The sequence below is a fragment of the Xenia sp. Carnegie-2017 genome, unplaced genomic scaffold (genome assembly GCF_021976095.1).
Source record: "Xenia sp. Carnegie-2017 unplaced genomic scaffold, XeniaSp_v1 HiC_scaffold_6, whole genome shotgun sequence".
NCBI classification, from domain to species: Eukaryota; Metazoa; Cnidaria; class Anthozoa; order Malacalcyonacea; family Xeniidae; genus Xenia; species Xenia sp. Carnegie-2017.
This window is the reverse complement of record NW_025813526.1, coordinates 20572426-20644514: the sequence shown is the minus strand read 5'-3', so window position 1 is coordinate 20644514 and position 72089 is coordinate 20572426. Positions and strand designations below refer to the sequence as shown.

The 72089-nt window shown below is 34.4% G+C and overlaps 5 protein-coding genes and 3 long non-coding RNA genes across 11 annotated transcripts in view; 6 read left to right on the top strand and 2 right to left on the bottom strand.

Annotated features, from left to right (window-relative positions):
* The window catches only part of LOC124458447, a 2381-nt gene extending 1097 nt beyond the window's left edge, over positions 1–1284 (bottom strand). The window contains exons 1-3 of one of the 2 annotated variants that reach the window (XR_006953188.1): positions 860–1284; positions 619–749; positions 1–62 (exon numbers count right to left, since the gene is read on the bottom strand). The exon at positions 1–62 is cut by the window's left edge and continues 198 nt beyond it. This is a non-coding gene — a long non-coding RNA (uncharacterized LOC124458447). Of the gene's footprint in view, positions 63–618; positions 827–859 lie in introns of those variants that run through there. The other variant, XR_006953187.1, reaches the window with a different exon arrangement.
* A 1685-nt stretch (positions 1285–2969) lies between these two features.
* LOC124457299 lies at positions 2970–5579 on the top strand. Its single transcript, XM_047007575.1, has 10 exons — positions 2970–3013; positions 3126–3201; positions 3417–3476; positions 3554–3619; positions 3802–3879; positions 4105–4227; positions 4340–4481; positions 4550–4651; positions 5033–5097; positions 5523–5579. Exons 1-10 carry the CDS (start codon positions 2970–2972, stop codon positions 5577–5579), a joined length of 813 nt encoding a protein of 270 aa, XP_046863531.1.
* A 49-nt stretch (positions 5580–5628) lies between these two features.
* LOC124458431 lies at positions 5629–7555 on the top strand. The gene is made up of 7 exons (XM_047008443.1): positions 5629–5824; positions 5945–6130; positions 6197–6332; positions 6441–6560; positions 6656–6808; positions 6987–7095; positions 7183–7555. Exons 1-7 carry the CDS (start codon positions 5689–5691, stop codon positions 7402–7404), a joined length of 1062 nt encoding a protein of 353 aa, XP_046864399.1. The 5' UTR covers positions 5629–5688; the 3' UTR covers positions 7405–7555.
* A 26450-nt stretch (positions 7556–34005) lies between these two features.
* On the bottom strand, positions 34006–35137 carry LOC124458443 (protein ALP1-like). Its single transcript, XM_047008471.1, has 4 exons — positions 35091–35137; positions 34775–35016; positions 34511–34708; positions 34006–34427 (listed from the first exon to the last, which is right to left on the bottom strand). Exons 1-4 carry the CDS (start codon positions 35135–35137, stop codon positions 34321–34323), a joined length of 594 nt encoding a protein of 197 aa, XP_046864427.1. The 3' UTR covers positions 34006–34320.
* Positions 35138–40280: 5143 nt separating this feature from the next.
* LOC124457298 lies at positions 40281–41269 on the top strand. The gene is made up of 3 exons (XM_047007572.1): positions 40281–40763; positions 40951–41053; positions 41145–41269. The coding sequence occupies exons 1-3, from the start codon at positions 40323–40325 to the stop codon at positions 41267–41269; spliced, it is 669 nt and encodes a 222-aa protein (XP_046863528.1). The 5' UTR covers positions 40281–40322.
* Positions 41270–41374: 105 nt separating this feature from the next.
* On the top strand, positions 41375–43257 carry LOC124458448. 2 transcript variants are annotated; one of them, XR_006953190.1, is made up of 3 exons: positions 41375–41414; positions 41663–41744; positions 42636–43257. It is a non-coding gene; the product is annotated as an uncharacterized LOC124458448 (long non-coding RNA). The 2 variants fall into 2 exon arrangements; XR_006953189.1 differs by having other exon boundaries at positions 41893–43257.
* A 625-nt stretch (positions 43258–43882) lies between these two features.
* LOC124457297 (DNA polymerase zeta catalytic subunit-like) lies at positions 43883–51210 on the top strand. The gene is given in 15 exon segments (XM_047007571.1): positions 43883–44080; positions 44173–44259; positions 45260–45346; positions 45436–45532; positions 45598–45685; positions 45687–45716; positions 46560–46650; positions 46805–46884; positions 47080–47149; positions 47316–47423; positions 50356–50410; positions 50413–50574; positions 50577–50757; positions 50838–50945; positions 51083–51210. Coding segments are annotated over 15 exon segments (1548 nt in total). The 3' UTR covers positions 51189–51210.
* Positions 51211–51448: 238 nt separating this feature from the next.
* On the top strand, positions 51449–54681 carry LOC124458444. Of its 2 annotated transcripts, XR_006953185.1 has the most exons (4): positions 51449–51485; positions 51558–51719; positions 52149–52243; positions 54399–54681. It is a non-coding gene; the product is annotated as an uncharacterized LOC124458444 (long non-coding RNA). The 2 variants fall into 2 exon arrangements; XR_006953184.1 differs by lacking the exon at positions 54399–54681 and having other exon boundaries at positions 52149–52777.
* The last annotated feature ends 17408 nt before the right edge of the window (positions 54682–72089 follow it).

Sequence of the window (72089 nt, the reverse complement as noted above, 5' to 3'; positions counted from 1 at the left end):
GTGACATCCACGAGGGACACAGTGATGTATTCCCAAAATGTGAACATGATATGTTAGAGAGCCTAGAATGTGGATAAAAAAAGGTATTGTAAGCGAATAAATTTCAAAGTAACATCAACATTTTTGTATTTTTTTTTTGTTAACTAACTTCTGATCTTAGGTTCAAAAGCTTATGTTGAGCTGTCTTTGATTGTTGAGTCCAAGTATCTCATGAGAGATATTGGAAAACTCAGTTATCAGAAGCAGACTTCATTCATCGAAGGTTTCCACCGAGTGGTGATTCTTTTTGCACCAAAACATACTCATTTTTTCTACAGATCAATGGAAGCAAGGTAATATAATTATGACTTGTGTATGATTACTTAAAAAAGTCATCCTTGCAAAAGCAATAAGTTGCAATAGTTGTAAACATAAACTTGACATTCATTTGTTGATTGTTTATTGCCGTTCTTCATTTCAATGAGAATGGAAATAAAGCTCAGAAAACGAAAAATGGTGGGGAAACAGAAGAGGCATTGATTTGGTGAGTGGCTTACTCAATGTCAAAGGAAGGACAAGGGGTCATCAAACCAGTGAAAGTTTACAGCACTTATGGTTAGCACAGAAAAATAAAATTACCTTTTCTCAAAGTGAAATGCAAAGCCAACATAAATAAATGATTTGCTTTTCAGGATATGTTAAGGACTTGATGAAAGAAGTTTTGTACTGCAGACGAATTAATCCAACACTGTCCAAAACTCTTGATGTCGCTGGAGTGAAAGAAATACCTGTCCCATTGACTCGCCACAAATCAAAAATCAGCAAAGCTGAAGCCATTAAGCAACATAAATCTCGTTTTGATAAATAAAATGCAACTAACCATTTAACATTTCCATTTCCATAACCATTTAGTGCGGAATTATTTACACTAAAGCAATATTTCCGCACTAAACTTGGATGATGTACGACTCAGTTGTGACAATTCGTTAAAATAACAATACACATAACAATAAAGCAAAAGAAGTTAGTGAAGTCAAAATTACGAATGTGCTGAAGTTGCTGTTATCAAACGAAATATATCAAATCAAAAAAGACAAAAATATGTACCGAGGAATTGAAATGTCATGAATTGAAATGATGTTGAAAAGTCATGGTGAAAATATACCTGAGTTTCAGAATGCACATCCTGTATCTTATCATTAAAATTCACTAAGAATTCAGTAAAATTCAGCCCAAACTGCCAAGAGATCATTATCTGAATATGAAGAAGTCCTCCAGAATTTACTTAAATTAAGCTATAGATAGCTGAATTTTAGTGAATTCTGGAGGACTTCTTTCATCACTTGCATATCTTAAAACGATTAGTGAATGCACATAACATTAAAAATAATGACAATAATGTCTGAAGGTGAAAAATCTCTTGCGTAAAATTACTTGTTTGGTATTTGATCAGGTGCCTTTACACCATCTAGAACCTCGTTGATTTTCGTTAATAACTCATAACGCCTCTGACCATGTACCTTTTTATAAAAAAGTAAAATACCTTCGTGGTGATAATCATTTCACATAATCTCCAATTGTTCTCACCTTCAGATAAAACGTCTCATCGGAACTTGAAGATGAATCAGGCGCACATTCTTGGCTCAACTTCCCTCTCTTCACAACAAATCCATCGCTCACATAAGGATTTACTGGAAAATAATGTCGATTAAAAATCACGTGCTTATTCATGAATACAAAATTTTCAAAAAAATACATATCTCATATCATAGCACATAGGAAGAAACTTTCTATGAATTCTTTAATACGTAAAACTTACGTCGTTTACGAGGTTGTTGTCCTTGCGTGATAGAGAACTGGAAAGGTTTGGGTGAGCTGGAGTCTTTAACAGTTGACATGAGTACACTCTGTCGAAGGGGGTATAATGTTGTTGTGGATGATGTCACGTCTGTCGTTGAACTGGGTTCGTTGTCCTGGTGTTTGTTTAGCTTTGAATTAGATCCCAGTCCTTTTCAATGCTATCCCTTCCAGGTGAAGCACATATACGTAGCTCAACCACAGCTATACCTTCAACCCTAGAACTGACAGAGAAGAAAGTATGAGCCTTTGACACACATTTATATCACATACAATACATGTATGTACCATCTCATTCTTTATAATCCCTCAAATGCATACTATAAAATAAAAGTAATTAAATAACGTACCCACATTCCAGTCGAAAGGATAAATGTGTTGGTCGTCTGTTCATTCCTCCAATGCAAGAGTTAAAGCATGTAAATCCAAACAATTCCTTGCGATATCCGCTATCTGCAAAATAATTTACAGCAAAATTACTAAATACCTGTGTATGTAAAGAAATTAAAGTGCTAAAATAAAATACAAGAGCAGTACATATACCATCTGGTTTCACAGCATTCAGCGGTATGAACATAGACAAACGTTTTGTCTTTGGGCAACTTTCGTATCTTGTTTGTGGATTATCACATCTCCTTACATGCTCAGGATACTCTTTAAAACTCATATAAAAAGTCGTATTAAAAGTCGTTAAAAGTCATAATAAAAGTCGTTTCATTCTCAAGTTTATTGATTAGAAGGCTTTCATGAATGGAGAGTTCATATGTATCGTTGGAAGAGGAGATTATTTTAAAGTCGTCTAAGTTGGGGGTGTGTCCAGTTGCGTTAATGTGAGCAAGAATGCTTGATGATGAAGGGTGGGAAACTTGGTTGCCTGTAAGGGGGTATATTCCCAAGTGCTCCGAAAATCTGGTGTGTAGATGACGTGTGGTTTGACCCACATACGACGCGTTGCAGCTTCGACACTTGAATAAATAGACTACACCAGATCTCAGGGGTTTGGGAATTTTGTCCTTAAAGGGGAAGAAAGAAGAGATACGTTGAGAAGGGCGGAAAACAAATTTAATGGATATATGTGGGAAGGCTGCAGCACAAAGGCTATTGCTTTGTGTCGGAGAAGTCTGGCTGGGAGAATGGTACTTAGAATATCTATCGGAGAAGTCTGGCTGGGAGAATGGTACTTAGAATAATTCTAGGCTAACTTTGTCAATCCAAGAACACGTGCAGTACTGGGTTTTATAAATCGGGGTATTATTTTTTGGGTACACTTGCAAAATGTATCAATTCAGGAAGAAATTCAGACGCTCAAATGACTTTATTTACAATAACGTGGAGAGGAAAGGAAACACACAAAAAGATGATGCGGTAAGAATTTTTAAAGTGTTCTTTTTATTGTTTCTGGTTGCACAATTTCATATTAATTTATATTTATTACTACAGTTATATTAACAAAAGTATGTGTACAAATTTATTTATGCCCACAATGTTGTGTAAGGAAAAACGATTATTCTGAGCACATTTTTCAATTTCAAGTCTGGATTCTCTACATCCTTTAATCACAATGTCATATATGTTAATAGAATAGCAGTGTGTCATATGAATCTCAATTTTTTGAACAAGAAATTGAATTTGGGGATTTAGTAAGTTTACATATATTGTAAAACTATGTAGATATAAAAATACTCTATGTTTATGGGGTTTTTTCATTTATATGTAGAATGAACAAAGTGAAGATATTGCTGAAAATTATGACAAGCACCAAGAGTTAACCACCAAAACACAGGTTTGTAATGTACATATTGATATTGTTTCTCATGAGAAGTCATTGGAAATGGTTACATGTAGGACTGCTTTCACTAGAAAAAACTAAAAAATTTTGAAGTAATTTAAAGAAGGCATGCATTATTTCAACACTTATTAAAAGTCTGTACACATTTTAAATTAAATAATGGTCTTTATTTGTAGGATTCTGAAGATATTTTTACCAAGCAATCTATCTCTATTATTACAGAGGAATCTAAACAACCATGTCAACATAGTCAAGTAGTTCTCACTTATACAGTTATGCTTTATACTGTTTACCACCAGTCATGTTTTTAATGTGTTATAAATTGACAATATGCTTGTTGATTGCTTATGCATGAGACACTGTGTAGCAAAACTTTATTAACATCTCGTAGAAATGTGCTCAACAAACATAAAAATATATTACAATAGATATTTTTGAAACAGTGAACATTAATAATTACTGTATACTTGCTCTTTCAGAGTCATTTGTCACCCACTGGCCACTATACTGGGCTATTGTTACAGTTTGACTTTGCATCAAATGTATCACGTCAGCAATCCTTTGTTGTTCATGATTATAATGCAAACAAAAGAACAATTATGGTGATGTCAAATTTTATTTCCATAATTTCAATGTTGGGTATACACCCAACTAAATGATATTACTCAATACACTTTTTTTGGTGCTATAATCTGCATGTATTTTTTTCTTCAGCATAATTCATTTGTATTTGTACATCGATATCCCCACCTATTGCTTGATGGCTACGGTTGGATATTGTGCTGCTCATGTGATGCAAATAGAAAGCAATTTGTTGAAGCCCTACCTAATAATATACAATTAGATCCTCAAAAAGGTATGTAAAATAGATGTTACTGAAATGAAATTATTAAAACAGGCCAAACAACATTTTGTACTTGTCAGATATACCATATCCCAGTTGCATACACATATTAGCAATGGAAAAATATCTGGTTGTGTATGATAGAAAGTTTGGTATTGAAGCCAAAGATTTTATTGAAAAAAGTAAGTGTTGTGTGTTACTCTTTCAGGATATAAGGTGTCTGAACAGCTTCACCAAATTTTGACTTACACTTACATACTATTTGTATTAATCTGACATTGCATGAAGTGAATGTCTCAAATTCGTATTTGGCTTATTTTTTCAATGTAAAGTTCTTCATGTTGTATGGGAGGAAATGTCTTCATCCTTAAATATCAGTTTATTGTACATTTCAAACCCTTGTGAAGTCATCCTTCTGTGTTTTTACAAGACCCTTGTTTGACATTGTTCTTATTACATGTGGACGTTAACTAGCATAGCTTACAAGCAAAAATATTGTTAAAACTTGTGAATGATTATTTACACAACATATTTATCTCATCCAATTTCTTTTATGAATGCAGAATCCACATCCATGATGCAGTCTGTTTTCAGTGATCATTCCTACCATGAGATGCGACCTGAAGAAGTATATTTTTTTATGTGAAAATAACTTTTTTGTACAAATACACGTATATTTTCTCAACCTTCTAATACCCCACAATTTGTTACCATACATCCTGTGCCTAAGTTCAGGAGCTTCTATAAAGGTATTAGGGTGATAGCCAACAGGGCAAATTGAATTTATTTATGACTATTGAGGTATACACATCATACTCAAATACATACATAGCCACATACCTACAGTACATACATTAAGTAGTATAAACTAAATGTATGATAAAAATAGTAAAGTCATATTCACCATTTGCTTTACGTGCCTGATATATATATTAAGCACTTTCTAAGGATTTTGTGAAGTCATAATCATAATTATTAATCTGCATACACATACACACACATACATACACACACATAATACAACCTTAAGATAAATGATTTTACATATTTTAGGACTTGTTTAGTGCAGTGTGCAGAGGTTCAGTGGATTGCTGTAAAACCAGTGAATAGTCCATGGGGGTTTGTACTTTTGTGTATTCAAAGTAACGCCGCCCCCGAGTTAAAATGTTGCAGCTGTTCGTCATATCATTGCATTCATGTGACAACCCTTGCAAAAGCCATGCAAATCGTTGAAGAGGATGAAATGGATTCTCCATTGGCACTTTTTAAGTGTTCCTTTGGAATTACACCAGAGATGCGAGACTATTTTGAATTGGCTACACTTAGCAAAGAAAAGGTTTCTTTATTTGAAACAGGTATGCAAGATAATCTGCAATGGTGAACATCCTTTTAGCTTTACATATACTATTTCCTTTATCGGTATGGTATTTAGCACTTTCTAGCATTTTGTAAATATTACAATTTAATTATTTTAGGCAATGAGAATGATGCAAGCGATTTTACTGATCTTCCTGAAAAAAATGGTCATAAAATTTTGGCGCCATCTGAAAGTGGTATTTGTTCTTGTGGTGCAGAGTGGGATAAACGTTCTATTCAAGATGAATGGTTGTACGTAGACGTGTGTTCAGTTGCGTACTTTTATTCAATCCATGATGTGAAGGGTAAGTTCTGATTTGTTATAGGTTACGCTTTGCTTCATAATTATTTGACTTAAATAAATTATTTAGTGTATTGTAGACCTTGCTCCTCTTGTGCTACGAAAAAGCATTATGATGGCATTGAAAACAGGATTGTATGGTTTGGATCATATGCAATATCTCATGCCGTTCTAAAAGATTACATTCGGCTTTTCATAACGTCGAGGTAATTTTTAATGAAAATTTGCCGAAGCATTAGTAGCTACGTTTGTCCATTATTTAATTTTCTCGCCCTATCTCTTTTGAATGTTTTTTCTTTTTCATTCTTGTTCAGTTTACCTATGTACAAATATTATGTTGCGTATGTACAAAGGCAAGTGTCTTCGGGTAATTTTAATTTCCCAAAGGAAATAACTTACGCCAAGTTTCGTCTCGCTATCATTGCCATGATACGGTAAGCATCATTTCATTTTCAGCTGCAAAATATGAATATTCCATTGAGATAGTGATCGCTTGTTTTATTAAGTTATTGAATTTTCTCTTATTAAGGTTGCTTGATATTGATTTTGACAATGGGTTTTTTTGTGAATTATGTGGAAGAATTCCCCAAAAGGTGGTGATGGATGGAACAACTCTTGGAATACAGAAAACTTTCTTACCAAATAATTTAAGAGAGTCTGATACTGGATTGCTAGATGGAAGATAAGTATTTTGAAGTTTATCTGTAATATATAGTATATACAGGTCTGCTAATTAGTAGATACGAGTGTTCATCTACGTATCAGAAAGCATTTCATGCATGATGGTGACTTCTCTCACTTTGTTTTTGTACACAGCTTATAGTTATAAAAATAACAACCTGTTTTCTTTTGTCCAATACTAGGTATGAAATGCGCAATTTCATCAACAGGAGAAATGTGCGAGCTTTATTGAAGAAGTACAGTGATTCAAAGCTAAGTTGGGACGAATTTCAAAAATTAAAATTTGAAGTAAGAAGAATTTATTACCCCACGAGTACAAAATTTTGTATGACCACTCCAGAGCTGATTTTATACTACAATTTCTCGTATTTATAGATATCTCCGAAGGGGCTTAGGACTCTACTTGAATGGTTAGAGAAACAAGGATTTATCACTAGTTATCCAAACTCGTGCAGAAGGTTATTGGCAGCATTGGCTTCTGACAAACCAGTATGCGCAATTGTGCCCCCCAAAGAAGAAGTTTTGGACCTCTTGATTATTATGTCTGATGAAGCCAATCCAAAAGACAGTCCTTCGACTTCGTGTGATAAAAATTAATGCCCAACATAAAGTTCTGATTAGAGCCATAGAAATAGATTAGAGGCCAGTGAAAGTAGGTTTGCGGTAGACGGAAGTCACCAACTTCTTCACCAACTTCCACAGCTTCATCCCACTTACTTACAAACTTTCACTAGTCTCCTGCTTACTTCACCGCATCTTCAATCTTTGTTCTACTTACGAAAATTTTCATACACAACTCGAATTTACCAGAAAGTCACTCACCAAAAACGGTTTTCCTTCACGTATAATTTACCAAATCACAGGTCGCTTCCTTAACAACACCTTTGCCCCTAAACCACCTGTCTCGACTGCTCACAAAATGCCCATCTATTTCTGTCTTCCTTTCACCGGAATACACTCCCTTCAAATTCGCACTCCAGTTGTAAATGTTGCATTTCTGCTTCTAGCTGTTGATTTTCAATCAGAGAGAATCCTTTTCTATAATGCTCCAAGGATTTTTCATAATTTTCAAGTAATTTATTCAATCCTCCCAATGCAACATGACAAAGACAGACCATTTCTTCTTTCTTTATACCGTCCTCCAATCTTTTAGTGGTAGAATGGATACTCCCCAACCCGAGGTATATTTGATGTTGAAAATATTTAATTTCCAGTTGAGAAGAAAGATTTAAGCAATCATTAAAGCAGTTTATTGCTTCCTTCCCTTCATCAGAGAGCGTGTAAGCATTACCAAGGCCAAAATATGTAATCGTTTTCAAGCTATTTTCGTCGGTAGAATTCAAACATTTTTTGTAATGTTCAATAGCCGTTTCATAATCGCGACTATCCATGCTAACATTCCCTTCTCCCAAGAGCCGCACAGCTGCTGGTTGTGTGCTGTATGAACTTGATTTCTTTTCGTAAACACACAAGATTTGTCGTCGTTTACATTTTGTGTTTATGATGGTTTAGCCAGTAAAGCGGGGTTTGATATAACGGGCGATGATCGGGACGTGCCTATTAACTTCCTGGTCAGCGGCAAAAGCCTTGACATAATAATCGCTATAAGTACAATATGTTTCTTGTATAAAATTTCATAACACAAATCAACACAAAGTATATAGCACAGCGCCCACATTGTATTATATGTTCATTTGGCTTTTACAAAATATGAGGTTCATTGTCGACAATATGTTTACAAGGTTAAATAGTTGGAATGTTATTAAACAAAAAGAATGATAGCACAACGCTATAACCAACAACTACAAACAATAACGACCTTATCTAACAACATTTGAGAAATTAACCTTCCACTCCTCTTCCTTGTAAACCAGACAAGTAGTTGTTGGTTATAGCGTTGTGCTATCATTCTTTTTGTACAATATGTTTCCAGTGGCGTAGCTAGGGGTCCCGCTACTCCCGCCCGGCGGGAGTAGAAATTTCCCGAAAAAATTTATTTGGTAATGCTATATAGCTTAGTTTTTGCTAAATGTAAACAAATATTGCTACCTATAACTATAATAATCACCTCTTGCCTTCGTCTCTTTTCAAATGCAGTTCTAACATTTGTTGGCTGCTTCCTTTTACATGCTACACTTGTGGGTTCCACAGAGTATTAAAAAATCGTGGGTACAGCATCCTTCTTAAGGCGAAGCCGTCCTGCTGTCCATCCTACTGATTGCATCGCTTCAAAATTTTGCACGAAGCACGAACTCTCGAAATGTTGCGAGCACAATTTTGAGCTCTTTGTTGGCTTCAAATTTTTGCGTCGGATTTTTTCAATCCAAATATCTCACATGCGCTTGTTTTCGGGAAACGAAAAAAGAAACCTTTTGCTGCGTTTGATGGTTCTTAGAAGAACCGTTTTTATAATTAAATGCGGCACAATAAACCATATTTTCAGTGCTAAATTGTCGTGTTGTTAATGCAGGCAAAGAAGTTACCAATATATTTTGAACGAAGCGCGCAATTGACCGCGTTTAGCTAATGTCAACTATTAAGTCACAAAGACATCGGTAGCTGTCGCTAGCTCGTCGGGCATTTTCAACACGTTATCAGTAAAGCATCAACTTTAAACCTCCATATCTTCAAAAATAATTATCCTTTGAGTCTCAAACTTTGGTGAACTATTAGTTGGAGCTATACCTTTATGTAAAGTACAAAAATAACAATCCAAATTTTATGTCGCATGTGTCCTTTAATGTTCAAGTTTTTAAATTCAATACAATATTTAGTTTATAATACGCTCGGACGCTCCCCCATTAATTTACCTTATTTCCTTTTATTGTTGTAATTTATGTATCATATTACTTTTATATAAACCGTGTATCACTTATTATTTCACTCATGCTGAAGATGGAATCATGAGATGTCGAAACATGTCTATTTTAAAAAAACCTTGTCGTGTATATTAAATGCGCTTTAGCAATAGTGCTTTTACGAAATTATCCATGAATATCTTATTTCCTCTACTACCTCGTGACCATGCACATGATGTGTATCGATGTAGAACATTACTATTATATAGTAGAAATTTATTTCTTTTTATTATTATATAAAGATATATGAAAGTTAACAAGTTAATTTTCCAATCTTGATTCGAGCTAGTTCCAAATCTCACCAAAATCAACAAACTTATATTTATAAAACATATACATACGTACATAACGCGAAAGTAGAATATTTCATAGAAAAACAAAATAATCGATAAATGGAAATGAAGCATTAAATCACAAAATCAAAATACAATATAACAACGACAGGCAAAGTTTAAAATCAACATACCTTCACAAATTCAGAAAGATTACAAGACACAACCAACTACATGATATCTCAAGTGCGGCGTGCTAGTCGATTCGGTGGAATAATTTAAATGTTTACGTCTCCGGTCACGTGAGATATGTAACCTTACCCCTAGGAAAAAGGCTCCTACAATATACCGGAAGAAAAACCCCTTTCGTTTTACCAACAAGCAAATCACTCTGAAGATGACTACCGCTAAGGTTGTGGAAACGTCAGTCAACAACAACAAAAACAGTCCTTCTCAGGACTATACCAACCTGGACGATCTACATTTACAAACATGTTACAAACATCAAACAAATCGTCCATTCGTCTTATGAGACGTGGCTAAAAGCCGGTAAAGTACGGGTACAAAACGTCGGCTGGTAGTTGTGGGAGATACATACGTTGTACTTTGGTCGTTTAACTTATGTTATTGTGTCATTGGTAATATCGATAATATTTTCTGATTTGTGATTTTCTTGCTGGTAATTTTAAAAGATGCCAAGGTACACCAAATAACGGCCTTATAGCTGTTAGACTTTTCAACATTTATCATCATTTTATAGATTTTTATGATAATTTTATATCATGAGGATGGCCATGTTGAGAGAGAGGAGGTGGATTTGTCAGAATTGGTTCCTGAGGATCATAGAGGAAGCTGTTCTAATAACAGTCCTGATAATTGTGGTGCATTGGAAGGCCATGAACTGGAAATGGAACAAGATAACAGTGATCTTAAAAGTGATGTTCACCATGATTGTGAAGAATCATCTTCTTATTACCAGAAAGTTTAAAGAAAACAAAAAGTATGGGAAAATTTGCGACATTCAATTACAAAGAATACATTTCAGTTTGCTGGCAAAAATTGGAGCAATCTGAAGTGTATTCATTGTGATAATGAAGCAAAGTTTAGGTGCAGCGATTGTGGTCCAATGGCAAAGTATTGTGAGAACTGTATGTTAAAGATGAACAACCGTAAATATTTGTCATCATGTTGAAATATTTAATGGTAACCTTTATGAGCTAGATATTATAAAAGTGTTTACAGTCAACTCTCTCAACACTTGTAACAAAAAATGCAAAAATAAAATAAGAGTTTACATTTTGAAACATGCTATGAAGCACTAATCTAATATTTTTTATGAATGCAAGAAAGGGGATTGATTACAACAAATTTCTACGAAGTTATTCATTGCTTTGTAGGATGGCATGTTTCGGCCATATAAACTCATGAACATGCTAATGTATGATTGTTCATGCCAAAAAGCTCGTCACAAAAGAAGTGTTTCTGTTGTTGATGTTAAAGGTATATTATATGTAAAATGTGCTGCAAAAGTTTTTTCATTTTAGCTGGGATGGTTCAACACAATTATAATTTTGGATCTTTTCAATTTTTAGGCACATTTTGTTTTGTTGAGGTACAGTTTTGCTCATGCTCTCCAAAGTTTCTTCAACTTCTGCAATTTGACCTTTGGGGTGGAACACCTACAAACCAAGAATTGCATTTACAATTGAATTTTTTGAATTGATTCATTCTGTGATGATGGAATGCCAGGCATCAATAAAAAGCATTTGTCAGTCATTTGAAGAGTTTAATCATAACCACATATTCTCTTCTTATGCAACATCAAAAATGTATGCTGTCATTATAGATGCTTTTGAAGAATATAGGTAACTGCATGTAGGTCACTGATTTATTGCACTGCTGTACTATGTATGAATTGCTGGGAAAGTTGCAGTCAATTTTATAGCCTAAGAATCTCATCTTAAGAGATGCATTGAATTTGGAGGAAATCAAAATGCTAAAGTTTATGATGGGAAAGGATTTTTCCTCAAGTATTACTGTCTTGCACTGTATTTTGTTTATGCCATTTGTTTAAGAGTGCATAATTGCTTTCTTTGTGTCATTGTTTTTTTTCAGAATTTACAGACATAAACTAAACATGTTGAGCTGTGTTATTCCTGAGCTTGATGAAGGAAATATCTGTCCTACTTGTCCAATAGTGAGTATATTCGTATTACTTGTTTAACAATGACAATTTAGTAAAAAGAACATTAGCAATGCTATCTCAAACACCTTTTTGACTGCATCATTTGCATCATTAAACTCAAATACATTGTATGATTTTATCCTTCATCTTTTTTATTAAAGACTGATGGTGTGATCTTTGTGTCTCTTGATGCTCTATTTATTGGACGAAGGAAAAAGCTGGGCAGAGTCATGGAAACCTCTATTTGGACAGCTGATGTTCTATGATCAGACACATGTTGATCAATTTGTTGCTAATTATACCACACCTACATCAAACAAGGTCAATGTACCTTCAATATACTTCGTTATTCTAATGAAAATTCAGGCATGGAAGTTACAGTGCTTTGAATATATTTCATTTTTTTACATTCTCTACCACATAAATTTTATTTTCAATAAATTTGTGCCATGGGCTTTAGGAAATAAAGCTCTTGTATACTTTTTTGTTTGTTACATATTGATACTTATAGGAGTGTCATGGTTTTCTTGCTGGGAATTCTGTTTGATCAATCAATCGCTTCAGAGCTCTTGATGAGACAGCAATCTTTGGGCGAGGCTGTTGACATGAGTTTCCTAAAAAAATCTTAAATTTGAAACATGGAGAGAGGTCTGTTACACACATTTTTCTCTATTTTTACCTAAATGTTCTTGGTTTGAAAGAGGTGTTTGGATGCATGCATTTGTTGGTGTAAATTTATTTTTTTCAGTTGGTTTGCTACTTTCAATGCTTTGTGCAAATGCTGAAGCTTTTTGCATACATGTGGTTGCATTATTTAAAAAAATATTTTACATATTTTATAGATTGATCTATGCAGTTTATGTTCTCCAAGAATTAGAGAAAGATAATGTTGATAATCCTGCACTCAAAATAAACATATTGTATGCTGTTGCATGCATGTTGGTGAAACACTTACAGGTAATATTCAATTAAAAAAATTTGGAGGATCCGATTGTTGACATTTTTCAATTTTCAATTCCAATTTTTCACTGCTATGGGCATGTTGGACGAGGCAAAGTTAGTTGTTATTGTTTTTATTTTTCATACGTATTAACAGATAGTGTTACTATGTTATCATAACTAATGGTATTGCAGATGATAAAATGATAAAAATTCAATAATTGTTTACTAAATCTTTCTTGTAAAAGGTTAAATTTAGTCCCCGTCGTAAAGAAGGACTTAGCAGAATGACTAAAGAAATGCGTCCAAGTCACAGATTTGATGTACTCAGTGATGCTCTTTTACATTATGGAAAGAAAACGAAGATTAATTTAGGTATAGCTAGTTTTTCTTTCTTTGTTTGAACATATACAGTACCGACCTCGAGTAACATGACTTGACTCGCGAGTATCGAATGGCGAGTAGGCGAGTGATTTTTGATGCAGTCACTCTCAGGGGCCGCGGAAGTATATCAAAAGTGGGGGGGCACTGACCGAAAAGGGCATGTGAGTTTGCAGCTTACTGTTTTAGTATATTACAGATATGCATTGTTTTATGAATCATGATTAAGTTTCAAAGTCTGCAAAATATTGGTAGACATTCTTAGAATGCTATGCGTATTCTCTACTGCCCGGCATGCGTGCTAACAAATTGAACTAAGATGACTACATGAACAATTTTTTAAGTAATGCGATCTCATTAAAATTTCCCAAAAAATCTAACCCTACGTTCGTTTTTCAGAACAAGGTCCTTAGCTATTAAACGTAAGTCCAGTTCGTCAGTTCTGGCCTTGTTTACATGCATAACAATAACGTTATTGTAGCGTGCTGCCGTCATTGTGCTCCTGAGATGTGTCTTGACAAGCCGCTGGCATGAAAAAGATTGTTCTCCAGAGGCTGCGCTCATTGGAGCAACAAGGTAAATCAAGGTAAGACGTGTGCTTTATTTCTTCTAGTGTAGGATGGTAAGGCTGTCGGCCAGTACAACACTAATGCTTACAATCTAGTCCTAGCAAACATTCCGTTGACTCAATTTGCATAGGTCCTACCAATAGGGCGGTAGTCGTGGAACTTGGCAAAGACGTATACGTTAAGTTTTGAGCAGGTGTGTGAACTGGCTCGGTCGGCGGCGCAACTAGTATCTCTAAAGACGATGTAAAGTCAGAATCGCCGAATTTTGGTTTGGAATGAGAATGAGGAGATAAACACGTTGATAAAGTTTCTGTAGCTGACGGCAGTGTCAAACTAGACCTAGAGTCGATGTTTTGGTCAACAACGTTCTCTGCTGGAGCACTACTAAAAAACTCGTCAGTTTTCGTATCCTTTTAGCTGTTTCTACAAGCTCTTTTTCCTTTTCTCGTTTTCACCTAGCAGCTCTAAGCCTGATGATTTTGATTAGAAGTGATTTAAACCGCAAAATTTTCAATTATTATGATTATGAATTGTCAACAGTTTTGTAGGACCAATGGCTTGAAAGACAATACGACGTGAGCAATGCGTTGTCGTAGAATTTATAGTCTCATGTGGATCATAAATTGCGACTTCTCATTGGTTGATTAAGTTACTGGGCGGACGTCTGCAAGGACAGCCCCAATCGAATAACGCGATTTTTGATCCATCTGGGTAATCAAGATCAAAAACTAAGCTATAGCTAATTTCGCATGATGCCGACAGACTTTGTTCTACTCTCGGGGCTACTTGTATCTAAGAAAAACTTCTTCAGTCCAATTTTGCCTAAAACAAGGGCATTTCTACACCATGAAAAAGGGCACTTTCATTCCAGAAAAAGGGCAAATTTTTCCCTGTTGTAAAAAGTGGGAGGGGGGACTTGCCCCCAATGCCCCCCCCCCCCGGTTCTGCGGCCTCTGACAAAAAGTAATGAGATGCAATTAACAAGTCATTTTTACTTGTATACCATGTACAATTAAGTACACGCCTAAGAACTGACCAATCAGAAAACACGCTTTCCGCAAAGTGGGGCATATTTTAAGATCAACTCAAACTGTCAATGCGTTATTTAAATCTCTACCTTCCTACATACACGAAGAATATTTTACGAAAGCGAAATATATTTTTGACTTTTTCGATAACATGTTCAGGTAAATGTGATTTTTGATATTTGTGTTAGGAGAGAACTATCTCTTTGATTGAAGTGTGAAATGTAAACGACATTAATATCTCTATGCAAAATGTGTGACCTAAATATACGTCTTCTTATAAAGTTTTCTTTCTTGTTAATGTTAATTCTTTGCTTTATTTTAGTCGTGAACATTTTTCTGTTAAAGCGATCGAGAAACATAAGGCAAATGTTTGTGGTTTTAATTCACCATGATGGAGGACTTATATAAATAAAGAAATTGATTATTGACCACGATGAAAACGTATTTGGCTTTTGTTCACCATTCCCTTGAGGCTGAGCTATTTACGAATTGATAATCTACTTTGTCTGAACTGCTTCATAACTGAGGAAATGTTAAGAAGGTAAGTATCTTTTTCCTCCTTCATCGTTTTTGAAAGTAATTTTACAAGACATATATATATTGTGAGTCCACCAGGCCGTTTACATGGCAAGCTATAAATGGGAAATCAAAAGATTTTGTTCTTTACCTTGGCACAGAAGTAGACAGTCTGCATCTGAATCCCATTTTAATAATGCTGCGTCGTTTATGTTCAAAACAGTGCGCGAAAATGATAAAAAATGAATGAATCAAAATACCATACATACTTAAAAAGTGGCATCAAATTCCTTTGACACAAAAGTTATACTTTTTGTAACTTCAACTTGTTTTTATGTCAAAGGTAATAATCGAAGCCATTCATAAAATTAATGCATGTACGGAATTCTTTTAATATTTAATAAACCTAGAGGTAAGAGTTTAACCTTTTCCTATGCCAAGAAATGAATTCAATTATGTCTTCATTGCGATAATGTTATCTTTACAATAGTTCAGAAATATTTTATGATTAGGATAGAGATGACACAAAAAAACCCCAATAATATCACACTTCAAGTCAACTATTGTTTTGATCGACAAAAATAGAAGTCAGCGACAAAAGATAAAATAAATCAATGTTTAAAATAATTATTAAAGGTTATTATATTTGAGATATAGAAACAAATTTAATGCTAATTAAGGGTTTCAAAATCTAGTACAACTTGCTAACAGCGGGTAAAACAGTGCTCTATACTTTTATTTCTTCCAAATGCTTCACAGTGTAGTTAACCTCGATCGATTTCAGCGTAGTGAGCGTACACTTGATGATCTTTGCAAATTTTTTTGTAATCAAAATATCTTACAATATGTCTCAAAAGAACTGGTCATTTTTGAAATCAGCTGATAGTTTGAAATTTGCATGATTCAGCGACAATGATTGATCTCCACGCTAGGAGGTATAAATGTAATTAAAATAAGTTTCTTGACTGGAATTTTTAATGCACTGTAGCTTCTATATTATACGTATGTAGTTATTAATTTATTATGTATTTAACTACGTTTAATTAAGGCTCCTTGCGGATCAATTTTTGCTGAATCCTGGAAATTGTAAATGTCAGATAATTTCAAATATTGTCAAGGTTGAAAAATGAGACATCACCATGAAATATGTGATAGTCAGTCAACAAAACAGCAAAGTCAAAGTGAAGCACTTTTTATGTTGATGGAAAAATGCTCAAAGGTGAATGAATGCGACTTTGACCAAAATTTTTCAAAGCGCTTGCATTTCACTCATTTTCCTTCCAAATCGCAACAAACAACAAAGCATTTCATAGGTAGAGCCTAGCACTCTTTTTTTAAGTATTTAAAACTGCAGTTATTTATTCAGTAATTTACACACATCAGCAAATAAAAGGTGAATTACCTTTTTTTGAAACACCCTGTATTAAGAATTTAGATTCCCAGACCGTGGGGGTTCCCCTTTGGATAAATCAACTTAAATGTATATTTTATTAAATACGTGTATAATTTACGCAAAATAAAAAAATAAGAATCAAAAGAAGATATCGTATTTCAACCCTTTAATGACACCATGACAACTCGTAGTGTATAGCAAGTCTACCAGTACTATAAAAATAAATATTTTGTTGTTCAATTACTTTTTCGTTACTCACTACACTAAATATGAGTTGACAACAGTAAATATGGGCCAGACACACATAATTAGACTAAAAGCTCCATTTTTCTTGTTAACATCACTACCTAAAACATGCATAAAGATAAATTACATTGTCAGGTGGTCACCAATGCCAGATCTATCAAAATACGTGTATAATTTACGGCAAATAAAAAAAAAAGAATCAAAGGAAGATATCAGAATTCAGTCCTTTAATAACGCCATGGCAACTCGTAGCGTATAGCAAGTCTACCAGTGCTATGAAAATAAATATTTTGTTGTTCAATTACTTTTTCGTTACTACACTACACATGAGATGACAACAGTAAACATGGGCCAGACACACATAATTAGAGTAAAAGCCCCATTATTCTTGGCTACATGACTATCTAAAACATACATAAAAATAAATTACATTGTCAGGTGGTCACCAATGCCAGATCTATCAAAACGCTTGTCAGCAAAGGAATTTTATTGTGTTTAGTCTTTACAGAAAGGAATGGATTTGTGGCTCCATTTCAAGGAACAAGATGCATTGTTAGCCCTAGCTTTTGGGTATGTTTTCTTTCTCCTTTAGCTGACCAGCAACTGTTGTATTTTCAATTTCTGTAGGCAAAAATTTAAATGGAGTGTTTGTTTTGTTCTTTTTGTTTAATAAGAAAAATCTTAACATGTACATTATTTACACAAAAAATGTATAGTGCTTAGTAAGTTTTAAAAAGCCGAAACACTAGCTTTGCTGTGTAAATATACCAATTTCTGTTCACTGTGATAAATGGTAAAATCTAATTTGAATTAAAAAGAATTGTGTGTGGAGAGAAGGTCTATAGTTTGGTTTCTTGATTCTACATTTCTTTCTGTTTACGGTTGGGGATTTACACCTTAATTGTTGTGTCAATGTTCTTTTTTCGCTTACATTTAAATGTAGTAAATCTAATTTTTAATTTATATTTGATTTTCTTGGGATCAGAGATAACCACAACATTTTGTATTGTGATTTTGTGGTAAAATCATTTATGTAACCGGGAGAATCAGTTTCAAAGCAATGTAAAGTATAAACTATAGCAAAAGCAAGACATGAATGTCATAGCAATGAAATTGACTCATTACTGTCCATATCAGTAGTAAAGACACCAGTAGAAATGACTCATTTACTGTTCTTATCAGTTGTAAAGACATTAGCTAAAAATGTCTGGTCATGTCATTCACTCCTGAACATGGATACATACTTTAAAGGAGGGTGTTGCCCTAGAAATATATTCCCTAATGTAAACTTTTTAAAGTTTGCACAAAATTTCTGTAATGTTTAAGTAATGTTTTGGACAAAAAATAAGAAGTTCCTTGCAAAATGAAATACTAACTTTTACACACAATGCCAGAGCTCTTCAAGATACCTTAGGAATAAATAGCAGAGCAGACTCTTTATTTTGGGTAGGAGGCACATTTTCATATATTCATGTTCTGCCACATTAAGTTCCTTTGAAATCCATTGTTTTCAAGAGATAAAGACATGCATATATGAATTTTTGTCCCCTCTCCAATTAACAAGCATCCTGCTCCACTGCCGGGATTTTTTATAAATAAGTAAATCTGGTAGTCTAAAATCTGGCAGTCGGACACTTAAATGTGTCATTTTCACTTCTGTTAATGTTATCCTGCTTTTTCTTCTTCAGGTTATTTATAACTTTTACTTTACGTTGCCTTTTTAGTTTGAACTATAATAAAGTATAATTGAATCATTCATTAAACAAATATTTCCTCCAAAGTAAAAAAAACAACAATTGTCACGACAATTAAGGTGTTAGTCCCCAAATCAAGTATGATTGAATCAAATAACAATAACTGCATGTCCATTTCAAACAACTACAATTGTCATAAATGGAAATTATATTTTGTAAATTATATGAATGAATAGATATAAATATAGAAAAGACTGTATTCATACTTATATAGCAAAGCAAATCTTGTGGCCTTTTCAGCATTTCAAAAAGGGATTTTACATGATCATGGTTGCTGTAAGATCAGTATTTACTCTCCTTATACAAGAAAATGACCCAACAACATTCATTTTAATGAACTTCACAACTTCTGAATAGCTAGATATTGCAAACTAAACTCATAAATATACATAGAGATTTCCATAGAAGTCTCTTAGTAAAAACTGTTTCAGTAAACAAATGAAAGTTGCAAACTTGAAAATACAAATGTTTGAATATTTTCAATAATATATTTACACCTTTTACTAATATACAACTGTTGTTATTTGAACCTTTGTTAAAAGAAATCTACAATACAACTGTTGCTATCAGCTTTAGTTTAAAGAAGACATACCTAAAATGAGAAGAGAAATTGATTTTCTTCCTAATTGAAAATGAGCTACAAATTCAATTCCTCTTCTATCTCCTTGTACGTTTTCTCAAAGACAGGAGTATTTTATCTTCTAGCAAATAAAAGATAAATAGAAGACCAAATGCCTCAGTTTCAATATCTATAGTTTGTTTATAACCAAATAAAGATTGTTGTATATTTTGCATATTTTCTATCGCTTTAAACTGAAAACACAACTGTTTTTTGCCTTTTTTTCCTTCCTTTATCTCGTGAAACGTTTCTTAAATACAAAAGACTTTTAGTTGTTGGCAAATAAAAGATAAATATAGAGGTCAATTGCTTCACTTTCAAATTCATTCGTTTAAACTTTATTATGTTGGTTTTTCGTGTTTTCCCTATCACAGTAAATTACAACGTGATTGCTTTCTCGTAATATTAACATGGTCAGGTCCAAATGTTTTCGTTTTAATTTTCATCGCTCGTTCATAAAAATCGTTTGCTTTTTCGTACTCTCCCATTTTACTGTAAACAAAACCCAGATTGTTGTACGTTGGCGCAATATTAACATGGTCAGGTCCAAATGCTTTTGTTTGAATTTTTATCCCTCGTTCATGAAAATGTTTTGCTTTTTCGTACTCTCCATTTGTAAAAAAACCCAGATTGTTGTACGTTGGCGCAATATTAACATGGTCAGATCCAAATGCTTTCGTTTGAATTTTCCTCGCTCGTTCAAAAAAATCTTTTGCTTTTTCGTACTCTCCCATATTTTTGTAAACCAAACCCAGATTGTTGTACGTTGTCGCAATATTAACATGGTCAGGTCCAAATGCTTTCGTTTGAATTTCTAACGCTAGTTCATAAAAATCTTTTGCTTTTTCGTACTCTTCCATTTTACTGTAAACCGAACCCAGATTGTTGTACGTTGACGCAACATTGACATGGTCAGGTCCAAATACTTTTGTTTGAATTTTCATCGCTTGTTCATAAAAATCTTTTGCTTTTTCGTACTCTCCCATATTACTGTAAACCAAACCCAGATTATTGTACCTTTTTGCAATATTAACATGGTCAGGTCCAAATGCTTTTGTTTGAATTTTCATCGCTCGTTCATAAAAATGTTTTGCGTTTTCGTACTCTCCCATATCATTGTAAACCAAACCCAGATTGCTGTACGTTATCCCAATTTTAACATGGTCAGGTCCAAATGCTTTTGTTTGAATTTTTATCGCTTGTTCATACAAATGTTTTGCTTTTACGTACTCTCCCATATCATTGTAAACCGAACCCAGATTGTTGTACGTTGACGCAACATTGACATGGTCAGGTCCAAATACTTTTGTTTGAATTTTCATCGCTCGTTCATTAAAGTCTTTTGCCTTTTCGTGTTCTCCCATTTTACTGTAAACCAAACCCAGTTGTTGTACGTTGTGCAATATTAACATGGTCAGGTCCAAATGTTTTCGTTTCAATTTCTATCGCTCGTTCATAAAATCTTTTGCTTTTCGTACTCTCCCATATTTGTAAACCGAACCCAGATTGTTGTACGTTGACGCAACATTGACATGGTCAGGTCCAAATACTTTTGTTTGAATTTTCATCGCTTGTTCATAAAAATCTTTTGCTTTTTCGTACTCTCCCATATTACTGTAAACCGAACCCAGATTGTTGTACGTTTTCGCAATATTAACATGGTCAGGTCCAAATGCTTTTGTTTGAATTTTCATCGCTCGTTCATAAAATCTTTTTTGCTTTCGTACTCTCCCATATCATTGTAAACCAAACCCAGATTGTTGTACGTTATCAATATTAACATGGTCAGGTCCAAATGCTTTTGTTTGAATTTTTATCGCTCGTTCATAAAAATGTTTTGCTTTTTCGTACTCTCCCATATCTCTGTAAACCAAACCCAGATTGTTGTACGTTTTCGCAATATTAACATGGTCAGGTCCAAATGCTTTTGTTTGAATTTTCATCGCTCGTTCATTAAAGTCTTTTGCTTTTCGTGTTCTCCCATTTTACTGTAAAACAGACCCATACTGTTGTACGTTGGTGCAATATTAACATGGTCAGGTCCAAATGATTTCGTTTTAATTTCTACCGCTCGTTCATAAAAATCTTTTGCTTTTTCGTACTCTCCCATATCATTGTAAACCGAACCCAGATTGTTGTACGTTGACGCAACATTGACATGGTCAGGTCCAAATACTTTTGTTTGAATTTTCATCGCTCGTTCATAAAATCTTGCTTTTTTGTTCTCCCATTTTACTGTAAACCAGACCCAGATTGTTGTACGTTGTGCAATATTAACATGGTCAGGTCCAAATGTTTTCGTTTTAATTTCTATCGCTCGTTCATAAAATCTTTTGCTTTTTCGTACTCTCCCATTTTACTGTAAAAAACCCAGATTGTTGTACATTGTCGCAATATTGACATGGTCAGGTCCAAATGCTTTTGTTTGAATTTTCATCGCTCGTTCACAAAAATCTTTTGCTTTTTTGTAATCTCCCATATCATAGGAAACCGTACTCAGATTGCTATACGTTGTGGCAATATTAACATGGTCAGGTTCATCTGCTTTCGTTTGAATTTCTATCGCTCGTTCATAAAAATCTTTTGCTTTTTCGTACTCTCCCATATTTTGTAAACCGAACCCAGATTATTGTACGTTGACGCAATATTAACATGGTCAGGTCCAAATGCTTTTGTTTGAATTTCATCGCTTGTTCATAAAAATCTTTTGCTTTTCGTACTCTCCCATATTTCTGTAAACCAAACCCAGATTGTTGTACGTTTTCGCAATATTAACATGGTCAGGTCCAAATGCTTTTGTTTGAATTTTCATCGCTCGTTCAAAAATCTTTTGCTTTTTCGTACTCTCCCATATCATTGTAAACCAAACCCAGATTGCTGTACGTTGTCGCAATATTAACATGGTCAGGTCCAAATGCTTTCGTTTGAATTTTCATCGCTCGTTCATAAAATCTTTTGCTTTTTCGTACTCTCCATTTTATTGTAAACAAAACCCAGATTGTTGTACGTTATCGCAATATTAACATGGTCAGGTCCAAATGCTTTTGTTTGAATTTTTATCGCTCGTTCATAAAAATCTTTTGCTTTTCGTACTCTCCCATATCATTGTAAACAAACCCAGATTGTTGTACGTTGTCGCAATATTAACATGGTCAGGTCCAAATGCTTTTGTTTGAATTTTCATCGCTCGTTCATAAAAATCTTTTGCTTTTCGTGTTCTCCCATTTCTCTGTAAACGAACCCAGATTGTTGTACGTTGTGCAATATTAACATGGTCAGGTCCAAATGTTTTGTTTTAATTTCTATCGCTCGTTCATAAAATCTTTTGCTTTTCGTACTCTCCCATTTTACTGTAAACAAACCCAGATTGTTGTACGTTGCGCAATATTAAGATGGTCAGGTCCAAATGCTTTTGTTTGGATTTTCATCGCTCGTTCATAAAATTCTTTTGCTTTTCGTACTCTCCCATATTACTGTAAACTAAACCCAGATTGTTGTACATTGTCGCAATATTAACATGGTCAGGTCCAAATGCTTTCGTTTCAATTTTCATCGCTCGTTCATAAAATCTTTTGCTTTTTCGTACTCTCCCATATCATTGTAAACCAAACCCAGATTGTTGTACGTTGTCCCAATATTAACATGGTCAGGTCCAAATGCTTTTGTTTGAATTTCTATCGCTCGTTCATAAAATCTTTTGCTTTTCGTACTCTCCCATATAACTGTAAACCGAACCCAGATTGTTGTACGTTTTGCAATATTAACATGGTCAGGTCCAAATGCTTTGTTTGAATTTCTATCGCTCGTTCATAAAATCTTTTGCTTTTCGTACTCTCCCATATTATTGTAAACCAACCCAGATTGTTGTACGTTGTCGCAATATTAACATGGTCAGGTCCAAATGTTTTCGTTTCAATTTCTATCGCTCGTTCATAAAAATCTTTTGCTTTTCGTACTCTCCCATTTCACTGTAAACCGAACCCAGATTGTTGTACGTTGTCGCAATATTAACATGGTCAGGTCCAAATGTTTTTGTTTGAATTTCTATCGCTCGTTCATAAAAATCTTTTGCTTTTTCGTACTCTCCATATTTTGTAAACCAAACCCAGATTGTTGTACGTTGTCGCAATATTAACATGGTCAGGTCCAAATGTTTTTCATGAATTTCTATCGCTCGTTCATAAAAATCTTTTGCTTTTTCGTACTCTCCCATATCATCTGTAAACCAACCCAGATTGTTGTACGTTGTCGCAATATTAACATGGTCAGGTCCAAATGTTTTTGAATTTCTATCGCTCGTTCATAAAAATCTTTTGCTTTTCGTACTCTCCATTTATTGTAAACCAAAAGATTGTGTACGTTGTCGCAATATTAACATGGTCAGGTCCAAATGTTTTGTTTGAATTTCTATCGCTCGTTCATAAAAATCTTTTGCTTTTTCGTACTCTCCACTCTTCGAAAACCAAACCCAGATTGTTGTACGAACCTGAAACATGAATATGTTTTTACCTTGAATTGCTCGCTCGAAAAAATCTTTAGCATTTTCATATTCTCCATTCTTCAAAAGCAATGAACCCAGCTCGTTGTACAAATATGAAACATCAATATGATCAACACCTAACACTTTAGTTTGAATTTCTGTTATTTCATAAAGTACTTTGATTGCAAGTTTATAGTTGCAAAATCTTTCCAAAACATCTACAAAATATTTGGCAAATTTCAATTTTTTCATCAAGTTTTGTTTTGATGATTTTACATCGATCAACTTATTTAGGAAATGTTGAAATGATGAATTTGTTATGAATTTAATTAGATGTGGAATTATTTTGATTTCATCTTCTCTGTCTTCAAAATGATTTAGTGCAAGCAACTTGACAGGCAAGATCAGCTGCAGACTTTTAGAATTATTTTCGTTTTGTTTACAGCCAAAGGTCTGCGATGAATAATTTATGATGGCTTCGTGTACAACGCTGTGCAGGCGGATGTCGTTGTTTTCCGTTTGAAGGAATAAAGAACAATGCTTTAATTGAAGACAGACATCTTCTGCAGATTTTGTGGATCAATGCTTTTAATAAATTGTATTATAACATCTTGTGGTAAGGGATCGAAAGATATTATTGAGAAAGTTTAAAAACATGTCTCAACAAGATGGATTCTTCAGCATTTTTTTGTACTGCTAACATAACAGTTTTCATTCCTAGGTAAGCTGAGTTTATTTTTTGAAAATTGGCATCCATGTTCTGTCGCTCTCCTTCATTCAACTTATCAAAATATTGCTCCCACGTGAATGTCGGATTTACACTTTTTACTCTACCTACGTAGGAAGCAGCATTTGACAGAAACAGCGGTTGACGATCTAATTTGTCTGATAAATTCTTTAAAAATTTTTCATCTTTATTATGAATATCAGAAAAGACAGATAGAAGTTGTCGACATTCTTCATTGTTCATACCATGACTAACTGAAATGTGTTTATTCAGATTTCCATCTGGTGGTATAGCATCTGTATTTTGAACAGTTAGTATAATTTGACCATTTTTCCAACTATGATCACCAACTTGAGGTAATAATGGATAAATTTTATGAAGTTCAACCACGTTATCTACAACAATCCACCATGTTTGCCAAGATTTCAGTTGTTGTGTCAGCAATAATTGAAAATCTTTTATTTTGTCTTCGCTGCTTTTGCTTCTTAGAATATTTTCAATGACAGTTTTATCATTGTTTAATCGTTGACAAAGTTCAGCATAAGTTTTCAAAAAGTCATATCTTTTCCTTCGAGTGTCATCACAAATGTCGTATTTTTTCTCAACAGGATATACATTTCTTCGCAAATTTGTCTAGCTAATTGAGATTTACCACTGCCAGGATTACCAGAAATATAGTAATATGTTAGTTCATTATTGTTAGTACTGCGCAGTTATTGAGATCTGCTGTGATTTGATTAAGTAACTCTGTACGTTTAACCACATCGTGATTTGATTTGCAAGGAAGTACTTGAAAAGAATTAAATTTGTTTCGTTGACTTTATTTCATTAATTTCAGTGAATGAAAATCCTAGATCTTGAAATGACTTTTCAATATCACAAAGCATTTTGTCAAATTCGGTATCAGATACTCTTCCTGGATTATCATGAATTAATTTGTTTCTAACAATACGAAGTGCATCAACGGCAGATCTAACTTTTGAGTTAACTTTTGTTCCAATTGAGCTGGAATACAGTATTGCTGCAAACAGTGTTGTACAATCCCAATTACTGGTGTCACCATCTTGAAACTTTGACAAAATATGGTTGTCTAAAGGTTTCTTTCTTTTTTTTTCAATATTGAACAACTTCTGACCACTAACGTTTGTATTATCCCATACTCCGTAATTAATGCTCCACTCTTGGATAAATAAATAAACAAGTTTCTTCGTAACAATATCTGTAAGTATTTTCTGAATGTAGTAGTTATTCCTTTCTTCTCTTGACTCCATCTACGGATTATAAAAGGATTAAGATGAACATGGACATAGTTTATCAACCATAATTTATGGACAACTGAAATTTGTTTAATATTATCATTTCGTAAATTTTCAGTTGTATATGAAAGTGGTTAATGAAGGTGGTAGCTAAAAACAACCCTGTGAATATTTGTGTTTAAAGTTGTCCTGCATTTAGAGATTTCTGTGGAAGTTAGACAAGTTCTTAAAATCTTTCATAAATATGTACTTTTTATGCCTCCATGGTCATTCTATCGTGTCGTCAGAAAAGTGAAACAAGTTTAGTTTATAAGTTTTAGTTTATATAGTTTAAAACTTATGTAACGACTGCGTATAGAAAAAATAGACCAGACAGAGAAATGTTATCGTCCCCAGCGGAGTTTACTTGAGTAGACTTTGTCAATATTTAGGCGTTGATTTCAAAAACGATGTCATACTGGCAATTTTGGGGCTTTAAAGGACATTGGCAGAAATTTTTATGGCATATTTTTGAACCTTTGTCTAACAACTAAATGAAAAATTTTTCTTATTTTGTTGCTAAGAAATTTGCAGCAAAAGTTTTAAAAGTGCATATCTTGGATAAAATTTTGATAAAATTATCTCGAGCGAGTAGTGACGTCATTGGCTGGTGAGCAGTCAAAACAACAATACAATATACTTTGTGATTGACTGCGTTACAACACATTTAAAGCGTATTTGCGGTTTTGCTGTAATGGATGACATACATGAAAATCAACCAGGTGAGGTTCTGCCTATCAATATGAACCTGTGAAGGCCGAAACTAGTGTAAAGCTGTTCGAACAGGAGGTGAGCAGAGCGACTTGTCCTCGTCGGAGGATGAAATACATGCTGAATTGAGAGAAGCAAATGCTTAGCGCCTTCAAGCTCTTAGTTGAGTTGTAAGTGTGGACATTACTTTGTCAAAAAGGCAATCGAGTGTTTGTTGCCATGAAAAAAGCGCTTGAATACGATGAGTATGAGACAACACACCAAGAATTTAGGGACAATATGCTCTCAGAAAGTGTGTTAAAGATAGACGTGTGTCGGCATCTTGAAGAAAACTGGCCCCTGTCTGATGAGGATCTAGAGAGAATACACAAGCTGTATCGATTAGTTGCCTATCAAAGATGTTCTAGGTGGATTTTTCAAATTTTGGGGAAGAAACATCGAAGACCATTTTCTGCTTGTGTTTATGCTAGCATACGAAAACACTTCGCGTCCCCAGACGGACTTTATACACATTTTAAATACGCATGTTATCACGAAAGACCGAAAATTTAGTCTTAGACAGACGCTCTTTGATGTTCTTTGTTATGATCTGCAATTGCGATGCCATATCATTGTCAAAGGATTGTCACGAACTGCGCAAAAGCAAAATGCATGAGCGATCCACCCAAAACTTGTATTCATTCATAAGTTATAAAGTTAATCGAAAAGTGTACTTGTACATTGTGCACGCAAAACACGCACATAAAACATTACGGATAAACGAAACTCTACAGTCAAGAACAAAACATAGCGGCTTAGAGCTTATCACCTATATAAAACTACATAATCTTTCAAAGACTCTTATGTATACAAATAATAAATTAAAAGTATAACTCATTTGTTGGTCACAGGTTTGTACTATGGGAAAAAGAAATATTTCTATTTGCACGAAATGTGCAGTGTATAAAACGCGCTTATTGTTGTCTGGGCTTACACTTGGTATGTCGCGAAAGCCTAGTTGTAAGATCTGCTAAAACAATCGTTTCTACGTCTTAGAACGACTAAATATTGGAAAAGTATATAAGCGTGATAAACTACACAACTTTTGTTAATCTTAACAACCGCCGACTGTTGTTTTTGTTTTAAAATTCCAGTGAACAAATGTGCTATATATTATTATAATACTATTATTTTATATTGTGTCATTCAGTGGATACCAGCCAATGACGTCAGTAACGTATTCCGGCATAATTTAGCATAAGGCTTTTCCAAAATGGCGTACAAGGATTCAACTTTATGTCAAATTTTCTCAACAGCAAAATTCAAAAGAGACACGAAAACACGAAATTAAGTATTCCATAGCTATCTATGATAAACGTATGAAAAAAAAATTTTTGTTGCCAATGTCCTTTAAGCCTCCTTTTCATAAAAATTGTTATTTTAGCTTTATTTTCAATAGACATACACTTTGACATCGTAAGACGTTTAAATATATCAAAAGAACAAAAATTAGTAAAGAAGGCCCAGAGGAAAAATAGAAAGACATTTTACCTTTAGATTTGTCTAAATCTTTAATGCTTTTTGGTGAACGTCATTTCCTGGCGTACGTTTGCAAAGGAGTTTTTTGGAAACGAACCTTACCATGGGCGCCAGGGTCACGGGGGCAGATGCTTGCTCCTTTTCACATTTTGAACAAATAGTAGACGTTTATCTTATTCCCGATATGCAAGTTCCCCACTTACAGATTCTTCGACTTTTATCTGAGTCGAAGTCTTGTTAGCTGGTGTATCTTTAACTCAGCTGTAATTTAGCGCACATTTTATAAAACATTTTAATTCATTTCTAAGGAAGAAATAGACATTAATTTTGAGCGCAGAGAATGTAATGTGTAAGTACTGTTTACTTTGAAAAATTTACATGTTAAATTAGTAACGTTTTTGTTATGAGGAACATAAATTTTTGCGTTTGTGGGAACGGCAACTACATAGTCGAATTTGCTGGCAGAATTTTTCATCGCTTATGTTGAGTCATGCTCATAAAGAACAAAAATACGTTTAGAGAAATAGAATGTACATAATTGGGTTTACCAGTGTATCCGTCCGCATACGGTTAACACCCAAGAAACACCTATTGACGTCATATATGACGTCCTTATGTACCATATACAGATTAGATATTAGATAGAACAACTATTTGACCAATGATAATATTTGTTATTTGTAATAAAAACTATATAAATATTGCTCTGTAAAACAATAAAATCAGTTCGTTCAATAAGTAGAAATTTGGAGCAATGCCACGTGATTTACGAGCAAAGAAAGATGCAAATAAAAAGAACAAGACAATTGCTGATACGAGTGGTCGAACCAAAATAGCATCATTTTTTCATTCTCAAGAAATTGGTGGAAAATTGACACACGATAACGAAATATTAGAAAGGAAGGATGCCACCCCATCAACTAGCAGTACTGACTACGCTTTCGAAAATGCTTGCTGACGCCCAAGAATTATGCGATAACTTGTATGTCCTTGCTTGTGTAAGGCCGAAAATAGGGTTTTACTTTTTCAAAACATCCAGAAGGAATTGTCATAAGTTTATATTTGATAAAAACAAAAGTTTTTTTTTAATTTGAATAACTTTATAATTTGTTTCCGAAAAATACAGCAAAGTGATTGACTATAGTTTTTGAATGAAAGTCATCTTCGGTTGAATTGGAGATTCTATGCAGTGAGCTCATAAAATTCATGAAATCATGAAAATCTTTAACAATTGATCATTCTGTAGTTATGTAAATCAAGAATACATCGACAACATTTGCACTAAATACTCATGTTGTAAATATATCTTGTTTAATTACTGTTAACAATGCAAAATATGGTCAACTTTAGATTTTGATAAAAAGTAATAATTGAAGAAAAAAGAAATTGTTTTACTTCTTCACAAAAGCCATGACGTAAAAAATAATTCAAATAATACAATAGACGTGTCATTATTTTGCCTCATGTTAATTTTGTAGCTTTGCTATATTGACACAATTTGAAATTAACGGTTGCAGTAAATTGGTATTGATGAGGGAAAGGTCGGTATTTTCAAAGTGTAAATCATTAAAAATTTATCGGTGTTTGAAAATCCCACAAAAATGAAGAAAATTTATCCATATAAAACATATGTGGCACTAATGTATAAGTTTTATTTAACTACAATATTCGTGACATCAAAACAAAACAATTGAGACATGGACACGAAACATTAAATCATAAAGTTATATACACTATTACATAAAGGCGAGTAAACTTTAAAATCAACATACCTTCACAAATTCAAAAAAATTACAAGACACAACCAACTACATGATATCTCAGGTGCGGCGCTCTAGTCGATTCTGTGGAATAATTTAAATGATTTACGTTTCCGGTCACGTGACATATGTTACCCCTACCCTTACGAAAAAGGCTCCTACAATATACGGAAGAATAACCCCTTTCCTTTTACCAACCAAACAAATTCTGAACAAATTTTATTGTACAAATACTATAAACAATTTTAACCAGAAGCAGAAGCAGTTGCTAAATAGTCTCGAAATCTTTATACAACAACGATGGAGATGTAGGGAATTTTCAGTATTTTCTTATTAAATACGGTATGTATAGTTTCAGAATTTATTTTTATTTAAGACTTTTTATAATTCTGCCTTATGACACTTTAATTTTGTCAAGAGTTATAGCCTAGAGTTAAGTCAATATAAAGTTTGTCTAAATGGCAGTAATTCCAGGACGCTTTAATTTCTACGCAGCCTACAAATATGTCATTGCACTGTCCGAGACTAATTTCCCGGCGTTTCAGGGAGAGGTCTGTGGTAACTAAATATTCGAAAGGCTCAAATTTTCGACATTTTTCAGATGGATGACAATAGTCTTTACAAACTTTTTCTTTACCAGACGTCATTTCAATGTAGAGTGCACCTGTGGAATCTTTATTTCTTAACTGTAAATGGTGTTGAGTCCTCTAAGCGTCATGTTAGTAAAGGAAGAGATACTAAAAAACAATAGGATAAACCTATGTGTTTCTTGCCCTTTCTTACATGTCTAGCACGTAAAAAGTTTTTTCTTCATAATTTCACAGCCTTAATTGTTTAAAGGTTTAAGTTGTGATTTTTTAATCTCACGCAAATAACATTTATTAACATTTATTTCTTATAGAACAAAGGTAAATGGTTTTAAAGTTCAAATGGATCATAATGGATCGCCATTTCCACTATTCTGTTCAGAATCACCCTCCATTACGGTCAGAATCATGTATGTTGCATTATTTATTAGTTTGCTGTCCTTATAGCGATTGTTTTTGAAAACGAATGAAGTGGGAAGATGTCGAGCTGTTCATCCTATTCATAAAAAAAGCTTGAAGTTTTTTAATTATGTGGTAAAACTGCAAAAGTTTGCCTTGTTTTAACTTTGTGTTTGACATCCTATCATTAAGCAACGAATATTTTATTGCATGAATTTGTTCAAAGATATTTGCTACGGAGATAAACCACTGCATATTTATGCATCACGTTGGAAAATTTAGCCTAAGACACAGAAATTAATGGGGAGCGTCCGAGCGTATTATAAATTAAATATTGTATTGAATTTAAAAACTTGAACATTAAGGTCAGGGTTAGTTTTGTTAATGTGGAGTGCTTCTTTGATTTTAAAGTGCTTCTATGACGAAAACGTAACGTTAAAAAATCATCGATTTTAGCATTTAATAGTTTAAACATCGTTTATCAATTATTGCTTTCGTAAAGTGTAAGGAGAAATAATAAGATAACGAGGGAGTTATGAACATTTGAAATGTTCAATTTTCCTGTCCGCCATTAAAATTGGCCATTTTGAATATATACAATCAGCAAAGGTCTGTGACGTCATAGTCTTAACACGGCAAGAAGCGCACATTGGAAAGTATACAAAGTAATACATAAATAGAGCAAACAAATGTCAAATTCATCGAGTTCTAGCTCGCTCTCAGAGTCTTCGATCGAGACAAACGCATCGGTTTCTTCATAGGAATTTGTGACGGCAAATTCGGACGAATCTAATCCTAAAATTTTGCCATTTGCCGATAATATTGAACCGCTTGCTTCGCCCGATGAAATTGCTGAGTACGTAGCTGCAGTCGCAGAAGAACGGCGGGTTGAAGACATGCTGCAAGATCGTTTTGATGCCCGTGTTGATGTTACTTCATAGTAAAGGCTGAAACACACTGGGCAGTCGCTTGAGTCGCGCGTCCAAAGCGAATTGATGCGCACGCGTCAGTCGCTTGAACGCTAGAAACACATGCAGGGACCATCGCGACTTTTACCGTGGCGTCTATTGAACATGGCGGTGATTTTAGTTTGTTACAGTCACAGATATCACTTAAACTTTTATTTCGGCCTTTATTATAGCTACTAATATATGAATATTCACTCAGTACAAACTACTATGTTGTGAAAGAGAACAAGCCAGCTAAAACACTCCAATATTTTCATAGTCTATTACGCGTGTATCGTGGACAATCTTGTTCTGTGCACTAAGGTTGTGCATTAGGGTTCCAGTTTGTAGCTCCTATTGTCCCTATTTGATAAGTCATATAAAAACTGAAAGTTTCCAGTGTGAATTCACCATATATTGCCTTCGTTTTCCAAAGTATAATCTATAAATTTCGTATGATGCTTAGGACAGGAAATATGATATGCATTTAGGAAGTTAAAATGTATGTATTGGCCAATCAGTGTAAAGCGACTGAAGCGACCAAAGTCAAAAGTTCAACATGTTGAACTTTCAAAGCGACTAGCTGACGCGACTACGCTACTAGCTTAGTAACCACGCAAAGCGGTAGTTTTAGACGAGAGACTAAAGCGACTGCCTAGTGTGTTTCAGCCTTTAAGGGTTGACAACAAGATTCAACGAACAATGGCCCCATTCACACCTTTAATGGCCAAATTGTACGTTTCATATAAAGTTATCATAGGTAACGGCAGCCGATTCAGATCAAAGTAACACTCTAAAGGCTGAAACACACTGTGCAGTCGCTTTAGTCGCGCGACTAAAACTACCAAATTGCGCGGTCACTAAGCTAGTAGTTTTAGTCGCGAATCTAGTCGCTTTGGAAGTTTAGCATGTTGAACTTTTGACCTTGGTCGCTTCAGTCGCTTGCATGTGATTGGTTATTTCCTTGCTGAAAATGTCAATTTATGAAGTTAACGTGAACTAAGATGGCTGGTTACGAAGAAGTGCTCATAAATTCTTTTCGCAATTTTCCAGTATTATTTGATCTTGCGGACAAAAATTATAAAAATGAGCCGATGAGAGTGAATGCGTGGCATCAAATTCTAGACGATCTGAGAGCTGTTGGCTTTACAGGAACAGGTAAGGAGCAATTTATTTATCTTTGATATTTTTCAGTGATGCCGTGATAAGAAATGTTGTTTGTTGAAATTTGGATTGTTTGAGATATTGAGCATATTGTTTTATTAATTTTATCAGTTGAGGAGCTCAAGGCCAAAATGAAAAGCCTTAGAGATGTATACGGCAGATACAAAAAGAAAAACGATGCTGCCATAAAATCAGGAGCTCCAGCCTCATCCACACCATCATGGGAGTTTTGGGGTTTGATGACAATGGTTGGACGATTACAGAAAGCGCCGACGGTAAGGCATACATATTAACATTAATGTCTCCTGTTATTATTGTGTTACTGTATAGGGCTGAATGTGTTAAATAGCATTATGATCGTGGGTTTCAAAAGTGTTAATTCTTTATATAGAACATCAACTAACATGTCTGTCACTGTGATTGAAGATGAATCAGTCAATGAAGTTACAGATGAAAGTAACAGCATTGGTGCGTTGACACTCACAGTAGATATTCTGGAGAGCAGACAGTTTTCTGAAGCAGTCGATCCGACTTCGCACTTAATCTCATTCCAGCCCATATCAATACCATCACCTATTTCATCCACCTCAGCTTCATCATCTAGAGCAGCAACACCATCGGCATCACCTCCACGATCACACAAAAAAGAGAAAGAGAGTTCAAGATGATGGTCCTACAGAATACCAGCTGCGGTTGCTGAGCAGTTTGGAAAAATTACTCAACAATCAGCATCTCCCCAACTGAGTCATAATTGGACGAGTATGAACATTTTGGCAGAAGCATGCGTTACAAATCAGAAAGCTTCCTTCTGATTACCTTAAAGCACTGGCTATAAAAAGAATCCAGGATGTTCTTTTTGACATTGAATGGGATGAAAAATAATTGTGCTTTACTCTATATTACAACAAAAAAGTAAAATAAAACTATATCAATGAGTTCTTTCCACATATTCCTGCTGCCATGAAAGTTGACCAACTTCTGAATTAAAATACATTGCAAACTCGTCTCTGATTTTGGATGCTTCACTACTGTAGTTTCTTTGTTTGTTGTGAGCTAATGGTTCAAGCACACGGGTTGTTTCTTGCGTCCAAGACCCTTCATGAACATTTCCTGATGGATCCACAGTATCTGTGAAACCAGCTGGACTATAGGAAACATGGCGTGTTCAGAGGAAATTGTGCAAAATGCAAGTAGCCTTGACAATTTTGGACACATTTTCTGGTTCTGCTATAATGGTTGTTTTAAGTATTCGCCACTTGGATACCATTATACCTGATACAAATATCAATTGAAGAGAATATTGAAAAGTGTTTGATTCAAAACTCCATAAAGAAAATGAGCATGTAAATACAAACCAAAGGTGTTTTCTATTGTTCGCCGAGCTCTTGACAATCTGTAGTTGAAAACTCTCTTTTGAAGGCAATCCAGTACCCTTCCTGGATAAGGTCGCATCATCCAGGTTTTAAGAGGAAATGCCTCATCTGCAACCACAGTATAGGGAAGGCTTTCATTTGTTCCTGGTAAAGGCTCATCAGCAGGTAGATGCATCTCACCTATCAAATAAAATTTGTAAGGTGAATACTACTTTCAACACTGAATACTTTAAAGAGATATGATACCATTTAAAAAAGCTGATCCAAATTGTGAATTAGCAAAAACTCCCCCATCACTCCATCTTCCAGCTTCACCAATATCCACAAAGATAAATTTGTACTGGGAATCGCACAAAGCCATTAACACCAAGGAAAAGTGTTTTTTATAATTGAAATACAAAGATCCAGAGTTTTTCGGAGCCTGAATAGCGATGTGTTTTCCATCTAGTGCTCCAATGCAGTTTGGAAAATTCCATGTATAAGCAAATCTGAAAACATACAACAAACAATGATGCAGTGGCACCATAAGTCTACAATAAAGTAACTCATGTTTTAACTTTACCCTTCAGATATTTTCTTCCAGTCACTAGGTTGCGAAGGAGCCTTCATGTATGTGGGAACAAGAACTCTCAAAGTGCATTACACGTATCGTAAACAACCTCACGAACTGTGCTAGCCCCACGACGATAAGCAAATGCTATGATTTCCTCATTTGAGTATTTTGCCTACGAAGAGATGGACCAACCAAAGCCAGCAACTCATCAAATATTTGAGGGCTCATACGAAAATACAGATTAAACTGCTCCTCATCGGTTCTTAGTTCTTGAACCAAGTGCAGAAAATCTCCTTGTGCTCTTCTTTGCGTGTTTAATTGACGAACCCGCCACCTTTTCATTTTATCATTTTTTTTCCGTTTTTCAACCTCTTCCAGCTCGTACAAAATGCAAACAGATGCTAGTAACTTAGCCTGATGACTAGACGCCATGTTGATAGTCGCTATTTGGTCGCAATGCTCGCTTTTGCATGTGTGTTTCTGACGTTCAAGCGACTAACGCGCGCGCATCAATTCACTTTAGTCCCGCGACCAAAGCGACTGCACAGTGTGTTTCAGCCTTACGAATGACATCTAAGAGTGCCGATGCTTCAAATAGCAGCTTCGTTAGGTTTAAAGCCAGTTATGTTTAAATCTTCTTTGTTCATGCTGGATACAGACACTTCATTTTGTATTTCCTTTAAAACCTTAGTATAAATGTATATTACATATTCGAAGTTTGCCTGGATATATTATTGCTTCTCTCAAATTGTGAAAATTTATCATCTGCAATATATGTAAGTAAATAATAGTTCTAACTTGTGCTAACGCCGCTCTCTTGACGTTGTTGGTGTTGGTGATTTCTTCCAAATAGTAGGTACGGCACCAGGTTTGAGCCGTCTAGTCATACCACTCAAATGGAATAAACGCTCAAAACAATCTTCGAGAAGTGATTCGAACAAATAATTAATCGAATTTCGCGCGAACTCGGATTAAAATTTGCGCGCTTCGTCTGAACAAATTTAACCCAAATTCTTCTCAAAGACTCGTCATTTGGGCTTTTATGCAAAGAAATGCCTGTACTTCTAATAGTTTTATTACTGCAATCTTGCCCAAAACAGCGTGTTGGGATGTTAAAAAAATTGAAATATATAACCTTTTAAATCTCTATTTGTATATAGTGTTATATTGTAAACAGCCGCAAGTTAAGACTATGACGTCACAAGCACCTTCCTTCTTGAAAATACAAATATAGCGCCTTTTAATGGCGGCTCTTAAAGTTCAAGATTTATCGCTTCGTAACTCGAGCAGCATTAAATATATTGCGATAAAATTTCGCCAGAAGACATTTTTTTACATACACTATTAATCTATGAAAAAAAACGAGAGGCAAAATTTTCGTCATAGTAACACTTTAAGGGTGAATAAGGCGTCGGCAGTGTCGATGATTTTGAAGCAAGATGGTGAATAGTTGGTTTTACATGAGTGAGATTTAAGAAGGTGTCGTTAGACATGAGAGTTTTTGTCCGTTGTGGTATGTTCCCTGATTCTGGTGGATAAATGGCGTGAAGTTTCGCCAATGTATCGGGAATTACATCCCGCGCAATTAAATTCATATACCACCAAAGATTTAATTGAATCAAGGATTGGGTCTTTGAATGAGAAAAAGTTTTTGATTTTGAACGATGTGAAAATTAGTCGAATGTCAATATGTGTACAGAAGCGTTTCATAATGTTTGTAAGTCTGCGTTGTGTGTGTCGTGAGTAATGTCCGATGTATGGTAGTTTGAGGTATAGAGTTGTTATTTTGGAATTTTCATTTGTGTTGGTTGTAATCGTCGTGTCAGGAGTTTCGGTGTCTAGTTTAAGGTTGTTGCTTTGTTTGTTGTTGAGATATCGTTTTCGGTTCTGTTAATAAAGTGTAGTGGCTAAGAGTTTCGTAAAAGAGTGGATGTGATGTTTTTTATGTCTCGTTGATAGCCAATGTTCGTATTGTTAAGTTTGTATGCTCTGTCGATTAGTGTGCGTATAAGTGCGGTTTTGTATGAAAGCGGTGTAAAACTAAAATAGTGCGTCAGAAGTCCTTTGTATGTTGGTTTGTGATATGTAGATGTTGTACAGCTGTCATGGGATTTTGTTAGTAAAATGTCGAGAAATGGCAGTTGATCTTGTTGTTCAGTTTCAAATGAAAATCTAATTTTGGGTGCTGTGAATGATGAAAAGTCGTCGAGGAAAGTGAAAGAATCTTTAGAGTGGTCATCTGGTATGAATGGTGTTGGTAGAGAACTAAGATACTTAGCTAAATTGTAGTTGAACGAGTTAATTGATGAAACTATCGGTCGTAGTGGAGGCGATTGTTCTGGTTCTCGTTTCTTGTGAAGTTTCGGTAAGCCATAGAAGCGTGAGGGTTGAGAGCCTCTGGGAAAGATATCATTATAAACTTTGTTGTTAATCGAGTCTTTCTTTAGAAGCTTCCCTAACAGTCGTTGTAGTTTGGCTTCACGTGATAGTGTGACGTCTTCTTTGAGTGGGGTAAACTTTGCTGTATTGTTAATGATTTTAAGGCTGGAGTTACGATACATTTGACGATCCATAATTACGACGCCGTTGCCTTTGTCCGGTTTGAGAATGATAATGTTTGGATTGTTGCGAATGTTTTTAAGGATGTGGTGTTTTTTGAAGTCAGCTGGTGTCGGGTGATAAGATGAGATAAACCAGTGAGCGATGTGTGCCAGCTCTGTTTTGAGATGAGCGAGAATGCTGTGTTTTATAGTTTGGTGGAAACCAGCTGACTTCAAAAAACACCACATCCTTAAAAACATTCGCAACAATCCAAACATTATCATTCTCAAACCGCAACGGCATCGTGGATCATCAAAATGTATCGTAACTCCTGCCTTAAAATCATTAACAATACAGCAAAGTTACCCTCAAGACATATCACGACCAAATAAACTGTTGAAAGCTTCTAAAGAAAGACTCGATGATAACAAAGATGATATTCTTCCCAACCCTCACGCTTCTGTGTCCGAACTCTGAAAACAGATCGCCTCCTACGACCGATAGTTTCATCAATCAACATACAATTATAATTTGCTAAGTATCTTAGTTCTCTACTAACACCACTAATACCATATGACCACTCCACTAAATTCTTTCACTTCCTCGACGACTTCTCATCTTTCACAGCACAAACATTAGATTTTCACTTGAAACTGAACAACAAGATCAACTGCCATTTCTCGACATTTTACAAAATCCCATGACAGCTGTACAACATCTACATATCACAAACCAACATACACAGGACGTCTGACGAACTATTTAGTTTCACACCACTTTCATACAAAACCGGACTTATACATAATCGACATACAAACTTAACAATACGAGCAATGGCTTTCAACGAGACATAAAATCATACTCTTTTTACGAAACTCTTTCACTTCTTTATTAACAGAACCGTAAAACGATCTCGACAACAAACAAGCAACAACCTCAAACTAGACACCGAAACTCCTGACACGACGATCACGACCAACACAAATGAAAATTCAAAATAAAACTCTATACTTCAAACTACCATACATCGGACATTACTCACGACACACACAACGCAGACTTTAAACATTATGAAACGCTTCTGTACAGATATTGACATTCGACTAATTTTTACATCATTCAAAATCAAAAAGCTTTTCTCATTCAAAGACCCAATCCCTGATTCAATTAAATCTATGGTGGTATATGAATTTAAATGCGCGGGATGTAGCTAATTCCCGATACATTGGCGAAACTTCACGCCATTTATCAACCAGAATCAGGGAACATACCACAACAACAGACAAAAACTCTCATATCTACCGGCACCTTCTTAAATCTCACTCATGCAAAACCAACTATTCACCCTCTTGCTTCAAAATCATCGACACTGCCGACACCTCATTCACCCTTAAAATCAAAGAAGCACTCCACATAAAAAAACTAACCCTGACCTCAATGTTCAAGTTTTTAAATTCAATACAATATTTATTTTATAATACGCTCGGACGCTCCCCATTAATTTATTTTATTTCCTTTTATTGTATCACTTATTATTTCACTAAAGTAAATGGTTTGAACCCGGGAGTATCGTTAAATGTTTTGACTCTGAAGATGACTACCGCTAAGGTTGTCGAAACGTCAGTCAACAACAACAAAAACAGTCCTTCTCAGGACTTTATTAACCTGGACGATCATCATTTACAATCTTATTATTTCACTCATACTGAAGATGGCATAATGAGACGTCGAAACATATCTATTTTAAAAAAACTTGTCGTGTATATTAAATGCGCATTAGCAATAGTGCTTTTACGTAATTATCCATGAATATCTTATTTCCTCTACTACCTCGTGACCATGCACTTGATGTGTATCGATGTAGAACATTACTATTATATAGTAGAAATTTATTTCTTTTATTATTATATAAAGATATAATATATCTTATATGTTTTATAAGATATATTTTGATTTGAGCTAGTTCCAAATCTCACCAAAATCAACAAATTTATCTTTATAAAACATTTACATACGTACATAACGCGGAAGTAGAATATTTTACAGAAAAACAAAATAATCGATAAATGGACATGAAACATTAAATCACAAAATCAAAATACAATATAACAACGAAGGGTAAAGTTTAAAATCAACATACCTCAGAAAGATTTCAAGACACAACGAACTACATGATATCTGCGCGGCGTTCTAGTCGAGTTTGTGGAATAATTTAAATGATTGACGTTTCCGGTCACGTGAGATATGCTACCCCTACCCTAGGAAAAAGGCTCCTACAATATACCGGAACAAAAACCCTTTCGTTTTACCAACAAGCAAATCACTCTGAAGATGACTACCGCTAAGGTTGTCGAAACGCCAGTCAACAACAACAAAAACAGTCCTTCTCAGGACTATACCAACCTGGACGATCTACATTTACAAACATGTTACAAACATCAAACAAATCACCCATTCGTCTTATGAGACGTGGCTAAAAGCCGGTAAAGTACGGGTACAAAACGTCGGCAGGTAGTCGTGGAAGATACATACGTTGTACTTTGGTCGTTTAACTTATGTTATTGTGTCATTGGTAATATCGATAATATTTTCTGATTTGTGATTTTCTTGCTGGTAATTTTAAAAGATGGCAAGGTACACCAAATAACGGCCTTATAGCTGTTAGACTTTTCAACATTTATTATCATTTTATAGATTTTTATGATAATTTTATATCATGAGGAGGATGGCCATGTTGAGAGAGAGGAGGTGGATTTGTCAGAATTGGTTCCTGAGGATCATAGAGGAAGCTGTTCTATTAACAGTCCTGATAATTGTGGTGCATTGGAAGGCCATGAACTGGGAATGGAACAAGATAACAGTGATCTTGAAAGTGATGTTCACCATGATTGTGAAGAATCATCTTCTTATTACCAGAAAGTTGAAAGAAAACAAAAAGCATGGCAAATTTTGCGACATTCAATTATAAAAACTACATTTCAGTTTGCTGGCAAAACTTGGAGCAATCTGAAGTGTATTCAGTGCGATAATGAAGCAAAGTTTAGGTGCAGCGATTGTGGTCCAATGGCAAAGTATTGTGAGAACTGTATGTTAAAGATGCACACAACCGTAAATATTTGTCATCATGTTGAAATATATAAGGTAACCTTTATGAGCTAGATATTATAAAAGTGTTTACAGTTAACTCTCTCAACACTTGCAACAAAAAAATCAAATGAGAGTTTACATTGTGAAACATGCTACGAAGCACTAATCTAATATTTTGTACGAATGCAAGAAAGGGGATTGTTTACAACTAATTTCTACGAGGTTATTCATTGCTTTGTAGGATGGCATGTTTTGGCCATATAAACTCATGAACATGCTGGTGTATGATTGTTCATGCCAAACAGCTCGTCACAAAAGAAGTGTTTCTGTTGTTGATGTTAAAGGTATGTTATATGTAAAATGTGCTGCAAAAGTTTTTCATTTTAGCTGGGATGGTTCAACACAATTATAATTTTGGATCTTTTTCAATTTTAGGCACCTTTTGTACTGTTGAGGTACACTTTTGCTCATGCTCTCAGAGTTTGTTCAACTTCTGCAATTTGGCCTTTGGGGTGGAACACCTACAAAACCAAGAATTGCATTTGCAATTGAGTTTTTGAATTGATTCATTCTGTGCAGATGGAATGCCAGGCATCAATAAAAGCATTTGTCAGTCATTTGAAGAGTTTAATCATAACCACATATTCTCTTCTTATGCAACACCAAAATGTATCCTGTCATTATAGATGCTTTTGAAGAATATAGGTAACTGCATGTAGGTCACTGATTTATTGCACTGCTGTACTACGTATGAATTGCTGGGAAAGTTGCAGTCAATTTTATAGCCTAAGAATCTCATCTTAAGAGATGTATTTAATTGGAGGAAATCAAAATGCTAAAGTTTATAATGGGAAAGAATTTTTCCTCAAGTATTACTGTCTTGCACTGTATTTTGTTTATGTCATTTGTTTAAGAGTGCATAATTGCTTACTTTGTGTCATTGTTTTTTTCAGAATTTACAGACATAAAGTAAACATGTTGAGCTGTGTTATTCCTGAGCTTGATGAAGGAAATATCTGCCCTACTTGTCCCAAAGTGAGTTTATTCGTATTACTTGTTTAACAATGACAATTTAGTAAAAAGAACATTAGCAATGCTATCTCAAACAGCTTTTTGACTGCATCATTTGCATCATTGAACTCAAATACATTGCATGATTTTATCCTTCACCATTTTATTGAAGACTGATGGTGTGATCTTTGAGTCTCTTGATGCTCTATTTATTGGAAATTTTACAAGTTGTTGCTGTGTTTTCATTTTCTGGTAAAATCCCTTTTTGTAATGTATTCCAAAACTGTGGTAATACATATGCCAGGTTAACAACATTATCTGAGATCCAACATCCAAGTACAATCCGTGAGTATGCGCTGTAATGTGTGGGATTGCTTAGGTATATTGATGAAATATTCTTTGTGGTTGGCTTAGAAAATGATAGCATGCTCTTGAAAAAGGCATAGTTATAGCTTGATATAGCCATCATAATCATTACAACCACGCCACAAACATTGCTACATGTTTGGAATGGATACGCTTTGGAACAATTGTCTGTGCACTTGTGTCCTCCTCTAACCCGGCATCTGCTATCAGGATCATAAGTCATTGTTACTGAGTAGTTGGCTATGCTGTCGCAAATATTATGTGCCTTGATGAATTTATCTAAAATGTGTAGAAGAGTGTTAGGAAATTGCCAGTCTAATGAATCCCCATATGTAATGTTTTTGTCATTAGTGTCTACATAGCAAAGTACCTAATGGTTTCCGGGGTGCAAATCATCTCCAAGGAAAGTGTTGCCATTGCTTTTTTACCAACATTTATGGCAAAACAGAACTTTGAAATGAATTCATATTTAGCATGGTGTTGGGCTGTTGTGGGTGGCTTTGTTCCATTGAGGTACACATAATATGTATCTGTTTTCTTTTGGTTTAGGTTTTTTGTCAACCAGCATATGTGGTCACTTGACACCCATCTGTCAACACATAACCTGGACATCTCATTGGATGACAATTCTCGTTCTTTCATAATCTCACTGTATGGGGTTCTGTACAAAAGCTTCTGAAAGGCTGTAATTGAAGCAGCTGATGGATGTTCCACCACCGTGTCTGGTTTGTTCAATGGTCGTGAAAACCAGGCAATTTCCTCTTCGACTTCTACTTGTATGCTTTTTAAGGTGTGAAATTTCTGCAGATTGGTGATGCAATTGATATCTAACCTTCCTTGTGATGTGTTGATACATGCTCCTTTGCTTGTACTTGATGCCTCAACTATTTTTCTCCATTGTTGCAACTGGTCCATACTTGGCATAGATGTTACATGGCAAGGATCAACAACTGAATCATCATCTGTACTGCAATTTACACCTTTGGTAAACCATTTCTCAATCTTTGGCAACAAAGACTCAAAAGCCTGACCTCTAGTTAGCTTGCTCAGTACGGGCTCTATCTTTTTTGAAGCTTTTTTGAGAGACAAAACCTCCAAATAAATTATGTACATATAATTAACAAAACTAATTTCCATTTCTATATTATGAATTTTTAATGCAAGACTTTAATCCTATGTCATGTCAGGGCCTATATTCATGTTGCCTTGCACCCTCATCCCCATTGCACTGCAAAGGTCTGAACTAAATAACCTAAATAACTGCATAAAATTTGCAAGTAGTGCAATGCAGTGGAAGTTCAGGGTAAGTCAGAATATGTTTATGTTTAGTAGCTTATTATAAATTTAAAATACTATAATAACAACACTGCTGATATTGTTATAATTATTACCAATTATTTCCAAAATATTGCCAATACGGCAGTTGTCAAGTAGTTTCATGTATTCTGACTTACTCTGCAGCGAAAGTGTTTTGCAATTCAGTTAATGTATGTGCATATGCTTAGTGTGATGAAGCAATTAAACTTGCAATACCTTCGTATTGTTATTCCACATACCGCTTTTCACGAATAATAAAGAACTTAAAACGTTAAGATATTTAGCTTTATTATAGAGCAATACAATGGAAGGAGAACAAGAAAGTTGACAATGCGCATACGATGATGTTTTTTTTTACAAAAAAGTTAAAGTGGGTAAAATCGTATTTCGCGGCAAGACGATAAAACAATTCGCGCGCGTAACCATGGTGACATTTAATATTTATCTTTCAGTTCACGTTTCACGTGACAAATTTCAACATGGCTTCTGTGCTACGATCTCTCGATTTAGCTGCAAGTCCAAAATCGTTGGTGTCTTATCAAAGTGATTCTTCTGATGAAGAGAGAAGTAATAATGATAAATCTAAAGAAGGTGAAAAGTCAATCGAGAGCACTGTCAATATGGATGCTCTAAAATCTAAGTTTCTTTTAAACAGCGCGCCAATTGTTGATGCTAAGGTAAAGTGTAATAGTTTTTATTCCCAAAGTCCTAAATAGGCAACTACCAACACCAAGGCTAAATCTATGGTACAATTTGCTATGCTTTAAAGGGAGGAATTGATTGGAGAAGACACATCGATCCTTCAATGAAAGAAGTTACATTTAATGCAAAGTATGACGAACTCTTTTCTGCTTCGGTACGTTAATAATTTAATCATTGGCACCATTTACATGCACATGGACAAAATCATGATTTTGAAGAAGTCTACTATTTTACATTGGACCTCAAAATCCATTTAAAACGAAGCAGCAAAGAGCACATAAAAATATGTTGTCTGGCTATGTTAAGCCAGCTCATATCAGTAAATTTCAATTTGATAATCAACAAAAACATTTTCAAGTTACGGTTAGAGGAAAAGCAAGCATAGTTTGAGAAAAATGTATTTGTTAATGAGTTATGTGTGATCTTTTGTTTTAATAAATCACAGGTTATGCATTAGATCCAAGTGATGACACAGCTCACATTGAAGAGAAGTTAGTTACAATATATGTATATAATGTTGTTACAATGTGCTTATAGCATAACTATGATATAGCATACATCTTCAACGATAGTCATGTTTGTGCAGGAACGCACTTCTCTCCAAAATTTTATGTGTTTTACATTGTGGGGAGGATTTATTGTAGTGTAGATTGATACTAAAACCCAATACAAACCAACTTTTTCATCCTTTATTAGTTTCCGGAATAACTTTTTATACATAATTCACAATATGTAGAGGGTATCAAACACTCCTACATCAAACATGTTCCTCTGTGAATGCATCAAGTCTGAAATAGAATAATGCTGAAGTATTATATCACTCAATTACTTTGAAATGATTCAAGCTGATAAATGTTTATTTGAGTGGAATATGATGAATGTGCTTTGTCATGAAATTACCTTAAAAACATAATGTAGTACATGGCTCTTAATTATTAGTAAATAGGCTTGCTAATGTTTTATGTTCATATCAATTGTTATCCATTAAGATTTGTTGGGGATGTTGAGAAAGCAAAGGATAGCAAGGGATTGACTGTGTTTGAAGCTACAAAACAGCGGGTGGGAGATAAGAGGAAAAGAGAGGATAGGGCAGATCCTGGTGTGATTGATGGATACAAGGGTACGATTACTACAATAATTATAACTTTTGAAAGGTTGTCCTACTATCTCTTATTCTCTGGTATCCTATTGCACCATGGAGCAAGTTTGTTGATGAAGAAACTATTGCTAAACCATCTGAAGTATTTCAATTACCCAAATAAAGAGTTTTATAAACATATTTTTCAAATGAAACAATTATTTTTCTGGCGTTTTACCTTGGTAAATACAGGAAGAGTCAACAATCCTTGAGGAGTATGAATTATCAAAGAAATACAAATCAAAGAAAGATGATATGAAACCTTCAGAAGAGAAATCCACATTACACAGTAAGTTAAAATTTTCATACTTTCTTGTAGTTTCCTAAACTTTACCAAATGTAATTATTTTTCAGTTAAAGATGCATATGACTATCAAGGAAGATCATATCTTCACATTCCACAAGATCTTGGCATTAATCTCAAGTCAGATACTCCTCCAGAACTTTCTACCAAAGCAACGTATTCATACGTGGTATGTAAACAATTCTCCATTTAGTTCATTTATTGAAAATCAAAAAATGGAAGTTAAAATACCAGAAATGACGTTAAACGCGCTATTGAATTTTAGTTGTTCTTGTATTTGTTTGTTTTCTGTTACTTTACTGTAAAACAAAAACGGAAGAAATACATGAAAGTTTACTTACTAAAATGTTATTGAAAACGCCATAGAACGTCTGACTTAGAGTCATCAATATGCTTTAAATTTTTTAGATTTTAAGGAAAACACACAATAATTGAATTAAGTTTAAAGACAGTTTATGATATAATTCTTGATGGTATTGAGGAAGTTCAATTATACATTACAGTATTCATTAGAGAAAGCGTCTCATCCAAATATAAACTTAAAATATGAGCGTTTTTTTACTACGATGCTTCTCTTTGAGTCAAGACGTTTAGGTGATCATTTGATATGTTTATAAAATCATATTTATCAGTGTATTATTTATTATAAAGTAATGATTTGTTCTAGTACTACGTACGTATGTTTGTAGATATTGTATTGGACTTCCTTAGCACTTGTTTTAAGAAACACGGCTAACTTGACATTTACTTATCATTTGACTCTGAAGATGACTACTGCTAAGGTTGTCGAAACGTCAGTCAACATCAACACCAACAGTCCTTCACAGGACTCTACTAACCTCGACAAAAACGTAACGATACTTCCTGATGCAAATATTCACTTTATACAGCACTTTTTAATAACATTTAAGTGTTTCTTTTCTTGTAGTTCATCCTTCTACCGTCGTGATAAAAGAAAGCAATGGAGATATTCTTACTTATGTATTATTGTATTATTTTATGTTTCTCTTAGGTCTGGTCACACTAAAGGTGTTTCTGCAATAAGATTCTTTCCTAAATCCGCTCATCTTCTTCTGTCGTGTAGCATGGATTGTAAAATTAAGGTAAAAAGTCATTTTCTCTGTCTTACATGTCGTTGTTCATTTTGAGTTTGGTTGTACATCGTTGAATGTTCCTCCAACATTACTGGAGGTGAGAATTTTTAATAAATTACCATCACGACAAGCAATACATTTGAAACAATACATTTCCTTTCAGAAACTGCAAGATGATATTCATGTAAGCGCCATTGGCTCTGTTTTTGTAAAATCTAACATAAGACGAGGAATTTTACCCAGGTAATGTGGGATATTTCACATTCATTTGGTTACAGGTCACGTTTTTATTGATTCAAAAGATTGTTGAAAAAATAACATTTGCATTTTGTAGTATATTTTGCAATGTACATTGCGTTCCTTCTTAAGTCTTTACTGTCCTAAATGGGTCATGATATCTTTGGCTATTATATGTTCAATAAGTTTGATTTATTTTAGAATGTTGGAGGAGATATTAGACACACGTATTATGGTAAAGAAAGCTATGAAAGATTGTAAAGATGATAAAGTAAGTTGGTTTTATTAAACCTTTGTTATTGAAGCGATCTTTGATGTTTTTATAAGATCCAGTAGCTAAAACGTCATGTAGTTTTCATCATGTTCAAAAAAGATGCCTTTCCACTCTTCGTTTGTTTTCTTTAATCATTCAATATCATAAGTAATTTACATTTTAGACTCTTCTTCAACTTCTTGATGCTCGACAACTTGCTTTAAAGTTGATTGCAAATGTCACTTATGGTTACACCTCAGCAAACTTCTCAGGACGAATGCCGTGTGTTGAGGTAACTTTGATCTTGTCATGATAGAAATTTAAACAAACGATAGCTCTCCCCATTCCATCTAAACAGACCTTGTGCCCTAAACTTTGTATTCATGATAGAAATTTAAACAAACGATAACTCTCCCCATTCCATCTAAACAGACCTTGCGCCGTAAACTTTGTATTCATGATAGAAATTTAAACAAACGATAACTCTCCCCATTCCATCTAAACAGACCTTGCCGTAAACTTTGTATTCATGATAGAAATTTAAACAAACGATAGCTCTCCCCATTCCATCTAAACAGACCTTGCGCCGTAAACTTTGTATTCATGATAGAAATTTAAACAAACGATAACTCTCTCCATTCCATCTAAACAGACCGTGCGCCGTAAACTTTGTATTCATGATAGAAATTTAAACAAACGATAGCTCTCCCCATTCCATCTAAACAGACCTTGCGCCGTAAACTTTGTATTCATGATAGAAATTTAAACAAACGATAACTCTCCCCATTCCATCTAAACAGACCGTGCGCCGTAAACTTTGTATTCATGATAGAAATTTAAACAAACGATAACTCTCCCCATTCCATCTAAACAGACCTTGTGCCGTAAACTTTGTATTCATGATAGAAATTTAAACAAACGATAACTCTCCCCATTCCATCTAAACAGACCTTGTGCCGTAAACTTTGTATTCATGATAGAAATTTAAACAAACGATAACTCTCCCCATTCCATCTAAACAGACCTTGCGCCTTAAACTTTGTATTCATGATAGAAATTTAAACAAACGATAACTCTCCCCATTCCATCTAAACAGACCTTGCGCCGTAAACTTTGTATTCATGATAGAAATTTAAACAAACGATAACTCTCTCCATTCCATCTAAACAGACCGTGCGCCGTAAACTTTGTATTTATGATAGAAATTTTAACAAACGATAGTTCTCCCCATTCCATCTAAACAGACCTTGCGCCTTAAACTTTGTATTCATGATAGAAATTTAAACAAACGATAACTCTCCCCATTCCATCTAAACAGACCGTGCGCCGTAAACTTTGTATTCATGATAGAAATTTAAACAAACGATAACTCTCCCCATTCCATCTAAACAGACCTTGTGCCGTAAACTTTGTATTCATGATAGAAATTTAAACAAACGATAACTCTCCCCATTCCATCTAAACAGACCTTGTGCCGTAAACTTTGTATTCATGATAGAAATTTAAACAAACGATAGCTCTCCCCATTCCATCTAAACAGACCGTGTGCCGTAAACTTTGTATTCATGATAGAAATTTAAACAAACGATAACTCTCCCCATTCCATCTAAACAGACCGTGCCGTAAACTTTGTATTTATGATAGAAATTTAAACAAACGATAACTCTCCCCATTCCATCTAAACAGACCTTGCGCCGTAAACTTTGTATTTATGATAAAAATTTAAACAAATGATAACTCTCCCCATTCCATCTAAACAGACCTTGTGCCGTAAACTTTGTATTAATGATAGAAATTTAAACAAACGATAACTCTCCCCATTCCATCTAAACAGACCGTGTGCCGTAAACTTTGTATTCATGATAGAAATTTAAACAAACGATAACTCTCCCCATTCCATCTAAAAGACCTTGCGCCGTAAACTTTGTATTCATGATAGAAATTTAAACAAACGATAACTCTCCCCATTCCATCTAAACAGACCGTGTGCCGTAAACTTTGTATTCATGATAGAAATTTAAACAAACGATAGCTCTCCCATTCCATCTAAACAGACCGTGCGCCGTAAACTTTGTATTCATGATAGAAATTTAAACAAACGATAACTCTCCCCATTCCATCTAAACAGACCGTGTGCCGTAAACTTTGTATTCATGATAGAAATTTAAACAAACGATAACTCTCCCCATTCCATCTAAACAGACCTTGCGCCGTAAACTTTGTATTCATGATAGAAATTTAAACAAACGATAACTCTCCCATTCCATCTAAACAGACCGTGTGCCGTAAACTTTGTATTCATGATAGAACTTTAAACAAACGATAGCTCTCCCATTCCATCTAAACAGACCGTGCGCCGTAAAGTTTGTATTAATGATAGAAATTTAAACAAACGATAGTTCTCCCCATTCCATCTAAACAGACTTTGCGCCGTAAACTTTGTATTCATGATAGAAATTTAAACAAACGATAGCTCTCCCATTCCATCTAAACAGACCTTGCTCCGTAAACTTTGTATTCATGATAGAAATTTAAACAAACGATAACTCTCCCCATTCCATCTAAACAGACCTTGTGCTGTAAACTTTGTATTCATGATAGAAATTTAAACAAACGATAGCTCTCCCCATTCCATCTAAACAGACCTTGTGCCGTAAACTTTGTATTCATGATAGAAATTTAAACAAACGATAACTCTCCCCATTCCATCTAAACAGACCGTGCGCCGTAAACTTTGTATTCATGATAGAAATTTAAACAAACGATAGCTCTCCCATTCCATCTAAACAGACCGTGTTCCGTAAACTTTGTATTCATGATAGAAATTTAAACAAACGATAACTCTCCCCATTCCATCTAAACAGACCGTGTGCCGTAAACTTTGTATTCATGATAGAAATTTAAACAAACGATAACTCTCCCCATTCCATCTAAACATACCGTGCGCCGTAAAGTTTGTATTAATTGATTGTATCGATATTATATATATTATATATTTACCAATACACATATATTTTTAGATACATTAAATATATAATATATTTACTACAGATAATTGATAAATATATAATATATATAATGTAGATACATGTTGATTATTATGATTATCGTGAGCCTGGACTTAGTCACATGCTCAAATTAAAAATCTATCAAGTGCTTATTGTCATACTGGGTTTTTTTTTACTCTTAAAACCATCTCAATATTTTTTTCTGTTTTTCATCAGATTGCTGACGCCATTGTTCGTAAAGCACGCGAGAGCCTGGAACGAGCTTTCAATCTCCTGAACACAATGATGTGTGGGGTGCTCGTGTGGTATATGGGGACACCGATAGTCTTTTCGTATTAGTAAAAGGTGCCAGTAAAGAGGAAGCGTTTAAGTTTGGAAAAGAAATTGTTGATGCTGTTACTGCAGAGAATCCTAAACCTGTGAAACTAAAGTTTGAAAGTCTTTAAGGATTTTATTTGAAGAAAGAGACGTGAATCTTGTGAAGAAGTTTGTCCAGCGGCAGTTCGTTAAAATGATGAAAGATAGAGTATCGATTCAGGATTTCATCTTTGCTAAGGAATATCGTGGTATGAAAAGATATAAACCAAAAGCATGTGTTCCAGCTTTGGAAATTGCAAGGTTCATTTTATTGTTGAAATGAAAAATCCTCTTTAAATTGTTGTCATGATTACAGTTTTACTATTTCTATTTTTGTATAGACGTTATTTGTCACGTGATCGTCGCGCGGAATCTGGCGTAGAAGAACTTGTACCTTACGTCATTGTTAACGGCAGTCCTGGACTACCATTGATTCAATTGGTTAAAGAGTAAGTTCAAATGTTGCTGTCTTTCATTATTTTACGTTATGTATCATGACAAAAGCTGTTGGAATGTTATTAATAAATACTTTAGTATAAATATGAATGTCTTCATTAAACAATCTTCTTGTTTTAATTTTCTTCAGTCCTATTAATGTGTTAAATGAAAAATCTACGCCTCAATGCCATCTACTATGTTCAGGAACAAATACTTCCTCCATTGGATCGAGTTTTTTCGTTGATTTGTGTTGATGCTTTTTCATGGTATACACAACTACCCGCTATATCCCTCGACATCGTGTTATTTAAGGAAACTAAAAGTTAGTTGTCATAAGTACATTCATGAATTGATGCAAAAGCTAAATTAATTTATTTGAACAAATTTTCTGTTCGATTTCTCGGGTTTTTTACAACTCTACACTGTCCTGTATGTGAACAATTAACACTGCACGGTTTGTGTCAAAGTTGTCGTAGCAACCCTCAAAAGTCTGTCTTTATTCTGGCAAGTGGAGTGGGAACTGGGAAAGAAAATGCAGTCATCTTAAAGAGGTATGCATAATAAATAACCTAATAATTATGGTTTGTCTTTTTCATGACATTTAATTTTTTTTCATATTGTAGATATGTTTTCAGTGTTGTGGAGCTAGAGATGAACAACTGAGCTGTATATCACTGGATTGTCCTGTCATGTTTAAACTAGAGAAGTTAAAAACAAATATGGAATATGGAATGACATTAAGAGACTTTCAATAAACAATTGAAGAAAGTTATGGTCAGTCAGAGGTAAAGAATATAACCATCAAACGTTGATGGTATATTATCATCGTTGAAATCTTGATGAAATAGTGATTTCACATCTTTCACTAGAGCATTTTCTTGGCAAAGCACATTTGTTAGAGGTTTAACTTTGTGAGGTTAAACCAAAGGCGGCCCAAAAAATCACTTAAATCATATAAAGAAACGATAACTCGCCCCATTCCATTGTAACAGACCGTGCCCCGCAAACTTTGTATTGATTAATTGTATCTATATTATATATTCATTTATGTATTTGTTTTTATTATTTATTAATACATTTTTTTACGTAAATATATAATATAGATACTATCAATCAATACAAAGTTTGCATTGTCTGTTGTTATCGTTTGTTTATAATTTCAGTGATTTTTGGCCATGTTAAACTTTGTTATTTAAACATTCATATTTTTATAGCACAAATCTAAAGGGTTTTGGAGTTTCAGTAATTTATAATGGATCGTAATGGATCACCGTTTCGCTATTCTGTCAAGGATTGCCATCTAATACAGGTATAAATGTACATAAATGATCACAAGAAATATTTTTTTGTTCAATTGACTTAATTTCTTTAGATATACTAAACAATGTCATTTCTATTATTCATAAAATATTCTTTTGTTTTTGGATCACTAACATTGTTTCATTGTAACTCATTATTTTCGATATCAACAGACACATAAATGCAAGCAAAAGATTAATTAAGCATAGAGGGACAAACAACGAAGCATGCAACGTAGATATCAAAATAAGCCGAATAACAAATAGTGACTTTTAAACAACTTTCATGTTAATAAAATATTTTATTTCTTCAATTCATTTACCGTTTCACCAGTTTGGTTGCTGACGCATTCGACAATTGTTTGTTTAATGTGCTTATAACATTTTAAATTTTCCTTTTAATAATTATACAGGATGTATCATTGAAACATTCTTTATACAATGATAATTTGTAAGAAATAGGCACTCGATGAGTACGTAAGGATTTGCTTTTTTATGATTGACAATTACAAAATACCAGTATGATTGATATAATCTGACAAAAATGGGTTGGAACTCAAAATGTTGGGTATCAAAACACAACACCATAACAAGGTTTTGCCAACACAACCACTACAACTTTGTTGTTTACATTTTCTATGTTATGTATCTGCATAATGTCAAAAACATCTCGCTATTGCCTGCTTTTCACTAGTCTATCGAACATTGGTGTCTACTATCAAATCTCTTAACAAACAAACGTTTAAAAAAAAAAAATTTGGGAATGGTATATAAAAAAGTGGAAATATAAATTACATTATATCTTAGTAATGAGATGCCCCGTTCCTCGTCGAAGACATTTCTCAATACTGCCTTTGAAAACGTTTTAACCTATGTATTAAAAGCAAATATTGTTTGCTTACCATTATTTTATTTGCTTATATATTTTCAAAATTAGCCCTGTTCCTCATCAGAAAATTTTAAATAATGACAAACATTAAACCGTTTAATAGATTAAGACATTGCGCACAACTGACACCAAATTTAACTGAAACATACAAATGGATGCGCGAATAAAATACCTTTTCAGTATTTAAATCCATCAATGGTTGCAACAGTCCAGAAAAATACAAGCAAAATTAAATTTCACGTTCGTAAAATACGTTGCAAGAAACATTGTGACTCGTTATTATGTAAAAATTGCATGCAATACTTCCAAACACATTGAAATATATGTTTATAAAATGTCACTTGCATCTTACTTAACTTTGATCCCCTCCCAACAAACTAATTTCCTCTTCGGATTGCTCAATTATGCTCCATTTTCAAAATACCCAGAATTGAACAATGAAACACAACACCGCCTTAACTTTTCAAGTGTTACATTGTTTTATCATGACAGGTGATATTCTTAAATCTTAATTCCTAGTTCTATCTTATCAACGCAATTAAAGTAAAAATATGTAATTATTTAGCTGTTTGTCAAAGTCAAATAACAATTTTCGTATCCGATAACTGTAATGTGTCTACAAAGAAAATATTCTATAAACGCCACATGAACTTTTACAAGGTCATGTTCATAATAGCCTAATATGTCGAATTTCACCTCCCAGCTGTTAATTCCTTATAAAATATGAAGAACTTCTATTATTTTTAGAAAAAACTAGGAAAGTTTTAAAATCTTAAATTTTGGGTGGTGTAAGTTGAAAATTTAACTCTTTGTAGTATTTCACGTGCGCGAAAAATCATGATTCTTTTGATTTTAAGTAAAATAACAATTTGGCTGGTCGCCTAATGCCCGCTAGTCACCCACATTATAGATATCATATCTGAGCTTAATTAGCAAAGTTTTATCGTGCCTTTTGGCGCTATTGCTCTACAAGTTCTTTGTGATGGAATCTATTCGAATTAACTGATATTTAGCAAAACTATTCTTGCCTATACACAACTTAAGATAAAAAAAGTTGAGATGTTTGAAACTGGGGCGTTTCTAAGAAGAAGTATTGCCAATTTTTTTTCGACTAAGCTGAAACATAACGCAATTCATCATGAAAAATACTTTACTAATTCTTAGATGTGCATGCAAGTAAGGATAAACCAGAAAATAGATCTTATTTTTGCCAACTTAAAAAATGATATAATTATTAAGTTTTATCTTTACTAAGTTTTATCTTACGCTGTTGACAGCTCCTGTATGTTTTTTGTCAAAGCGAAAGACGTTGATTGCTATTAAAGAAGAAATATTCTATAAAAGTCACGAAAACGTCTGAAACTTCAACTCCCCGTCTCACAAATGAAAGTATCAAGTATAAAGTAAATATTGACTTTTTTAATTACTCGTGTATCTATTATATAAAAGCATGTCGAATCTTTGTTGCCATTATTTGGAAACAAGATCTTGGAGGAGTTACCGAAAGTAGAAAGTAAGGTCTCTTTTTCTTTGTATTTCAATTAAAACATGTTTTATCAATTTCGCCGCGTTTTTGCTTAGTTTGAGCTATATAGCCTTTTATCAAACTTATCATTGAAACGATATAATTGTTCAGTTGGCCTTGACTTGTCGATTTATTTTCTGAATCTATGAAACTTTCAGTCGTTTAATTTCTACAGTAAGTTCTACAACCTTGAATCGTAGTTTTTGAGTTGTCGTCACTAAAACATTTGTTGATCTTTTGTTTTTTTCTGTGCGTTTAGTGTTATAATACTGTCGTTAAAGTGGTTCTATGACGAAAACTTAACATTAAAAAATCATCGATTTTAGCATTCGATAGCTTAAACACATATCAATTATTGCTTTCGTAAAATGTAAGCAAAAATAATAATATAACGAGGGAGTTATGAACATTTGAAATGTCTAATTTTCATGTCCGCCATTAAAATCGGCCATTTTGAGTATTTGCAATCAGCAAAGTTTGTGACGGCATAGTTTTAACACGGCAAGAAGCGCACATTGGAAAGTATACAAAGTAATACATAAATAGAGCAAAAAAATGTCAAATTCATCGAGATCTAGCCTGCTCTCTGAGTCTTCGATCGCGACAAACGCATCGATTTCTTCATCGGAATTTGTGAAGGCAAATTTGAACGAATCTAATTCGGAAATTTGCCATTTGTCGATAATATTGAACGGCTTGCTTCGCCCGATGAAATTGCTGAGTACGAAGCTACAGTCGCAGAAGAACGGCGGGTTGAAGACATGCTGCAAGATCGTTTTGATGCCCGTGTTGATGTTACTTCATGGTAAGATGTCATTCTTAGTGTGTTACTTTGATCTGAATCGTCTGCCGTTAGCTATTATAACTTTATGGAAATATACAATTTGGCCAATATTAAAGGTGCGATTGTGGCCATTGTTCGTTGGATCTTGTTGTCAACCCTCAAGAGTGCCGATGCTGCATGGAAATAGAGCAATGCCGTGGTAAAATGTATCAGTTCGAAATCGATGAAATGAAATGCATTTTGGATCACCACGGCTTTAACGAAGTTTGCCTGAACGAATTTGTTCTTCAAGCAGCTTCGTCAGGTTTTAAGCCTAGGCCACACTATCGTCCATATCGACGAAAATTAGAACGAAAACTTCCGCAACGAAAATTTTGAACGAAAACTCGACGAAAATTTCGTTTTCGTTCACATTAGAAGAGTTGAACTTTTGACCTTTTTCGTCAACGAAAACGCATACTATTGGCTAAAAATATCTTGATAATATCAGACTTTGTTCTCAAACATGGCGGAGTGGCAAGAGGTTTTGATGAATCTGATGCGAGAAAAACCAATTTTGTATGATAAAAGTCACCCGGATTATAAGGACTCGAGGAACAAGAAAAGAAATCACTAGCAAGATGTTTTAGATAAATTTAAGAAAATTACGGACTTGGCGTGGGATAGTGAGTATTATTGATAGTCCGCCGACAAACTTTTTATATCAAATCATTCATTTCCATTACTTTTTAAACATTTTAGCAGTAACTTTTTCTTAAGAAGAAGTAATCTTTTTCTTTTAGAGATCGCCATTGTTTCTAATCCGTCAAAAATGCCGCTTGCTTATTGGCCAATAATGTTTTGGCTTTGCAAACATGCTTGAAATTTTTCGTCGTGTCTGGCATGCTTTTCGTGCACGAATTTTCGTTTCGTTTTCGTTTTCGTCAATATAGACGATAGTGTGGCCCAGGCTTAAAGACCAAAGGTCATCGCATGATACAGACACTTCATTTTGTATTTCCTTTAAAACCTTAGCATAAATGTATATTATATATTAAAAGTTTGCTTGGGTGTATTATTGGTTCTCTCAAATTGTGAAAATTTATCATCTGCAATATGTGTAAGTATATAATAATTGCAACTTGTGCTAACCTGACGCCGCTCTCTTGACGTTGTTGGTGTTTGATTTCTTCCAAATAGTAGGTACGACACCAGGTTTGAGCCGTCTAGTCATACCACCCAAATGGAATAAACGCTCAAAGCAATCATCCGAGATGTGATTCGAACAAATCATAAATCGAATTTTGCGCGAACTCGGATTAAAGTTTGCGCGCTTCGTCTGAACAAATTTAACCCAAATTCTTCTCAAAGACTCGTCGTTCGGGCTTTTATGTAATGAAATGCCTGTACTTCTATTAGACTTATTACTGCAATCTTGCACGACACAGCGTGTTGAAGGCATGTTAAAAAAATTGAGTTATACAAGCTTTTAAATCTCTATTCGTATATAGTGTTATATTGTAAACAGCCGCGAGTTAAGACTATGACGTCACAAGCACCTTCCTTCTTGAAAATTCAAATATGGCGCATTTTAATGGCGGCTCTTAAAGTTCAAGTTTTATTGCTACGTAACTCGAGCAGCATGAAATACACTGCGCTAAAATTTTGCCGGAAGAGATTTTTACATACACTATTAATCTATGAAAAAACGAAAGGCAAAATTTTCGTCATAGTACCATTTTAAAGCCCAGTTTGCATAGTTACTTATAATCTAAATTAGCAACTACTTTTTTGTCTAAATTTCCTGCCCGCATAAATTTTTGAAAAGTACAAATCTTATGTATACTTTAGCACAACCTGTACGAAGTGCTGGTTCACTGCTCTCGAGACTTCACTCGAACGATGGGACTGTATTTTGACAATTGTATTTAACACTTGATAGGATATTTACAGTGGTTTGTGAACGATTTGTGATACGGAGTTCCAAACATTGGTTCTTTGCGACACAAATTTGTTATTGAAACGTTGAGATTACGGCCAACCGTCAATCTTTAAACTTGAAACTTATTCCAACGCTATCGCCTCCTGCGATACGACTTCTAACTTATCACTTTTGTACGTCTAACAACGTCTGTTTTGCCGAATGCCGAACCAACGCTTGCAAGCTCTTATTTATATTATAATTATTAGGACATAATAACTATAGTTTAACTTTAATTTATAGTTTTTAAAACAACATTAAAAACTGAAGTCATGAAGAAATTTGCAAACAAACAGGTATGTTTTAGAAAATGGATGAAAGGAAAGGATGAGCGCTAAGTAAACATTTTCACATTTTTTGGATAAATTTCAATCAAACGTTTTACAGGTTTCTTCTAAAACAATCGGTAATTCGTCAACATCAAAACCCAAGGTCAACGATGTAAATGACAAAAAAACTAAATCCATCATTAAAAGAAAGTCCATCAAATATAACTGCAAAGCTCTGAAAAAGACTTCTTTAAGACGATCATTAAGAAAGTCATCCATAAAGATTTATACAGACGAAGATGTACCTGATGATGATCTTAACATTTGTAAGTACTTTACTTTTGTTAGTGTACAGTCATGAATATTTAAACATCAGTTCATTACTGTGATTTGATATTTGCTTTAAAATTGTGAACAATGCAGTTGTCTTAACGATGGAGAACGTTTTTCGAACAAATTTCATTTCTTTGAAGTACATCAATGGAAGGGAACATCAAATGCTACGAAGACACTTCCAAAAGATTTGTACATAAATACCTCTACAATCCCCAACGCAGGCAGGGGTGTTTTTACAAAGAAAAAAGTTAAAATTAACACTCGTTTTGGACCATACAGAGGAGAGGTACTTTCGCTTAAAGACGCAGAGGATGGAAGAGATCCTGCGTATATGTGGGAGGTGAACATATTTAAATAAAGGAATAATTTCTTTTTATTAAAATATTTTCTGCCTGTTCTGCTTTCACCATGCAGATATTAAACATACATGCTTTGTCATAATTATTTATCTGTCCGTGTTTACAGATTGTACAAGGAGGAAAGGTTGTATATTGTATTGATGGTAAGGACCTTGCTCAAGGTAATTGGATGAGATTTGTGAATTGTGCAAGATTTGAAGAAGAACAAAATATAATTGCATATCAATATAATGGAGAAATTTACTACCGAGTTTATAAAGAGATTGAAGCCGATAAAGAATTCCTTGTTTGGTATGGAGATGAGTATGCTGAACAGTTGGGAATATCGTTGTTTGATGAGGAAGATAATGACAATCATCAGTTTGAAGGTTAGTCAGTTTACGTATGCAAAGTGCCTTAGTTATGTATAATCATTCAGTTCTTTATCTTGTGATCTAATTCTAACTTTTCTTTTTAGTTGGAGGTCACAGCTGTAGACACTGTGGAAGGATGTATACTTATCCCGATTATTTAGAGAATCATTTAAAACGATGTCCAATGCTTGTTTGTACGAATCCCTGGGAATGTCCACGTTGTGGTCGAAAGTACAGTAGTGAAGACTATCTAAATGCTCACATGAAAAATGAATGCGGAAAAAATACACGATTAAAACGACATGTGAGTGTTCAAACTGGAGAAGCCTTACAAATGTGAACATTGTGGTAAAAGATTTACACAGCTTGGTCACTTAAAACGTCATGGTATTATACATACTGGAGACAAACCTTACCAATGTGAAAATTGTGGTAAAAGATTTACACAGCTTGGTCACTTAAAACGTCATGGTATTATACATACAGGAGAGAAACCTTATAAATGTGAACATTGTGGTAAAACATTTTCACAGAAAGATGACCTGAATAAACACGTTAGAATACATACAGGAGAGAAACCTTATCAATGTCAACATTGTGGTAAAACATTTTCACAGAATTGTAATTCTGTGAAAATGTTTACCATTTGATATTCTTGTTGCTTTTCGAAAAGAGCATTTGATGGGACAGCAAAGATGGGAAATTATTTTTGGAGCGAACTGTCCTTTGGTTATTCACTGCAAAATAACATGCCTCATCTTTCTCTCACTCCTGCGGCAACAATCCTGTGATTACAGAAAGGTACGGAAACTGCGTTGATTTTACATCAGACACCACAAGGTAAGTAAAATTTTATTTTTCTATCCGAACAGAATTAAAAAATGGCGATATTAGAATTTTTTAGATGAGATTATAACTAAAATATTGTTGTATTCTACATTGAAAATGCCGAAATTCGCTTTTCCGAGAGTCTAGATTTCAAAATTTTCTGGAGAGCATGCCCCAGACCCCCTAGGGTTGGCTTGCGCCGAAGGCGCTCGCTACGGCACAGGGCTACGGTCAGCCCAGAAGCTGGATCCGCCCCTGATTGAAGTAACAAGGGAACAGATTTGATGCTTATGCCTACGAAGCTACTTTTCGTTAGCAAAATTGCAGAACTAAAGTATTATCTTTAATAAACACATGCTAAGTTCGATTGCCAAATTTGTGAGGAAACTGAGGATCGCTTCTAGGATGGTCATGAATCGCCACTGCAGTTGGTCTAAAATTGCTGAATACTTTCCAGCATCTCCACGTTGCGTGTATTTCTTGTACTTCTTTCTAATTTATGAATTTGCTTTATGAAAATGTCGACACATGTAATTGAATCTGTAGTTATTCTTCATCGTTCGTAGAATAACAATAACATCACTACGGCGACAATCGTAGCCAGCATTTTGGTAATGCTATGCAAATTTTTGGTGTCAATGTTTATTGATTTTTGCATTTTGCATTGATTTTCATTGATGTATGTATTCAATAATTTATGACATATGCTAAATTTGGGACTGCTTGGCCTTGACCGATGGGGCGCCCCCAACAATCCAGGCCCTTTAGGTCTTAAACTAAAGTTGCTGAACCAAATGAGCGCTGCGCCCCTACAGGAATAGGCACTGCGCCCCTAACTGCGTTCCCTCCGTAAAAAGTACAATACTGACGGAGAACGACGTGAAAGGGTCGATACTGAGATAGAAGGAGATGCTCTGTGAGTAAATCCAGTTTAATGCTTTAATAGCGACTATCTTGAACGATTGCAATCATGTTAAATGGAACATATAATTTGCTTGAAGTCAGAAAAGCCACTTTTCCACGCCCATGCAATGTAACAGTATTCGTTTTTTAGAAAATTATATTTCAGCAGGGTAAGGCATTTTGGGATTAAATAAATGATGATCATTGAAATCCAGCATCCTTTTGATACAGTTAAAACTATCAACCATTTTTAAGTTCCGATTTAACAAGTTCTGAGTTTTCCAAACTTAGTGATCTAGCATGTAATGGTACATATTTAATGTTAGCTAATTGAGCGTCCAAAAGACCCCAAGTGTGTTTTTAGACGTTTAGTATTAGTCAAGTGGCGGTGCTTATAGACTGAATTGTGACATGTTGGTACACATTTAAGTAAAATCCCGATAAACCATTTTCGAGTTTGCATTGCAGAGAGATGAATAGCTAGATGTACGTATGTACTATTATTGATTTATTATTATAAAATAAACACAATAAAACGCGTGCGCTGATTGGTCTATAGCTGAGTTTCCATTAGCCTGTGCAAACCGATTTGAGCTAAATCAATTAAATCAATCCAAGAGAACATGCAAATCAATCGTGAATACATGTTTGAGAAAAATTAAAACAAGCGTTTTAAATTTATCTGTTTTGCATTATAGTTATTTTATAAAAAAAAAGCAAAAGATGTTTGCACTGATCTGAGCTCTCGCAGTCAACATCTTTTGTAACAAACGAAACTTGAACTCTTGCGGTAATCTATGGAGTTTACTATCATAAAAGGATAAATCACATGCTGTTATTTTAAATTGCAAACGACTGTGAATAACATGGCAGTGGTGTTAATTACAAAGGTCTCTACAAGCTAACAGTGGGCAAAAGTACTTCGGTAAAAAACAACAAAACATATCAATGCATAAGAGACATCTTAACCTCTCTATATTGTGTGTTTCCATGCAAAAATATCTTCACTGAATAATCTCGTGTGCAAGGCGATACGTCCACAACCTTGGAGTTACTTTGGGGGTACTTGTTTGTACATTGAACCAATGAAGTGTAATGCTGTACATGTTGGAAAAATTAAGTAGAAATTACTACTTTCCCAGTCGCACAAATCAATAAGGAAAGAACTTTTGAAGTCCTACGAAGTCTACAGCAAAAGTTTAGGTAAATTCATCCGTATTCTAGAGCACATGTCGTTTATTCGGATGCATGCATCTAAATGAGAGGGTTATGGAAGCGATGGAAGCGTGCTAAAAGCCGGAGTTTAGTTAACGTGCGTCTAAAGCGTCAAAAACTCCAAGTATGTAAATATGACATATTTCGAATACTTTACAACAATTATTTACGAAAACCTCTAAGTATATGGTTTATCTTCGTTGCCACAAAACCACATTCCCTAAGTGGAATCTCTCGAGTGTATATGTTCGATTGGTAACACCGGAAAATACTGTGCACTGTTCAATATATAATCTCATTATCCGAGGACAAAGGGGCGTTAGCTTTTCTGAAGTACAAACGTTATCATGTTCTAGTAAACTGAAGCGTTGAATTCGAAAGTAAAGAAGTTTCATTTTGTTCTGTTCTCCTCAATGGGTACTTCGGTGAGTCATAAAGCGTCTAGTAAAACGACTAAATGAAAATATTTCATGCCTTACTATAAAATCGTCATATAATGTGAAGAACGCGTCTTGCTCTTATTTTGAATACAATTATGTCATACTGGTCTTCACAAGGTCTTCGCTATAGATAAGTCATGATGAGGCTAATGTCGAATACATGTACACAGTATGACAGCTTGAAACTATAGTGACATTACAAATATATCATTCGGTGCTTCACTCTTATTTAAGAACTGCCTTGGTTAGTGCTTTAAATCTTGCTCTTATATCAAATCAATTAAAACTTTCTTTGTATCATGTTTTTCACTAGTTATGTTTTAGTTGAGATATGAATGAATTTCAGTCTTGTTTTCGTTAGTTGGGATTATTTGTCGCTTTAAATAGTTCGTGGACTCGTTCAATATTACTGTTATGCTGCCATGTAGAGAACTCGACAGGACCAGACTAAAATGTATTTTTAGCAGAACCAAACAAATTTCATTCATAAAAGAAAATAGCTCGAGTTCCACTGCTTATCACAGTTTCTAGTGTAGGATGGCGAACCTAGAAGACACCAGATTAACTTATGCAAATTCAAAAACATATTTCAATGGTATAGTTTATATTTAAACTTAGTAAAGTAAATATAGTGTTGTAGTGGTGAACTTGGATATTTAAATCGTTATCGTTAGTGTTAGTTGTGGAGTTAGATGAGTCAGTGCTTTTCTTGTTGTCCAAATAGTGTTGTATAGTGTTGTTGATGAAATGAAAAGGAAAAGAATTACGTTGGAGAGTGAATATTAGTTTCTTTAGATCACGTTGAAAGCCGATATCTGTGTTGTTAAGTTTCCGTGCTCTGTCGGTCAGTGTTCGTATCAGTCCAATTTTGTAATTTAATGGTGTGAAACTAAAAAAGTTAGTCAGTAGTCCTGTATATGTTGGTTTGTGGTACGTAGAGGTCATACAGTTTTCATGTGATTTAGTTAGTAAGATGTCCAGAAAGGGTAACTGATTGTCTTGTTCGGTTTCGTATGTAAAGTTTATGCTTGGATGTTGTTTGTTGATGTATTCGTAAAAGAGTAATGCTTCGTCTTTGTTATGAAAAATACAAAAAATGTCATCAACGTATCTGCGGTAAAATAAAGGTTTGTTGTTGTTGTAGTTATTTAACCAGTTTCGTTCGTGAAAACCCATGAAAATGTTGGCTAGAATGGGTGCCAAGGGTGAGCCCATACTTACCCCGTCAATTTGGTCGTAGTACTTACCGTTAAATAAAAAATGAGTCTCGGCCGTAGTGATTTTAAACAATAGTTTTAGTTCTGTTCTGCTCATTTTGAATGTAGGGTTGTTGGTAAAAATTAAATCAATAGCAATGTCTATGGTTTCAGTCAGTGGTATGTTGGTAAAAAGGCTTTCAACGTCAAAAGAAATAAAGAATTTGTCATGTGGAGCGTTGGTGTTAAAAGATAAAAAATCATCGACAAAACTAAAAGAATCTTTAGCAGAATGGTCATTAGGTATTAGGGGTTGGAGTAAAGAGCTGAGGTATTTGGCTAATTTATAGTTATACGAATTGATTGAAGAATTTATAGGTCTGATAGGAGGTATGTCATTGATATTGTTTAATTTATGAAGTTTAGGTAAACCATATAATCGAGCTGGCTGTGAACCTCTAGGGTACATTTCTTGAAATGATTTTCGTTAATAGAGTTCTTTTCTTTAACTTACGTAGCAGTCGTTGTAACTTTGCTTCACGGGAAATTGTAGGATCATGATCGAGTGGTTTGAACTTAGATAAATTGTTAATTATAGTGAGGCAAGAGTTAATGTATACCTGACGATCCATAATGACTACACCATTTGTCAGGTTTAAGAACAATGAACATTCTAAGGAACATTCGTAATGACAAATCATTTTCTTAAACCCAGGGCAATGGTGTGTCATTATGGATCGTCAGGTATACATTAACTCTTGCTCACTATATTAAACAATTTGTCTGAGTTCAAACCGCTTTCGTGATCTACAATTTCCGTGAGCTGAGATTACAACGTTTGCTGCATGAAGTGAAAGAACTCTGTTAACGAAAATCGTGAAAATGCTGCCTAGAGGTTAAACCATCTCGGCCATGGTTTGCCTAAACTTCATAGAACCAAACTTATTTTCAATGTTATACATATCGAACCTATTCTTCAATCAATTCATCTAATTACTCAAATTAATGACTCTATTCTTCTAATGTTCGATTCTTAATTCTTTAGTTTGTCGATATCTTTTTCAACTCCCACATGATGAAATTATTTTATTTCTTTTGACATTAACTGCAACATACCACTGACTGAAACCATGAACGCCTCGCCTTTTAATTTTACCAACAAATACATTCAAATGGCTGTGTTTAAATCACTACGGCTGTTATTTTACGACAAATGTTTAGTATGGCAAAACATTAGCAACAGATACAACCAACGACTTCAGCCGACTGGCTGGCGCAACTGTTGAATATCGGCTGCTGATGAAAACAATATTCACTCTCAACATTCTTTCGCTGTTCATCATCAACCTATACAACGCTATTTAATTTAACAAAAAGCTTGCCAAATCATCTATCCACAACCTTTCTAACACGATATACAACAACCTGACAATAAACGTTATTTCCAACTACCTTACATAGGTGATTACTCACGACACACACACGCAAACTCACACAAATCATTAAACGCTACTGCTGACATTGACGTTAAACTTATTTTCACACCTTTAAAATAAAATCTTTATTTTCGTTTGAAGACCACTTCCCGAACTTTCCAAATCTATGGTAGTTTATCAATTTTCATGTGCGGGATGTAATTCCCGCTATATTGGTGAAACTTCTCGCCAATTATCTACCAGGATAAAGGAACATACTCACACAGACAAAACTCCACTATCTACAAACATCTTCAAGCCTCTCCTTCATGTAAAACAAATTCTCACCTTCCTGTTTTAAAATCATCGACACTGATCAATCCACTTTCTCACTCAAAATCAAGGAAGCTCTACACATTAATAAAACTAATCCCGATTTAAATATCCAAGTTCACCACTACAACACTATATTTACTTTATAATAATATTTTTGTTATAAGTTCTTAATACTTATTTTTCTTTTTTTTCGTAAATATTTTATATTTAGTAACTGAATCATAATCCTATTCATTGTAATTAATGTATTTATATCATATTACGTATCATATTACCTAACACTAACCATTCTGCACTGAAGATGGCATTCTGATAATGTCGAAACATGTTTGCTCTCAAAAAAATCGTCGTTTTTCTCAAGTGTTTTTTAAAATTGCTGCTAATTAGAAATCATTGTTGTTTGCAAATGTTGGAATCATGATATGATACCCAAGCAAGTTTCAAACGAAACTAATTCCAATATAACCTCCCTTGGACATAATCTCCCTTGCAAGAGCGGGTGGTTTGTATTATTCATCATGTGAACCTCCTTCATTAAGGCGAAGGCAACTGCAAGAACGATTGTAGTGACTACTGATAATTGCATTGCCTATATAGTACGACATGCTTGTGTTTTGAATCTTCACTAATTCACAAGTTTCCTCTATAATACCTTATGATAAAGAAGGCATTACTCTCTAATCCATTTTTCAAGAGTCCGTCTTTGTTTGCCATCACACCTATCCGCAGGTAACTGCCTCTTCAATCCCTTCTCGTTTGAAAATCTCATGCAAACCTGACAATAAAGGGCCAGCCTTCCCACCACAGTCCAATAGGGGAGTTAAGGTAGTTCTTTGGAAATGCAAACCCTTTTTATTTCCAACTCAAAAATTATCGTGACTAAAACACCACACGTTGTGACATACAAGTGACATACGAGTACATACAAGTACATACGACTGACATGAGTACATACGAGTACATACTAGTGACATACGACTATATACTTGTCACAAATGAGAAGTAGCACAATTTCTTCAATAATACAATGATATTTGCATTCACTTTTCCTTGTATTTGTCTGAGCTCTGGGGCAACCATTTGATGGATCTAAATGCTGAAAAGGTATTTTATTCGCACATTCATTTGTATGTTCCAGTTGAATTTGGTGTCTGTTGTGCGCAATGTCTTAAGTCTTTAAGATACTGATTTTGCAGTTCAAAGACTGAATTGCATCAGCTAGAACTTTGAAAAATTAAAAATAATCAGAAATTGTACGCATAAGATGACACATAAACGTAACACAGTGCAACTGTCATTTAATTCAAGTATATATAATGTACATTTATTTCATATAGCACGTTTTCAAGGCATTATTTGTACGCTGTATATTAAATCGCTTTCATAAATATGTATTTTCTAGGTGAAAGCGTGTCAAAAAGGGCTCAATTACTGGCAAATCGCATGGACAAAATACGTATGATATGTTTTGTACGAGAGTTCTTTATGGCAACTCCAGCGCAAGACTCCCGTTGTTGATACATTTCAACCGTTTAATAGATTAAGACATTGCGCACAACAGACACCAAATTCAACTGAAACATACAAATGAATGTGCGAATAAAATACCTTTTCAGCATTTAAATCTATCAAATGGTTGCCCCATAGTCCAGACAAATACAAGCAAAAGTGAATGCAAATATCATTGTATTATTGAAGAAATTGTGCTACTTCTCATTTGTGACAAGTATATAGTCGTATGTCACTAGTATGTACTCGTATGTATTCGTATGTACTCGTGTGGTGTTTTAGTCACGATCCTCAAAAATTTGTTGTAAGCTCTCTTGTTGTTACCAAGCCAGGTGAGGTAATCACCCAATATACGTGGAGATTTAAAGTCCCGTACCATGATAACAGCATTCCTTAGATTACCCCATTTTAAAATTTCGTCTATTTTGCTCGTACCCATCCATACAAGAACAGACCCGGACAATAACGCATTGAACATTTTCTCAGTCATGTAATAATCGCAGTCGAAATTTTGAAAAACCAATGTAAATTTATATTTTCCAATAAGTGGTTGTATTTTATCAAATCCTTCTGGTAATCTTGGCTTATTTCTTAGACAATTCCCATACGAGTCCACACGAACATGCTTCATTAACCTATGCATTTATAAAGTGCGAACATTTTCGCAATGACTGTAGATGGCTACAACAAAACCTGTTTTCTTCTCGAAAGGAAAAGCCTTGGACAAACTAGGCTGGATAAATTGAGGACATGGAAAATCCGAATCCAAGCGATAAGTAGCCGTATATGTAAACTTAGCCATAATTTTTTCATTAGGAGTTGCCTTGTTAAACACAGGATTTTCGTTGGTATGAAATATACAAGGTATTGAGTCGTATTCTTGTGAAGTTTGCATTTCTTCAGTATTTCCGCCATGTATAACTAAGGCAGACACATGACCGACGCAACTTTTATTTGTCGTAAGTTCACATTTCACAGGACAATATTTGACAGCCGAGAAAATTGGAAAATTGTGTCGTTTCTCCGGGGAAGTAATTTGTACATGGTCACCAAAAACTTTAGACCAATACAACACTAGGATTGAAGAATTCGGTTTTCTCAGATTACCTGCAACGATGCTGTTTGGGATATAGCTTTTCTTGACGTTAACATTTTTCATTAAGTTTACGTGAGAAGTAATATTGCAAATATCACTGACTCAAAAACGATTGACCCTATGCAAAAAAAGTGCAAGTACCGTTTTATTTGAGCGGAAATATTTGTGATATTTTCATCCTTTGCATATCCACATTGTTGTCAACGATACAAACAAATATGACGTGAAGGCAGCGATAACTTTGCAGGTTGTCTCGAACTTTGAAGGTTCAATGGTCACATAAGTCAACATTTAAAGCTCTTACATAGTAAAACCGGTAAAACATAGTTAACAATAGTCGAAAAGTATTTCGCTCAAGTAAATATAGATCTCTGTTTTTGCTCAAGTACATGCATTATTAATCAATCAATATGAAAACAGACCTCACAATACTTTTTTTAATAGTCACTCGTGATTGAAACCACTTAAAAAGTGTTTCACTGTTTCATTTGTTACATCAAAAAGTCCTTTACATGCTAATGCTAGAAAAAATCAAAAGAAAATTGTTAATGTTCTGAAATTTACTAACAAAACTAAAACTAGCAGGCTGCGGAACGCAATAGCTTATTGTTTACTAATACAGCATGTCACCAGCAAGTGACCTTTCAACAGGATGCTTCTTAGGCAAGTGATAATATTCACTTGCCTTACAGTTGCTCGAAAGAGCATACTTTTGTAGAGTCTCCTGAATTATGATCTATGATTATGATCCTATGATTATGATCAGAACTGCTGCCAACATTTTACAGTTTGATGTCAGATGGTGATGTGTTTTCTTTATAAGCAAGGAAGTATATAAACAAGGCTCCTGATAAAACCACATTTGCCATTAAAATTATTAATGGAAACATGAAAAGAGTCAGTAATTTCATGGTAAATGAAAACTTTAGATTTTGGATGCAAAATTCAAACAACATAAACATAGCCAAGGTAGCAATACAGCAAATTAAATCAACTGTGACTGAGAACTGGTGAGGATAACCAAATGCAACCAAAGATATTTTGTTTAAGTTCATCCATTCTTTCAACAAAGAAAATGTCAAATAAAAATGATGAAACATCATGAAAGTACCCACAAAAACTAAAAACAAAATAAACCAAGATTTTGGCCAGCCTTTAATTTCCTTGGAAGTAGTATACCACTGAAAGGGTGTCAAGTAAATGACCACAGCAAGAAAAATGAAGGCTAATTTAACTTGAAATAGTGTTGCATCAGACAAAAACACAACTATGCTACAACAAGCAACTGTTGATATGAGTTGTGCTAACGTTTGATGGAAACCCAAGTTGACTAGCGACTGTGATCTATATTTAGCATTGGTAATTTGAACAATAAATAGGGCCATTGCAGCTGCTGAAGAGCTGGTGACAGCGAGGGTAATGTAACCATGAACATGAAGAGATTGTATGATATAAAAATATGTACATTATAAGAATAATGGTGAAACAAGAGTTGTGATGTTATCCAAAAATTTTCAGTTGTGTCGAATGTCAGCTTGTGTGCCTATTAAATATAAAAAAACTTATACCATTAACATGTATATCACTTGCAGAAAAAAAGCCGAAAAGCATTTTATCATGCACAAAACAGAATTTATATATTTTCGCCATAAATCTATTCATTAATCATTTTGTTTTAATCCAAAAAATTTAATATGAAACCAACATTTTAACACTGCCAACGAAAATCCTTTTCACATATTTATAAATACAACTCTTTTAGGTCTTAGTTGCTTTCAGAACCAAAATTATCTTAAATGCTTATGTTATGTCTTTCTTCACGATTGCTCACTTTAAATTAACCATAAATCACTTCATTTGTTTATGTCATAGTCATACATGTCTCATGTCTGCATTTGTTTTATCTTGTCTTATGTTTAAGACATACATGTCTTCACTTCCATATATTTAATAATATGAGCAACACAGGTCTTCAAGACGTCAAGGCAAATTGCACATGAATGACAGCAAAGTACGCTCTTGGACCAACTAGCAAGAAATCACCCAAAGTTCTTTGTCATAGAATAGGTTTGCTCCACCAACTTAAATTGACTTAAGAAATCGACTAACCATGATGACTTTACTTGCAGCAAAAAGGAAATTGCTGCTAACGTATAGAAAATAGTTACTTCAACTGTCTGCAGCGTAGATCTCAACGAATTCGATTTAAAATGTGCAAGCGACACAACGGCTAAACTTGAAGTAAACAGCAAACCTAAAGTAGGTAAAAACAGCTCATCGAAAATTCCCGTGGCAGATATTGTCATGTTAATCGTGTATCTCTTGTCGGGCACATTTAATTATCTATAGAGATTATTAAATACAATGATGCCAATGATCAATCTGGAATTGTCAAAGGCAGCCGATATAAGTTTCATTTGTTTTATTTTCAAGTTTTATTGAAGCATCATTTAGCACCTAGATCTACATTTTGATAAGTCTTAACATTAAGAAAAGATTTCTTCAAGTTTAATGCCTTTCTAAACCTCTATTGATTACTGATCATCAAGATTAAACAGGAAAAAAATCAAGTGAATTTAATGTATTAAAATGAGTTTCGTTTAATTTTTTGAGCTGATTTGTGAAGGTCCTATCGGATTATTTCGTAACATTTGTATTGTGTCAATGTTTTCATTTCATTGCAATTTTGTTTTGACATTTCGAGTTCTAGCTCAGATTTAGTTGTGAAATGAGATAATTAACAACTGTGGATTATGTAGCTAAATAATCTTTTGTTCGATTATATAGTGTCAAGAGATGCTTATTGAACTTCTTGATGAAATTGCAACCAAAGGAAAACTAAAATTTATTAAAAGTGCTAATTGGGGACATTTTGTAGGATATCAGTTCAAATTTCTTTTAAGTAATAGTCTAATCAAGCAGGAGACATTGTTCGTTAAGACTTATTCGCCTTACCAAAATGGGACGGGAGAGAGAGACTGGTTAAATTGATTCAATATGGCCAGATGGTTATTAGTGGAATCAAAATTACCAAATTTTGGTTCTTGTAAACTTATGCAGTAATGGCATCTGCATATATTGCAAGCAGATGTAACAATAATAGGTTTGAAACAATAGGTTTGAATTAATTGCAAGTGAGGATCTAACGATATTCAAGTCTAATCTTAGCAAAATGCATGGCTCGGTTCAGTGTGTTTTTGCTTATACATACAGAATCCCAGAAAGCTCGAGCCAAGAGGTAAAAGAGGCATTCTTGTGGGATGTGATAAGAGCAGTCCATTTTACCTAGTATATCACTCAGAAACCACGAAAATAGAGCGAGTAAGTTAGAATTTTTGATGAAGTCGATAAATTTGTGATTGACAAAAGTAAAACGGATAATGATATATGTTAATCACTTTGTACTATAAACCTGCTGCAATTCAGAGAAAGAAACTTTCAAAGAGTAGGTCACAATCTTCTTTGCTAAAACGAAAATGCAATAGGTGTCCAGGTAAGCGAGTGGGAAGAGCAGCTGATTTAAAAGTGAAAAGATTGAAGTATTTGAAGAGAAGCTTGAAAAAGAAGCAGGAGAAACGCAATTAAGTGAAGAGCAACTAGCAAATAAGATGAAACTGAACAACAATGAGAAAATTCAAAATTCTGAGGAGTGTTGGGTAGATATTCAAGGAATAAAGTTTTCATATGCTCAGAAGACGTGCTTCTAAATCTAAATGTATGGCTTTCAGATGACCATATTGATGCAGCACAGAAATTATTAGGTGATCTTGGTGCCGGAGTGGAGGTCTGAACACAGTTTTAGCAGTCACATACAGTAACAAACTCATAAATGTTCCTGAAAATATCACCCAAGCAATTCAATGTCACAATATTGGTCACCACTGGGTGGTGCATGGATTTTCATGGGCCGTTTATATTAATAAGTTAATGGCAGAAGATTTTCTAAATATCTTAAATAACAACAATATTTTCGTTGAAGTTTGAAATGGAGAGTAAAGTTAATGGGAAGTTAACTTTTCTTGTTAGAATGAAAAAAATTCAAAGAAATATGCTTATTGAAACAAAATAAAGATCTTTATTAAATCAAATGACACAGGTGTACACCATAACTGCGGTGAGGATGAAACATATATGATTCATAAATCTTCCTAGATAAAACTCCGTAAAGAAACTTTATTATATGGTTGGCTCAACTCCGGTGAATAAGCATACTTTGAATGACTCAGAGACGTTCTTGCCAGTCAATTTTTCATGTGATGGAACGACGGTCTATTACAAGTAACATGATTTACATAAACCTATAGTTATTTTTGTTCAACAAAACCAAAAGTTATGAAAACGCAAATCAAGTAGCTAAAGCAAAACAGGAAAAAACATATACGGATAAAAGTCGAAGAAAGAAGATTTGGAAGGTGAGTTAATTGAGGAAAACTAAAGGAGTGAA

Excerpts from the sequence above, each read along its gene's own strand:
- LOC124457299 (XM_047007575.1), top strand. The coding sequence starts at position 2,970 with ATGGTACTTAGAATATCTATCGGAGAAGTCTGGCTGGGAGAATG. Across the intron at positions 3,014-3,125 it reads GAAGTCTGGCTGGGAGAATG|GAAGAAATTCAGACGCTCAA; the intron begins GTACTTAGAATA and ends GTATCAATTCAG. Across the intron at positions 3,477-3,553 it reads AAATTGAATTTGGGGATTTA|AATGAACAAAGTGAAGATAT; the intron begins GTAAGTTTACAT and ends ATTTATATGTAG.
- LOC124458431 (XM_047008443.1), top strand. The coding sequence starts at position 5,689 with ATGCAAATCGTTGAAGAGGATGAAATGGATTCTCCATTGGCACTTTTT. Across the intron at positions 6,131-6,196 it reads TTCAATCCATGATGTGAAGG|TGTATTGTAGACCTTGCTCC; the intron begins GTAAGTTCTGAT and ends TAAATTATTTAG. Across the intron at positions 7,096-7,182 it reads TTCAAAAATTAAAATTTGAA|ATATCTCCGAAGGGGCTTAG; the intron begins GTAAGAAGAATT and ends TCGTATTTATAG.
- LOC124458443 (XM_047008471.1), bottom strand. The coding sequence starts at position 35,137 with ATGAAGGCTCCTTCGCAACCTAGTGACTGGAAGAAAATATCTGAAGG. Across the intron at positions 35,017-35,090 it reads TGGAAGAAAATATCTGAAGG|ATTTGCTTATACATGGAATT; the intron begins GTAAAGTTAAAA and ends GTATGTTTTCAG. Across the intron at positions 34,428-34,510 it reads AACAATAGAAAACACCTTTG|GTATAATGGTATCCAAGTGG; the intron begins GTTTGTATTTAC and ends TATTTGTATCAG.
- LOC124457298 (XM_047007572.1), top strand. The coding sequence starts at position 40,323 with ATGATAATTTTATATCATGAGGAGGATGGCCATGTTGAGAGAGAGGAG. Across the intron at positions 40,764-40,950 it reads ATCATGTTGAAATATATAAG|GATGGCATGTTTTGGCCATA; the intron begins GTAACCTTTATG and ends ATTGCTTTGTAG. Across the intron at positions 41,054-41,144 it reads TTCTGTTGTTGATGTTAAAG|GCACCTTTTGTACTGTTGAG; the intron begins GTATGTTATATG and ends TTTCAATTTTAG.